The sequence below is a fragment of the Oncorhynchus mykiss genome, chromosome 2 (genome assembly GCF_057628025.1).
Source record: "Oncorhynchus mykiss isolate SJ-2025 chromosome 2, ASM5762802v1, whole genome shotgun sequence".
NCBI classification, from domain to species: Eukaryota; Metazoa; Chordata; class Actinopteri; order Salmoniformes; family Salmonidae; genus Oncorhynchus; species Oncorhynchus mykiss.
The window spans coordinates 20,712,164-20,784,252 of NC_143023.1; the positions used below are offsets into that span (position 1 = coordinate 20,712,164).

The 72,089-nt window shown below is 44.3% G+C and overlaps 3 protein-coding genes, 1 long non-coding RNA gene and 1 pseudogene across 4 annotated transcripts in view; 2 read left to right on the top strand and 3 right to left on the bottom strand.

Moving 5' to 3' along the window:
• The first annotated feature begins 22,402 nt into the window (after window positions 1–22,402).
• LOC149984898 (uncharacterized) lies at window positions 22,403–24,202 on the top strand. The gene is made up of 2 exons (XR_016485026.1): window positions 22,403–22,537; window positions 23,128–24,202. It is a non-coding gene; the product is annotated as an uncharacterized LOC149984898 (long non-coding RNA).
• A 2,965-nt stretch (window positions 24,203–27,167) lies between these two features.
• On the bottom strand, window positions 27,168–28,348 carry LOC110534450 (toll-like receptor 13). Its single transcript, XM_090214831.1, has one exon. It carries the CDS (start codon window positions 28,331–28,333, stop codon window positions 27,263–27,265), a length of 1,071 nt encoding a protein of 356 aa, XP_090070957.1. The 5' UTR covers window positions 28,334–28,348; the 3' UTR covers window positions 27,168–27,262.
• Window positions 28,349–28,416: 68 nt separating this feature from the next.
• LOC149984899 (uncharacterized) lies at window positions 28,417–29,482 on the bottom strand (annotated as a pseudogene).
• An 11,146-nt stretch (window positions 29,483–40,628) lies between these two features.
• cnfn (cornifelin) lies at window positions 40,629–42,977 on the bottom strand. The gene is made up of 4 exons (XM_021623793.3): window positions 42,668–42,977; window positions 42,410–42,541; window positions 42,068–42,204; window positions 40,629–41,306 (listed from the first exon to the last, which is right to left on the bottom strand). The coding sequence occupies exons 2-4, from the start codon at window positions 42,537–42,539 to the stop codon at window positions 41,217–41,219; spliced, it is 357 nt and encodes a 118-aa protein (XP_021479468.1). The 5' UTR covers window positions 42,540–42,541; window positions 42,668–42,977; the 3' UTR covers window positions 40,629–41,216.
• Window positions 42,978–72,010: 29,033 nt separating this feature from the next.
• Window positions 72,011–72,089, top strand: part of LOC110537622 (C-X-C chemokine receptor type 3-2) — a 9,388-nt gene continuing 9,309 nt past the window's right edge. The window contains exon 1 of the mRNA XM_021623806.3: window positions 72,011–72,089. This exon is cut by the window's right edge and continues 1,126 nt beyond it. The gene's annotated coding sequence lies outside the window, so the exon portion shown is untranslated.

Sequence of the window (72,089 nt, forward strand, 5' to 3'; positions counted from 1 at the left end):
GCTGTCCTACAAAACAGACTTTAACACAGCAATGTCAGATTTCTCACTAACAAATATCACTAGATTTTAACATTTTATTTTCAGACAATGTGTTGGGACACTCACGGAGGGAGTGCCCAGGGAGAAGGAGAGCAATTCTAGGTAGAATATGGGCACCATTGCCTAAAAGCACTACATTCACAATAATTCCTATTTCTCATATTAACTTTAAAACACCAAACCTCCCGTCCTCTCAGATCTCCTGATTGAAACAAACAGGAAGGCTTCTATTTCAAAAGGCCACTCAAATACACCTGGCACAGGTAGACCAACAAGGGTGTGTTCAACATAGGTTGACGGTTCTACACCATTAGAAACAACCTTTTATTTCTACACCAAGCAAAAATGTAAACGCAACATGTAAAGTGTTGGTCCCATGTTTCATGAGTTGAAATAAAAGATCCCAGAAATGTTCCATGTTGTAACGGTTTTCTTCGTGAGAAGGAGAGTCGGACCAAAATGCGGCGTGTCTATTGCAATCCATGTTTAATGAAATAACACACTAAACACAAACACTACCAAAACAATAAACTTAACAAAACCCGAAACAGCCTATACTTGTGTATCCTAACACAGAACAATGACATCAGGACACTAAGGACAGGAACAATCACCCACAAACACACAGTGAAACCCAGGCTACCTAAATATGGTTCCCAATCAGAGACAATGACGAACACCTGCCTCTGACTGAGAACCATATCAGGCTGAACATAGAAATAGACAAACAAGACATGAAACATAGAATACCCACTCAGATCACACCCTGACCAATCAAAACATAGAAAATACAAAGTAAACTATGGTCAGGGCGTGACAGTACCCCCCCCCCAAGGTGCGGACTCCGGCCGCAAAACCTGAACCTATAGGGGAGGGTCTGGGTGGGCATCTGTCCGCGGTGGCGGCTCTGGCGCTGGAAGTGGACCCCACTCAATGACAGTTTTAATCCCCCTCCTAAACGTCCCTAAATAGGTTACCCACCACAATGATAACATGGGACAGAGGGACAGCTCGGGCCAGAGGTAACTCGGGACAGATGGGTAGCTCAGCACTGAGAGGAAGCTCAGCACTGAGAAGAAGCTCAGCACTGAGAGGAAGCCCAGGCAGGTAGTAGAAACTACCAGAACCTGGCTGGCTGGCGGTTTCAGCAGATCCTGGTCGACTAGCAGATCTGGAAGAATCTGGTCGACTGGCGGATCTGGGAGAATCTGGTCGACTGGCGGATCTGGGAGAATCTGGTCGACTGGCGGATCTGGGAGAATCTGGTCGACTGGCGGATCTGGGAGAATCTGGTCGACTGGCGGATCTGGGAGAATCTGGTCGACTGGCGGATCTGTTAGAATCTGGTCGACTGGCGGATCTGGTAGAATCTGGTCGACTGGCGGATCTGGGAGAATCTGGTCGACTGGCGGATCTGGGAGAGTCTGGACGACTGGCAGATCTGAGAGAGTCTGGTCGACTGGCAGATCTGGAAGAGTCTGGTCGACTGGCAGATCTGGAAGAGTCTGGTCGACTGGCAGATCTGGAAAAGTCTGGTCGACTGGCAGATCTGAAAGAGTCTGGTCGACTGGCAGATCTGAAAGAGTCTGGTCGACTGGCAGATCTGGAAGAGTCTGGACGACTGGCAGATCTGGAAGAGTCTGGACGACTGGCAGATCTGGAAGAGTCTGGACGACTGGCAGATCTGGAAGAGTCTGGACGACTGGCAGATCTGGAAGAGTCTGGACGACTGGCAGATCTGGAAGAGTCTGGTCGACTGGCAGATCTGGAAGAGTCTGGTCGACTGGCAGATCTGGAAGAGTCTGGACGACTGGCAGATCTGGGAGAGTCTGGTCGACCGGCAGATCTGGCTGCTCCATGCTGACTGGCAGCTCCATGCCGACTGGCAGCTCTGACTGCTCCATGCTGACTGGCTGCTCCATGCTGACTGGCGGCTCTGGCTGCTCCATACTGACTGGCAGCTCCATGCCGACTGGCAGCTCCTTGCAGACTGGCAGCTCCTTGCAGGCTGGCAGCTCCTTGCAGGCTGGCAGCTTTAGCGGCATCCTGCAGACAGGCAGCTCCTTGCAGACTGGCAGCTCCTTGCAGACTGGCAGCTCTGGCTGCTTCATGCAGACTGACAGCTCAGGCTGCTCCATGCAGACTGACAGCTCCTTGCAGGCTGGCAGCTCCTTGCAGACTGGCCGCTCCTTGCAGACTGGCAGCTCCTTGCAGGCTGGCAGCTCCTTGCAGGCTGGCAGCTCCTTGCAGGCTGGCAGCTTTAGCGGCATCCTGCAGACAGGCAGCTCCTTGCAGACTGGCAGCTCCTTGCAGACTGGCAGCTCTGGCTGCTTCATGTAGACTGACAGTTCTGGCTGCTCCTTGCAAACTGACAGCTCAGGCTGCTCCATGCAGACGGACAGCTCAGGCTGCTCCATGCAGACTGACAGCTCCTTGCAGACTGGCAGCTCGGGCTGCTTCATGCAGACTGGCAGTTCTGGCTGCGCTGAACAGGCGGGAGACTCCGACAGCGCAGGAGAGGAGAGAGGCTCCGGCTGCGCTGAACAGGCGGGAGACTCCGGCAGCGCAGGAGAGTAGAAAGGCTCTGGCTGCGCTGAACAGTCGGGAGACTCCGATAGCGCAGTAGAGAAGAAAGGCTCTGGCTGCGCTGAACAGGCGGGAGACTCCGGCAGCGCAGGAGAGGAGAAAAGCTCTGGCTGCGCTGAACAGTCGGGAGACTCCGATAGCGCAGTAGAGAAGAGAGGCTCTGGCTGCGCTGAACAGGCGGGAGACTCCGGCAGCGCAGGAGAGGAGAAAAGCTCTGGCTGCGCTGAACAGGCAGAAGACTCCGATAGCGCATGAGATGAGAGAGGCTCTGGCTGCGCTGAACAGGCGAGGCGCACTGTAGGCCTGATGCATAGTGCTGGCACAGGACGTGCAAGGCTAGGGATGGGCACAGGAGGCCTGATGCGTGAGACTGGAACCAACTTCACCAGCCGACTAAAACGGACCTCAGGACGAGTATGGAGCGCTAACCCAGGTGCCATCAAATCCCTGACACGTTCCGTCAGGCGAATTCTATGCAAAATGCACCAACACAGCAACTCCCTCATTTCTCTCTCCTCCAATTTCCCCATTAACTCCTTCACAGTCTCTGTTTCACTCACCTCCAACACCGGCTCTGGTTCTGGTCTCCTCCTTGGCTCCTCACGATAAACAGGGAGAGTTGGCTCAGGTCTGGCTCCTGACTCTGCCACACTCTCCCTGAGCCCCCCCCCAAGAAATTTTTGGGGCTGACTATGGGGCCTCCGTCCGCGCCGCCTTGCTTGCTTCGCAAACTCCATTCTCCTATATCCTTCCGCGCACTGCTCCATCGAATCCCAGGCGGGCTCCGGCACTCTCCCTGGGTCGGCCGCCCACCTGTCGATCTCCTCCCAAGTCGTATACTCCATACTGCACTCCTCTTTGGGCTGCTCCTGTTGTTTCTTCTCCCGCTGCACCTTTGGGCGGCTACACTCCCCTGGTTTAGCCCAGGGTCCTCTCCCGTCAAGGATTTCCTCCCATGTCCAGAAATCCTTATTGCGCATCTCCTCGCGCTGCTCCTGCCTGTTGACACGCTGCTTGGTCCTTTTGTGGTGGGTGATTCTGTAACGGTTTTCTTCGTGAGAAGGAGAGTCGGACCAAAATGCGGCGTGTCTATTGCAATCCATGTTTAATGAAATAACACACTAAACACAAACACTACCAAAACAATAAACTTAACAAAACCCGAAACAGCCTATACTTGTGTATCCTAACACAGAACAATGACATCAGGACACTAAGGACAGGAACAATCACCCACAAACACACAGTGAAACCCAGGCTACCTAAATATGGTTCCCAATCAGAGACAATGACGAACACCTGCCTCTGACTGAGAACCATATCAGGCTGAACATAGAAATAGACAAACAAGACATGAAACATAGAATACCCACTCAGATCACACCCTGACCAATCAAAACATAGAAAATACAAAGTAAACTATGGTCAGGGCGTGACACATGTACACAAAAATCGTATTTCTCTCTAAATGTGTGCACACATCTGTTTACATCTCTGTTAGTGAGCATTTTAGTCTTCATCAAGATAATCCATTCACCTGACAGGTGTGGCATGTCAAGAAAATAATTAAACAGCATTATCATTGCAGAGGTGCACCTTGTGTTGGGGACAATTAAAGGCCACTCTAAAATGTGCAGTTTTGTAACACAACCCAATGCCACAGATGTCTCAAGTTTTGAGGGAGCGTGCATTTTTTCTTTATTCAAGTCATTTTAGAGAATTTGGCAGTACGTCCGACCGGCCTCATAACCACAGACCACGTGTAACCACACCTCCACATCTGGCTTCTTCACCTGCGGGATCGACTGAGGGGATGAGGGGCGGGATGTTGAGGAGTATTTATGTCTGTTAAGAAGCCCTTTTGTGGGAGAAAAACTCATTCTGATTGGCTGGGCCTGGCTCCCCATTGGGTGGGTCTCGCTCCCAAGTGGGTGGGCCTATGCCCTCCCAGGCCCACCCATGGCTGCGCCTCTACCCAGTCATGTGAGATCTATAGATTAGGGCTGTTGGGATCAGCTAAACTTTGAAGATTTAGATATTAAATTTATGGAAATCAAAGGAAATGAAAGAGACTGAGTTATGTTAGAAGTTAATGGTTCTCAGAAGAAAGACAGAAGGCTTTGGAATGTGTTTGTTGGAGGAGACGAGAGTGATGTGTTGATACAGGGGAGACAGATGGATATATATGTATTAGATGAAAGAGGGGTTGAGGTCAGGAGGTGAGGACAGATTATTTTAAGAGAGTAATACATGTTTGGAATCCTGTTACCCTCTTTATTAGCTTCCTGTAGAGCCATAAAATGTAAGGATTGGAGAGAAAGGGGAGTGTTTTAAGTAGGATGCATATAAACGGTGAAGTCTGAAATCTTTAGCTCTCTATTTTCAGCTGTACAGAAACTTTGGGAAATGATTAAACTTTGTTAAAGCTTCTCTAGTGTACGTGAGTTATTTACTCTGAAAATAAGAACCTAACAGGGCCTAATTAATTTATTTCCTTATATGAACTGTAATTCAGCTAAATCTGAGAAATTGTTGCATGTTGCATTTGTATTTCTGCTTGTCAAAAGAATCATGAATGCACTATGTACCCATAAGGAACATTTTGATTTATTCAACAACAACAACAAAAACAGCTTTTATATTGGCAATTAAGACCCGCAGGGCCTTCAGGATATTACTTGTCTAATCTAACAAATCTAATAGTGAGCTGAGCTGATGTCTCTGGACCACATAGACCCCTGAGTCGACCACTGTGATAGAGGTCAGAGACAGAGTCCCCGTGCTGATGTCCACCGAGGCACTGCCGTTGTGGCTCAGGAACACAGCCTGCTGGCCCCACTACCAGGCAAAGAACTGAACGCCCCCCACAGCCCAGCTGCCGCTCTGCAGCTGAGTGCACGGAGACAACGTCAAGGTCACTGTGTTGCCCCCACAGCTCGGGTTCTCAGAGGAAAGCACCTCCACAGTACTGGAGCTCAGCACACCTGGAGAAGAGTGGAAAGATGGGTCTTTAGCATCCAGTGGTCAACAATCCTGGTCCTGGAACCCACTTTTGTTCCTCTTCCAGCTAATCAGTTGCTGATTAAGACATATATTAGTTGAATTCACAGTTTTTAGTTATTTTGAAGTGATATTATCACAGTCAAATATGAACTTGAGGTCACTAGTCTTAAACATGCCATATTTTGCGGACATTTGGTCTACCTGGTAAGTACAACTTTGTAATTTCTTAGGTAATGATATAATACAAATACAATAAACAGGTACTCAATCAAAAAAAGTTTTCACAAACTATCTAGTCTAAAACTGTATCCACTTTAGTACAAGCTGTAATTAATAAATTCACATTTTACTGTAAACATCTCTATTTTACACTTTCATTTCTCCATCTTCTGGACTTGAAATTCACAGTAAATGAAACTGAAACTTACCTCCCTGAGTTACTTGTAATATTGAATAAGAAGACATGTTACCTTGTAAGCCAGTAGAAGAACATGTGGGACCCTTCCTCTGGTCTCCCCATTGTGTTTTGGTGGTCTATGTGTGCACCTACTCTTTTATATTGGTATTTTGGGGTCCAGCCCTCTACACAAACACCTCAGGAAACAAGCTAATATCATATCTTTATATGCCAGTGTCCATCATATAGTACTTGTTCTTGTCAAACTACAATTTTATCATATTTAGTCGGGGTTTCTTCTCCAGACATTTTCCTCTGGTTGACAAATGGTGACAGAGAATGTGTGTAACCTCTGAGTCGCCTATCCCCCTTCATCCCACCTGTCTGACTACTTCACACTTAGATAGAGTATGTAGCCTTAGTGTGGCAATGGTATTGTAGTAAAGAATCATTGCAAATATTTTCACCGATCAATTAGACATCAAAATATATGTAGAAATAGGATTCCTTCTATACTATTTAATTATGTGTAGTCGTAGACGTCTTTGTCTTTGTCTTGCCGTGTGCTCTTCATATATAATTATTTTTCCTTTGTATATATTTTGTATATATTTTTTAAATATTTTTAACCTCAGTTTCAACATACTCTCCTGCAACCCGCCTCACCCAATGTGGTATGGATCTGCTATTTTCTATACTTTAGAACCAGAACCCCCAAAAGAAGCTAGCCAGCTAACTAGCTACTAGCTAATAGTCAGTTAGCCACTGCTAGCGGTCATCAGCTAACCTTAGCCTGGTCAACTCCTGCCAGTCTGCATAGCGCGTTTTAAACCAGAGCATACCGGACTGCTCTTTCTCCTCATCTTCGGCTTCCTACCGCAAGCACTGAACCTTTTCACCTGGATCATCGCAGCTAGCTAGCTGCTATCTGAGTGGCTACCCCCTGGTTAACGTCTCTGTCCCGAAGCAAGCACTAATGAGCCTGGAATTAGCTTTGTGCTAGGCCCATCTCCTGGCTAGCTGAAGAGGTCCATCAGCCACTCCTTGGGCTACAATACATATTTTGCCAAATGGCTTGGACCCCTTTAACTGCCAACACGGAGCCCCGCCGATTCCACCACCACTGACCTACCGACGTAGTCCACCCGAGGGGTTTCAACAGGCTCCTCCGTTGCGACGTCTTCTGAAGGCCCATCCGCTAGCCTGCTAGCCGCGGACCGCTAGCTGTCTAGAGCATATCGGTCTGTTAGCTGAAGAGGACCGTCAGCCAATTTCTTGGGCTACAATACCTATTTTGCCAATTGGCCTGGAACCTTTTACTGCCTACACGGAACCCTACCAATCCAACACAACTGGTCTGCCGACGTAACTGTCCGAGGGGGCTACAACAGTTCCGTCACGACGTCCCCCCTAAAGCCCTTCTGCTAGCCTGCTAGCCCCGGCCCGCTAGCTCTGAATCACCGTGTCTCCAGCTCGCCTAGCCTCCCACTGGTCCCTATGATCACTCGGCTATGCATGCCTCTCCCTAATGTCAACATGTCTTGTCCATTGCTGTTTTGGTTAGTGATTATTGACTTATAGAGACTCCAGCCCTGCTCAATAAGCCTTAGCTAGCCCGTTCGTTACACCTTCAACACATGCGGTGACCTCACCTGGTCTAAATGATGTCTCTAGAGACAAAACCTCTCTCATCGTCACTCAATGACTAGGTTTACCTCCACTGTATTCACATCCTACCACACCTTTGTCTGTACATTATGCCTTGAATCTATTCTTCCACGCCCAGAAACCTGTTCCTTTAACTCTCTGTTCTGAACGCACTAGACACCCAGTTCTTATAGCCTTTAGCCATACCCTTGTCCTACTCCTCCTCTATTCCTCTGGTGATGTGAATGTCAATCCAGGCCCTGCAGCGCCTAGCTCCACTCCCATTCCCCAGGCGATCTCATTTGTTGACTTCTGTAACCGTAAAAGCCTTGGTTTCATGCATGTTAACATTAGAAGCTTCCTCCCTAAGTTTGTTTACACACTGCTTTAGCACACTCTGCTAACCCGGATGTCCTAGCCTTGTCTAAATCCTGGCTTAGGAAGGGCACAAAAAATCCTGAAATTTCCATCCCTAACTATAACATTTTCCGACAAGATAGAACTGCCAAAGGGGGCGGAGTTGCAATCTACTGCAGAGACAGCCTGTAGAGCTCTGTCATACTATCCAGGTCTGTTCCCAAACAATTTGAGCTTCTACTTCTAAAAATCCACCTTTCCAGAAACAAGTCTCTCCCCGTTGCCGCATGTTATAGACCACCTTCTGCCCCCAGCTGTGCCCTGGACACCATATGTGAATTGATTGCCCCCCATCTATCTTCAGAGCTCGTACTGTTAGGTAACCTAAACTGGGATATGCTTAACACCCCAGCCATCCTAAAATCTAAGCTAGATGCACTCAATCTCATACAAATTATCAATGAACCTACCAGGTACAACCCCAAATCTGTAAACACAGGCACCCTCTTAGATGTCATCCTGACCAACCTGCCCTCTAAATATACTGTTGTCTTCAACCAGGATCTCAGCGATCACTGCCTCATTGCCTGCGTCCGTAATGGGTCTGCAGTCAAACGACCACCCCTCATCACTGTAAAACGCTCTCTCTTCAACCGAGCAGGCCTTTCTAATCAACCTGGCCCTTGTATCCTGGAAGGATATTGACGTCATTCTGTCAGAAAAGGATGCCTGGTCATTCTTTAAAAGTGCTTTCCTCACCATCTTAAATAAGCATGCCCCATTCAAAAAATGTAGAACCAGGAAGAGATATAGCCCTTGGTTCACTCCAGACCTGACTGCCCTTGACCAGCACAAAGACATCCTGTGGCGTACTGCATTAGCATCAAATAGCCCCCACGATATGCAACTTTTCAGGGAAGTTAGGAACAAATATACACAGGCAGTTGGGAAAGCAAAGGCTAGCTTTTTCAAACAGAAATTTGCATCCTGTAGCAGAACTCCAAAAAGTTCTGGGACACTGTGAAGTCCATGGAGAATAAGAGCACCTCCTCCTAGCTGCCCACTGCACTGAGGCTAGGAAACACTGTCACCACCAATAAATCCACAATAATTGAGAATTTCAATAAGCATTTTTCTATGGCTGGCCGTGCTTTCCACCTGGCTACCCCTACCCCGGTCAACAGCCCTGCACCCCCCACAGCAACTTGCCCAAACCTCCCTCATTTCTCCTTCACCCAAATCCAGATAGCTGATGTTCTGAAATAGTTGCAAAATCTGGACCCTACAAATGAGCTGGACTACACAATCTGGACCCTCTCTTTCTAAAATTATCTGCCGCAATTGTTGCAACCCCTATTACTAGCATGTTCAACCTCTCTATTGTATTGTCTGAGATCCCCAAAGACTGGATAGCTGCCGCGGTCATCCCCCTCTTCAAAGGGGGACACACTCTAGACCCAAAATGTTGCAGACCTATATCTTTCCTACTCTGCATTTCTAATGTCTTCGAAAGCCAAGTTAACAAACAGATCACCGACCATTTTGAATCCCACCGTACCTTCTCAACTATGCAATCTGGTTTCCGAGCTGGTCATGGGTGCACCTCAGCCACGCTCAAGGTCCTAAACTATATCATAACCGCCATCGATAAAGACAATACTGTTTAGCAATATTCATCGACCTGGCCAAGGCTTTCGACTCTGTCAATCACCACATTCTTATCGGCAGACTCAACAGCCTTGGTTTCTCAAATGACTGCCTCGCCTGGTTCATCAACTACTTCTCAGACAGAGTTCAGTGTGTCAAATCGGAGGGCCTATTGTCCGGACCTCTGGCAGACTCTATGGGGGTTCCACAGGGTTCAATTCTCGGGCCGACTATTTTCTCTGTATACATCAATGATTTTGCTCTTGCTGCTGGTGATTCTCTCATCCACCTCTACGCAGACAACACCATTCTGTGTACTTCTGGCCCTTCTTTGGACACTGTGTTAACTAACCTACAGACAAGCTTCAATGCCATACAACTCTCCTTCCATGGCCTCCAACTGCTCTTAAATGCAAGTAAAACTAAATATATGCTCTTCGACCGATCGCTGCCCGCACCTGCCCGCCCATCCAGCATCACTACTCTGGACGGTTCTGACTTAGAATATGTGGACAATTACAAATACCTAGGTGTCTGGTTAGACTGTAAACTCTCCTTCCAGACCCACATTAAGCATCTACAATCCAAAATTAAATCTAGAATTGGCTTCCTATTTGGCAAAAAAGCATTCTTCAATCATGCTGCCAAACATACACTCGTAAAACTGATTATCCTATTCGGCGATGTCATTTATAAAATAGCCTCCAATACTCTACTCAGCAAAATGGATGCAGTCTATCACAGTCACCAAAGCCCCATATACTACCCCCCACTGCGACCTATATACTCTCGTTGGCTGGCCCTCGCTTGATATTCGTTCCCAGACCCACTGGCTCCAGGTCATCTACAAGTCTTTGCTAGGTAAAGCCCCGCCTTATCTCAGCTCCCTGGTCACCATAGCGGCACCCACTCGTAGCATGCGCTCCAGCAGATGTATTTCACTGGTCACCCTGAAAGCCTATTCCTCCTTTGGCCACCTTTCCTTCCAGTTCTCTGCTGCCAAAGACTGGAACGAATTGCCAACATCGGTGAAGCTGGAGACTCAAATCTCCCTCACTACCTTTAAACATCAGCTGTGAGAGCAGCTCACAGATCACTGCACCTGTACATAGCCTATCTGTAAATAGCCCATCCAACTACCTCAGCCCCATATTGTTATTTATTTGATTGTTTTACTCCTTTGCACCCCAGTATCTCTACTTGCACATTCATTTTCTGCACATCTATCACTCGTGTTTAATTGCTAAATTGTAATTACTTCGCCACCACGGCCTATTTATTGCCTTGCCTCCCTAATCTTACCTCATTTGCACACACTGTATTTACATTTTTTTATATTGTATTATTGACTGAACATTTGTTTATTCCATGTGTAACTCTGTGTTGTTGTTTGTTTCGCATTGCTTTGCTTTATCTTGACCAGGTCGCAGTTGTAAATGAGAACTTGTTCTCAACTGGCCTACCTGGTTAAATAAAGGTGATTTCTTTTTTGTTTTTCATATATATATCTTCTGATGACAGCTTTACTAGATTGGAAAAGGGCTAGTCTCTTACAAAAACACCTTGACAACAAAATGTGTTAAATATTTATTATGTAGTCAACAATTACAGAATAGAATAGTACACAATGTAAATCAAGTATCATATATCGTGTCTGTGATATTGTAACATAATACTTTAACATACAGTACCTATATCATTGACACTCCCATTTCACAATTTTCCCAAATATTGAGAAATCTCCCTCTGTTATTCCTGGCAGTGTTTGTGCAACAAGGAAAACACATGCCTTTCACATCTCCCAGGTCAACACCTGTAGAATTGTCCAATATGTGGGGACAGGTCCCTATCAGGGAACACCTGACTACACCTATGTGTGTCTAAGCCAGATCAGGTTTGATTGATGAACAGTGGAGGAAATGGTATGCTGCCTGTCATTATCTCACGATCCAACCAAGGAGCATGAATAGAGAAGCGAACTGATCATGTGAAAGACACTCAGCTATTCTATGAAACCAACATAAGTACCCACATGCTGTATTACAAAGCTCTCAGGTTGAGGGTAAGAGGTCATATTAACCAACATAAAGCCCTGAGAGAGAGAACAGGCACCCAATGATAACATCAAAGCATGAGAGCTGAGTTGAACAATGGGATATTGTACTAATCTCTATTCAGAGCCTGAATGTTCTGCCTGCTCATGTAACAAGTGTTGTATTTCATGTCATTTAATTACACAAAATCTGAACAGTTCCCATGCCTGATATTAGTGTACATTCCTTTTGGTGGTGTAAGTGCCTTTTTTAATGTCACACACTTCCTTCTCCTTCTGTGTTCCCCCTCATAAACATCCCCTGCCCCCTTACTGTCACGCCCTGACCTTAGAGATCCTGTTTTTCTCTATGTTTGGTTAGGTCAGGGTGTGACTCGGGTGGGAAAGTCTATGTTTTCAATTTACTTGTGTTTGGCCGTGTGTGGTTCCCAATCAGAGGCAGCTGTCTATCGTTGTCTCTGATTGGGGATCACATATACGTTGTCATTTTCCTTTTCTGTTTTGTGGGATCTTGTTTTTAATTTAGTGTCTGTACCTGATAGAATGGTGCACTTTCGTTTTCATGTTTGTTATTTTGTTTGAATGTTTTTTGAAAATAAAGATCATGAACACCTTCTACACTGCGCTTTGGTCCACTCCTTTCGACGAGAGCTTTGACACTTACCTGTTCCCTGTCTACTCTACACTGTTGTGGGAGAGGAAGGTTACAGTGAAATTGTCCCATGGAAATCATAATCAATCCTTCTTAATATTGAGTTAAACCCCCTCGACCTCTGAATGCTCAGCTATGAAAAGCCAACTGACATTTACTCCTGAGGTACTGACCTGTTGCACCTTTACAACCACTGTGATTATTATTTTAATTTGTTCGTCATTTTTATGAACGTTTGAACATCTTGAAGAACAATCTGGCCTTAATGGCAATGTACTCCTATAATAACCACCCGGCAACCAGAAGAGGACGGCCACCCTTCAAAGCCTGGTTCCTCTGTCGTTTTCTACCTAGGTTCCTGCCTTTCTAGGGAGTTTTTCCTAGCCAATGTTCTTCTACATCTGCATTGCTTGCTGTTTTTGATTTTAGGCTGGGTTTCTGTATAAGCACTTTGTGACATCTGCTGATGTAAAAAGGGCTTCATAAATATGTTTGGTTTGATTCTGCTTTCAGAACTAGGTCATCTCAACAACAACAATGTACAGAAATATGAATAATAATAATACAGTACGTACAGTGCCTTGCTGGCACGATCGTTTGTAGAATTAACGGACCAAGGCGTAGTGTGCATAGAGTTCCACATGTTTCACTTTTTATGGCTGCAGGGGCAGTATTGAGTGGCTTGGATGAAAAGGTGCCCATATCAAACGGCCTGCTCCTCAGTCATAGTTGCTAATATTAGCATATTAGTAGTAGTATTGGATAGAACACACTCTGAAGTTTCTAAAACTGTTTGGATGATGTCTGTGAGTATAACAGAACTCATATTGGCAGGCAAAATCCTGAGTTGAAATCTAAACAGAAAGTCAGAAATCTGAGCTTGTATGTATTCACCAGAGTCCCCAATGAAATCCCCTTGAGATATGAATGATGTTGCACTGCCTAGGGGTTCCACTAGATGTCAGCCATCAATAGAAATTATAATGAGGCGTCTATGTTGTTGTGGGAGTGAATGAGAGCAGAATATATCAGCTGTCCATCAAGCAGCCATTTTGTGATCCCACTTTTTCCTCATGGTAGTCACTTGCGTTCCATTGCTCACGAAGACAAGAAAGAATAATCCGGTTGGAACTTTATTGAAGCTATATGTTAAAAACATCCTAATGATTGATTCTGTACTTAGTTTGAAATGTTTCTTCGACCGGTAATATCACTTTTTGAAGTTTTTGTCTGATATAACGCTGACCAGAATTAGCGTTTGGATATGTATAGCAAACGCTCTAACAAAAGAAGGTATTTGGACATAAATAACATACATTTATTGTGGACCTGGGATTCCTGGAGGGCTTTCTGATGTAGATCATCAAAGATAAGGGAATATTTATCATGTCATTTCTTGTTTATGTTGACGCTATCTTTGCGGCTGTGGTGTTTTTAAATTGAGCGCTGTCTCCGATTATTGCATGCATTTCTTTTTCCGTAAAGTTAAAAAAAAATCTGAAACAGGGGTTGCATTAAGGAGAGGTATATCTATAATACCATGTGTATTATCATCTACATATCATCTACATTTATGATGAGTATTTCTGTGGAATGATGTGGCTATGCAAAATCACTTGATGTTTTTGGAACTACTGAATCTAACGCGCCAATGTAAACTCAGATTTTTTTTATATAAATATGAACTTTATCAAACAAAACATGCATGTATTGTGTAACATGAAGTCCTATGAGTGTCATCTGATGAAGATAATTCAAGTTTAGTGATTAATTTTCTTTATTTCTGGTTTTAGACAGCTGCCTCTGATTGGGAACCATACCAAGCCAACCTAGAAATAAAGAAACTAGAATGCCCACCCTAGTCACACCCCGACCTAACCAAAATAGAGAATAAAGGATCTCTAAGGTCAGGGCGTGACACTTGCAAAGGTATTCATCCCCCTTGGTGTTTTTCCTATATTGTTGCATTACAACCTGTAATTTAAATAGATTTTTATTTGGATTTCATGCAATGGACATACACAAAATAGTCCAAATTGGTGAAGTGAAATAAGAAAACTAGCTTGATTAAAACTACATTTTAACTGAAAAGTGGTGCGTGCATATATATTCACCCCCTTTGCTATGAAGCCCCTAAATCAGATCTGGTGAAACCAATTAGCTTCAGAAGTCATAATTACAGAAATAAAGTCCCCCTGTGTGTCACATAATCTGTCACATGATCTCAGTATAGATTCTATATAGTACTTCCGGCGCTGACAGAGATGGCCGCCTCGCTTTGCGTTCCTAGGAAACTATGCAGTATTTACATTTTTTATGTGTTATTTCTTACATTGTTACCCCAGGAAATCTTAGGTTTTATTACATAGTCGGGAGGAACTATTGGAAGTAAGAGCAACGTCAACTCACCAACATTACGACCAGGAATACGACTTACCCGAAGCGGATCCTCTGTTTGGTCCACCACCCAGGACAATAGATAGGATCCCAGCAGGCGACGCAAAACAACGGCGCCGCAGAAGGGGCAGACGGATGCGGTCTTCTGGTCAGGCTCCGTAGACGGGCACATCGCGCACCGCTCCCTAGCATACTACTCGCCAATGTCCAGTCTCTTGACAACAAGGTAGACGAAATCCGAGCAAGTGTTGCCTTCCAGAGAGACATCAGAGATTTTAATGTTCTTTGTTTCACGGAAACATGGCTCACTCGGCATACGTCATCAGTAGGTACAGCCACCTGGTTTCATCATGCATCGCACTGACAGAAACAATCATCTCTCTGGTAAGAAGAGGGGCAGGGGTGTATGCCTTATGACTAACGAGATGTGGTGTGATCATAACAACATACAGGAACTCAAGTCCTTTTGTTCACCTGACCTAGATTTCCTTACAATCAAATGCCGACCGCATTCGCTACCAAGAGAAATCATCTTCGATCATAATCACAGTCGTGTATATTCCCCCCAAGCAGACACATCGATGGCCCTGAACGAACTTCATTTGACTCTATGTAAACTGGAAACCACATATCCTGAGGCTACATTTATTGTAGCTGTGGATTTTAACTGGGCTAGTCTGAAAACAAGGCTCCATAAATTTTATCAGCATATCGAATGCGAGACCCGGGCTGGCAAAACCCTGGATCATTGTTATTCTAACTTCCGCGATGCAAATAAAGCCTTGCCCCGCCCTCCTTTCGGAAAATCTGACCACGACTCCATTTTGTTGCTCCCAGCCTATAGACAGAAACTAAAACAGGAAGTGCCCGTGCTCAGGTCTGTTCAACGCTGGTCCGACCAATCGGATTCCACGCTTCAAGATTGCTTCGATCACGTGGACTGGGATATGTTCCGCATAGCAGCGGACAATAACATTGATGAATACGCTGATTCGGTGAGCAAGTTTATTAGCAAGTGCATCTGTGATGTTGTAACTATTAAAACATTCCACAACCAGAAACCGTGGATTGATGGCAGCATTCGTGCAAAACTGAAAGCGCGAACCACTGCTTTTAAGCAGGGCAAGGTGACAGGTGCCGAATACAAACAGTGTTGCTATTCCCTCCACAAGGCAATCAAACAAGCTAAGTGTCAGTATAGAGACTAGTAGAGTCGCAATTCAACGGCTCAGACACGAGAGGTATGTGGCAGGGTCTACAGTCAATCACAGACTACAAAAGGAAAACCAGCCCCATCGTGGTCCACGATGTCTTGCTCGACAGACAGACTAAACAACTTCTTTCCTCGTTTTGAGGACAATACAGTTCCACTGACACAGCCCGCTACCAAAACCTGCGTGCTCTCCTTCACTGCAGCCAACGGGAGTAAAACATTTAAACGTGTTAGGGCTTTGAGACCAGATCACCTCCACCCAACCTGACACACTAGACCCACTATAATTTGCTTACCTCCCCAATAGATCCACAGACGTCACAATCTCAATCACACTGCACACTGCCCTAACCCATCTAGACAAGAGGAATACCTATGTGAGAATGCTGTTCATCGACTCCAGCTCAGCATTTAACACCATAGTACCCTCCAAACTCGTCATCAAGCTCGAGACCCTGGGCCTCGACCCCGCTCTGTGCAACAGGGTCCTGGACTTCCTGACGGGCCGCCCCCAGGTGGTGAGGGTAGGTAACAACATCTCTACCCTGCTGATCCTCAACTGGGCCCCCACAAGGGTGCGTTCTCAGCCTGTACTACCTCTTCACCCATGACTGAATGGCCATGCACGCCTCCAACTCATTCATCAAGTTTGCAGACGACACTACAGCGGTAGGCTTGATTACCAACAACGATGAGACGGCCTACAGTGAGGGCCCTCAGAGTGTGGGCTCACTCACACTCAATGTCAACAAAACAAAGGAGATGATTGTGGACTTCAGGAAACAGCAGAGGGAGCATCCACATCGACAGGACAGTAGTGGAGAAGGTGGAAAGTTTTAAGTTCCTCGGCGTACACATCACGGACAAACTGAAATGGTCCACCCAAACAGACAGCATGGTGAAGAAGGCGCAACAGCGTTTCTTCAACCTGAGGAGGCTGCAAAAACTTTTACAGATGCACAATCGAGAGCACCGTGTCGGGCTGTATCACCGCCTGGTACGGCAACTGCTCCGCCCACAACCGTAAGGCTCTCCAGAGGGTAGTGTGGTCTGCACAACGCATCACCGGGAGCAAACTACCTGCCCTTCAGGACACCTACACCACCCAATGTCACAGGAAAGCCAAAAAGATCATCAAGGACAACAACCACCCGAGCCACTGCCTGTTCACCCCGCTATCATCCAGAAGGCGAGGTCAGTACAGGTGCATCAAAGCGGGGACCGAGAGACTGAAAAACAGCTTCTATCTCAAGGCCATCAGACATGCCATCACTGACATTGAGTGGCTACTGCCAACATACTGACTCATCTCTAGCCACTTTAATAATGAAAACATTTATTACATAAATGTATCACTAGCCACTTTAAACAATGTCACTTTATTTAATGTTTACATAACCTACATTACTCATCTCATATGTACAGTGGGGCAAAAAAGTATTTGTAATTTTCATCATAGGTACACTTCAACTATGACAGACAAAATGAGAAAAAAAATCCAGAAAATCACATTGTAGGATTTTTAATTAATTTATTTGCAAATTATGGTGGAAAGTGTACCTCTCTCATCTTAAGTGGGAGAACTTGCACAGTTGGTGACTGACTAAATAATGTTTTGCCCCACTGTATATACTGTACTCTATACCATCTACTGCATCTTGGCTATGCCATTCGGCCATCGCTCATCCATATATTTTTATGCACATATTCTTATTCATTCCTTTACACTTGTGTGTTTAAGGTAGTTGTTGTGTAACTGTTAGGTTAGATTACTTGTTAGATATTACTGCATGGTCGGAACTAGAAGCACAAGCATTTCGCTACCCTCGCATTATCATCTGCTAACCATGTGTATATGACAAATAACATTTGATTTGATTCACCTGTTCTGAAATGCCTGAGAGTCTGCAACATCACTAAACAAGGGGTACCACAAAGCAAGCTGCACCATGAAGACCAATGAGATCTCCAAACAGGTCAGGGACAAAGTTAGGGAGAAGTACAGATCAGGGTTGGGTTATAAAAAAAAAATATCCCAAACTTTGAACATCCCATGGAGAAACATTAAATCTATTCTTTAAAAATTGAAAGAAAATGGCACCACAACAAACCTGCCAATAGAGTGCTGCCCACCAAAACTCACAGACCAGGCAAGGAGGGCATTAATCAGAAGCCACAAAGAGACCAAAGATAACCTTGAAGGAGCTGCAAAGATCCACAGCGGAGATTGGAGTATCTGTCCATAGGACCACTTTAAGCCGTACACTCCGCAGAGCTGGGCTTTACAGAAGTGGCCAGAAAAAAGCCATTGATTAAAGAAAAAAAATAAGGAAACACGTTTGGTGTTTGCCTAAGGGCATGTGGGAGACTCTCCAAACCATATGGAAAAACGTACTCTGGTCAGATGAGACTAAAATGTAGCTTTTTGGGCATCAAGGAAAATGCTATGTCTAACACCTCTCATCACCCCGAAATCACTTTCCCCACAGTGAAGCATGGTGGTGGCAGCATCATGCTGTGAGGATGTTTTTCATCGGCAGGGACTGGGAAACTGGTCAGAATTGAAGGAATGATGGATGGGCGCTAAATACAAGGAGATTCTTGAGGGAAACCTGGTTCAGTCTTCCAGAGATTTGAGACAGGGACAGCGGTTCATCTTCCAGCAGGACAATGACCCTAAGCATACTGCTAAAGCAACGCTCGAGTGGTATAAGCGGAAACATTTAAATGTCTTGGAATGGCCTAGTCAAAGCCCAGACCTAATCCAATTGAGCATCTGTGGTATGACTTAAAGACTGCTGTACACGAGCGGAACCCATCCAACTTGAATAGCTGGAGCAGTTTTGCCTTGACGAATGGGCAAAAATCCCAGAGCCTAGATGTGCCAAGCTTATAAAGACATACCTCAAGAGACTTGCAGCTGTATTAGCTGCAAAAGTAGGTTCTACAAAGTATTCACTTTTGGGGGGGGGGGGGGGGGGGGGGGTGAATAGTTATGCACGCTCAAGTTTTCTGTTTTTATGTCTTATTTCTTATTTGTTTCACAATAAAACATTTTCTTAATCTTCAAAGTGGTAGGCATGTTGTGTAACTCAAATGATACAAACCCCCCAAAAATCCATTTTAATTCCAGGTTGTAAGTCAACAAAATAGGTCAAATGCCAAGGGGGGTGAATACTTTCACAAGCCACTTTATTGAAAACCAGAAAATATTACATAGAAAGTATGAATATGTTGGTTTGTTATTTATCCCATCATTATCCACTGCATGTGAATGATAAACATAATTCACTGGAAACTTCCAATTACTCAACTATCCTTATGCCATACCAGAGGAAACTTTATTATGGAAATGAGCAATGAGCATTCTTTTTGGACAGGACTAAATTTCTAAATGTTAGTTCCTGTTTTATTGTTCATTCTGAATGTGAACCTGGCCTCATTCAACGTTCTCCTAAATCCTGCAAATCTGCTGTTGTCCAATAGCGCCCCCTCTAGGGATCCAGGAGTAACAGCAGTCCCATACAGATGACCAGCAGAAGAAACAACAGGTCTCATATAAAGTGCGCCCCTTCAACAACCAGGTGTAGTGCATCCTAGGATGCGGTTGGAGGTGCAGGTGAAGGTTGTCTTGAATTCAGCTCTCACCCGACCCACATAGGACAGGCCTGTTAAATCAGGTCAACTTTCCAGGGAGATTGATTTACTATACACTTCATTGTTACAGCATAATAACCACTGTTGCAATGTCATAACAAAATAGCAAACATATAACACACTGCCAAATACTATGTTACTAAACATATAGTAAAATGTGGCTCTCTATAATTGGGAGTTAACATAATTGTTTTGGTAGTAATGGTAAGAGATTAGAGGTAGTGTTTAATGGTTTTAAGTAGTTGGATACTGACTTGGATAAGGAGATTGTAACGTCCGGGGTGTAGTGGGTGAGAAGTCAGGAGCAGGAAGCAGAGAGTTCAGGGTAGTGCTAATACCTTTTAATGCACAAAAACGGTGAACATACGCCAACCCCACGAAACACGGGGCGCACACCAAAACAAATGCCCCAAACACGGGGGACTTAAACAGTCCAGCAAAACCCAAGAACATGGGCAAACCGAGACACACAGACGTGTACACACGCACACCAAACAATCCCGCACAACCAGCAGGCCCATAAATAAAGCCCAACCAATCAGCCTAAAACAAACACAGGTGAAACGAATAAACAGAAAAGGGGAAAAGGGATCAGTGGCAGCTAGTAGGCCAGTGACGACAACCGCCGAGTGCCACCCGAACAGGAAGGGGAACTACCTTCGGTAGAAGTTGTGACAGAGATGCTGTTGAGACACTGGTAGGATCAAGGCCCCCCAGAGAGAGAGCGAGTGAGAGAGATCAATCGAGAGCCAGAGAGAGAGAAAAAGCATATATATATATATATATATATATATACATACATACATACATACATACATACATACATACATACATACATACATACATACATACAGTGGGGCAAAAAAGTATTTAGTCAGCCACCAATTGTGCAAGTTCTCCCACCTAAAAAGATGAGAGGCCTGTAATTTTCATCATAGGTACACTTCAACTAAGACAGACAAAATGAGGGAAGAAAATCCAGAAAATCACATTGTAGGATTTTTAATGAATTTATTTGCAAATTATGGTGGAAAATAAGTAATGATGCCATGCAAAACCATCCATTAGATGTCACCAGTGCTCTTTTGTAACGGTGGCTTATACAGTGCTCTGCATGCTAACTTTACCTTGTCACCAATACCCAGAGTGTCTTTTCTATTCTTCAATTTATCTTTAATCAAAACATTGACACACCGCCTATATAAGTCTTTCCTATTCACCTCATCCAAACCCACCTCTTCCAACCCTCTCAAATTCAGTAATGTGTCACACCCTGACCATAGAGATCTTTTTATTCTCTATGTTTGGTTGGTCAGGGTGTGACTCAGGTGGGAAACTCTATGTTCTATGTTTTGGCCGGGTATGGTTCTCAATCGACGATGACGATCGTGACATATCAAATCAAATCAAATTTTATTTGTCACATACACATGGTTAGCAGATGTTAATGCGAGTGTAGCGAAATGCTTGTGCTTCTAGTTCCGACAATGCAGTAATAACCAACAAGTAATCTAGCTAACAATTCCAAAACTACTACCTTATAGACACAAGTGTAAGGGGATAAAGAATATGTACATAAAGATATATGAATGAGTGATGGTACAGAGCAGCATAGGCAAGATACATTAGATTGTATTGAGTGCAGTGGCAAAGTGGCATAGTTAAAGTGGCTAGTGATACATGTATTACATAAAGATGCAGTAGATGATATAGAGTACAGTATATACATATACATATGAGATTAATCATGTAGGGTATGTAACATTATATTAGGTAGCATTGTTTAAAGTGGCTAGTGATATATTTTACATAATTTCCCATCAATTCCCATTATTAAAGTGGCTGGAGTTGAGTCAGTGTGTTGGCAGCAGCCACTCAATGTTAGTGGTGGCTGTTTAACAGTCTGATGGCATTTCTTTCTGACTCTGGGATATTGGGTGTAATCCCCAGTCTTGGAAATTGTACTTTTCATCTTGTACCTTCTTCTTGTGATTATTAAGCATAAGCCACTCTTCTACTGACAGAGCCTTCCTGCAGCTTCCCGACAATTCTTTCCGACCTGACCCCCAAATGTTTAGCCACCCGTCCTCCATCCATTAAACAGATTCCTTTTTACCCCCTTAATAATTCATGCAGTGGGCTAAATCAGGTGTTTCTTGGTGGTCTTAAACAAATCTACTGTGAAACAAAAGCGCACAATTTACACAAATGCTTATTGACTTAAAAATAGACACCAGTAACATGTCAGATATAGTTTAAATATATTCATTTTTGAGTTTGCAACCAAACATGCCACTTTAAATACATCACAGAAGACTAAAATGTTACAAAATGCCAATTGAACTGTACACTGAGATGCTCAGTTGGTCAATATTCCACCTCGAGTGATTCCCCAACATCTTGTCAACATGTCCCCCAAAAATGGAACAGATATCTCATACCAATCCATCTTTATAGACATTTGTCTTTAACAAGGTCTAGGAGTCCCCTATAGTGTCCAATAATCTCTCCAGAATGTCAAATATTTTAAGCATCTTTATTTTCATGCTCATAACTTGTCAACAATTATTTTTATGACCAAATTCACATTCTTTAGTGTAGATTAAAAAAAAATATGATTTCATGACTGTTTGGTATTAGATCCCTGAATGGTCAAAAATCTCTTCAAATAGAAGCATGTTTGTAGCACAAAATATCTTACAGGTAGGCCCTCTTTCACTTTCTCATCGTGTCACAAGCTGACAGGCTCCCAGAGGCAGGGCCATAAAATGCCCCAGCACACTCAACTGCCCCTCCCCTCTACAACAGCCAACAGCCCAGAACAGCATGAAGACAGAACATCTAAAAGATCATCTGTGAATCCTTCCTTCCTCATGGAGATTTTTGAAGGTGAGTTGAATATTTAATGTGATGTTTGTATATAGATATATATTATTTAAGAATGATATGTCTTAAATTGTTTTCATTGACATGTATGTTTTTTTTAAATGAAGGCTATTTATCCATTGAACCATTGTTTTTATTTATTTGTTTGTAAACAATAGCTTCGGCCCTCTTAGGGTCTATTTGACCCTCTTATTATATCATACCTCTCAGACTAGAAAGTATGATTAGAAAGTATGATTAGAAACCATGGCAAACTGTGTTCAAACTGTGATTGGAAACGATAATTAGAAACTTTGACAAACTATGATAAACTATGAACAACTATGAAGACATGTCTGTGTGTGTGAGTGATGATCTATTATTTAATTGTATAATATTACTCTCTCTCTCTCTCAATGTATACCAATTCACTCAATCATTTTTAAGGTGTATGTATTTTTATGTGCATTTGCAATTACTCAACTTTGTTCAGTGTGGTCATAGAATGAGTAAACATGTTGACGGCAACAATAGTGACCATCCAGGTGTACACATACTGATACACATACATAGTTCTTGTTCTACCTGACGTTCTACTCTGTTCTTTCTTTTAGTTTCACTTTGAGTCAAGTTCTGGATATGTTGGATCTAGGTGACTGCCCAGACAAGGCATGCAACATTGCAGTTATCCCTCAAAATGAGAAAAATGCTGTCCCCGGTGATTGTGATAGCGATGGGTCAGATATGGACTATGAGGGGGAGACAGGCCATTTGCCTGCCAGGATTTTGAATGCATATGCTGAACCTATGCAAACAGATCATGACAGGAACAACGTTATCAGTGATGATGACCCACCCATCACCACCACCACCTCCCCCATCCACCACCCTCCCTCCCCCACCACCTCCACTGTTGATAATGAAGCGCCAACCGCCACTACCCGCCAGAGGGTCCAGTCAGAAGAGCCAAGGGCAAAGCTGCATGTGGTCAAAAATAAAGATTGAGTGTTCAAATGATCGAAGAGGCCTGCCACCGCTGTGATTCCAAAACACATAGTATACAGCCCAAATGCTGCAGAATGTGCAAAACAAAGCTGCTCTAAACCCAATGGATGTTTTCCTACTAATGTATCAATCCACTCTAACTTTGCAACTCTAAAACTACTTCCAGCCTGGACAATAAAAACACAATAATGCTGTGGAAAAGTAACAGCAGCAGATTGTATTTTGTATTGCATGAATACTTCTAATTGAAACATGCGCATGCAAAAACATACAGGAGCACTATAAGAGAAAATGCATTGCAGAACGTATGCATTTACAGACAGCTACAGTGGACAAGTCAACTTTGGCAGCACATGTGAATGTGTCCCTCGTTATTTTTGTGGCCAGTGGGCCTACTCAAAGTATACTTTATTATTTTTGACAAGCAGGATGCTTTAGCTCAGATTATAAAAGACATGAATCAGCATTAATGCATTATGCAGAGGATTGTCTGCTGTCTATGGTTAGATCCCATCCCAAGTGCATATTCCTAGCATATTCCTTCTCAAAACCCATCAGATGAGAAAGCCAGATGTCCCTCCCCTCTGACCTTTTTCTCCAATTGGTTTTGAGAAGGAGCGAGAACACGAGTATACAATTCTCTCCCGGTAAAATGGACTGAATAAAATGAACCTGTGAATAAAATACTGTACATAGTCACTTATATTAAAATCTAATAATAGATTATTTATTTACTTGTTTTAGTTTGTGTACTACTGATTGAGACAGTGATATTGTCCAACAAGAAGTATACTTATAGAATATTTGAATTCACTTTGCAACATGATTTGTCAAGGTACACCTGATCATCTTATTTTTAATTTCCAGTTTGCATCTTTTAAATGTACATACAGTATTACAATATTGTTAAGTACTGATCACAACGGGATTAAGTACATTTTTTCCATGACAGCAAATTACAAATGCAAATGACGGCTTTAGCTTGTTATAGCAGTCAATCAAAACATCAACAACGCTGGATTTCAAGCAAGTAGAACATCAAATAAAATCAAATGTTATTTGTCACATGCGCCAAATACATCAAGTGTAGACCTTACAGTGAAATACTTACTTACAAGCCTTTAACCAATAATGCAGTTTTTTTTAAATAAAAGTAACAAATAATTAAAGAGCAGCAGTAAAATAGCAAGGCTATATACAGGGGGTACCGGTACAGAGTCATGGCACAGAGGGCACATTTACAAGATTTTCAGTTCCTCTCTCTGTTTCTATACAGTGCCTTGCGAAAGTATTCGGCCCCCTTGAACTTTGCGACCTTTTGCCACATTTCAGGCTTCAAACATAAAGATATAAAACTGTATTTTTTTATGAAGAATCAACAACAAGTGGGACACAATCATGAAGTGGAACGACATTTATTGGATATTTCAAACTTTTTTTAACAAATCAAAAACTGAAAAATTGGGCGTGCAAAATTATTCAGCGCCCTTAAGTTAATACTTTGTAGCGCCACCTTTTGCTGCGATTACAGCTGTAAGTCGCTTGGGGTATGTCTCTATCAGTTTAGCACATCGAGAGACTGACATTTTTTCCCATTCCTCCTTGCAAAACAGCTCGAGCTCAGTGAGGTTGGATGGAGAGCATTTGTGAACAGCAGTTTTCAGTTCTTTCCACAGATTCTCGATTGGATTCAGGTCTGGACTTTGACTTGGCCATTCTAACACCTGGATATGTTTATTTTTGAACCATTCCATTGTAGATTTTGCTTTATGTTTTGGATCATTGTCTTGTTGGAAGACAAATCTCCGTCCCAGTCTCAGGTCTTTTGCAGACTCCATCAGGTTTTCTTCCAGAATGGTCATGTGTTTGGCTCCATCCATCTTCCCATCAATTTTAACCATCTTAACTGTCCCTGCTGAAGAAAAGCAGGCCCAAACCATGATGCTGCCACCACCATGTTTGACAGTGGGGATGGTGTGTTCAACTGTGTTTATTTTACGCCAAACATAACGTTTTGCATTGTTGCCAAAAACTTCAATTTTTGGTTTCATCTGACCAGAGCACCTTCTTCAACATGTTGTGTCTCCCAGGTGGCTTGTGGCAAACTTTAAACAACACTTTTTATGGATATCTTTAAGAAATGGCTTTCTTCTTGCCACTCTTCCATAAAGGCCAGATTTGTGCAATATACGACTGATTGTTGTCCTATGGACAGAGTCTCCCACCTCAGCTGTAGATCTCTGCAGTTCATCCAGAGTGATCATGGGCCTCTTGGCTGCATCTCTGATCAGTCTTCTCCTTGTATGAGCTGAAAGTTTAGAGGGACGGCCAGGTCTTGGTAGATTTGCAGTGGTCTGATACTCCTTCCATTTCAATATTATCGCTTGCACAGTGCTCCTTGGGATGTTTAAAGCTTGGGAAATCTTTTTGTATCCAAATCCGGCTTTAAACTTCTTCACAACAGTATCTCGGACCTGCCTGGTGTGTTCCTTGTTCTTCATGATGCTCTCTGTGTTACGGTGCGTGAATGAGGACCCAAAAGCGAATTAACTTAAACAGAGCTTCTTTAATTACCAAACATAGGTAGGCTCAGACGGACCGGCAGATTCCGACAGGACAAGACAAGGTTACAGCAAACATGACGACAGTCTGGTTCAGGCATGAAACACAACAAACAAGAATCCGACAAGGACAGGAACAAAAACAGAGAGAGATATAGGGACCTAATCAGAGGGAAAAAGGGAACAGGTGGGAAACGGGGTGAATGGGTAGTTAGGAGGAGACAAGGAACAGCTGGGGGAAAGCGGGGGAGAAAAGGTAACCTAAGACGACCAGCAGAGGGAGACAGGGTGAAAGGAAAGGACAGAGACAAGACACAACATGACAGTACATGACACTCTGTGCTTTTAACGGACCTCAGAGACTATCACAGTGCAGGTGCATTTATACGGAGACTTGATTACACACAGGTGGATTGTATTTATCATCATTAGTCATTTTAGGTCAACATTGGATCATTCAGAGATCCTCACTGAACTTCTGGAGAGAGTTTGCTGCACTGAAAGTAAAGGGGCTGAATAATTTTGCACGCCCAATTTTTCAGTTTTTGATTTGTTAAAAAAGTTTGACATATCCAATAAATGTCGTTCCACTTCATGATTGTGTCCCACTTGTTGTTGATTCTTCACAAAAAAATACAGTTTAAATCTTTATGTTTGAAGCCTGAAATGTGGCAAAAGGTCGCAAAGTTCAAGGGGGCCGAATACTTTCGCAAGGCACTGTATGTGTGGGTATGCATGATGTCAGTACTTTCATTACATTGAACTTTGTTTAATGTCCTGGAAACAGGCTGCTGCCAGGGCAAAGTGTGTCCTCTAACCCTTTCCTTAAGTGATTAAGTAATAGGTCTAACATGTCGGTGTATTGCTGATTTGAGACAGTGATATTTACCAACAAGAAGTATACTTAAAGAATACTTTAACTTTGCAACATGATTTATCAGCGTATGTCTGATCATCTTATTTCCATTTTCCTCTGCATCTTTTAAATATACATACAGTAATACAATATTATTTAGTACATAATAGGATTAAATTCGTTTTTTTCCATGAGCAAATTACAAAAGCCCACCAAAAATGAATTAAGCTTATCATAGCAATCAATCAAAGCATAGACAATGCTAGATGCAAGCAAGTAGAAAATCATGGCTGCTGCTAGGGCAAAGTGTGTCCTATAACCCTTTCCTTAAGGCATTAAGTAATAGTTATCATCATCTGTCAGTGGCTGATTGAAGTATTCCTCCCTCCCCTCATCCTCCTCTTCAAACCTGCTGCTCCCGCTCCTCAGTGCCCTCCTTAGATGGTTCCAAAACAGTTCCTGGGCCTTGACCGGGTCAGTGCAGTCTGACCCCGGCCACTGCAGGTAGGTCTTCTTCAACATGACCTTTCTCATACGGTGGTAAGCCGACAGCTGTCTTTCAGGGATGGGCTCCAGGAAGATGAGCAGGAGCACGTCCCGGAGCTCGTGGAAGAGCCTGTAGCTGGCCAGCTGGATCTCCAGGGAGCACCACTCGCTGCACAGGAAATGCCTACTAACCACGCAGATGGTCTTGCGGCTGCTGTACACGGTGGAGACGATGTTGTCCACGATGTTGCGGCCCAGCTCAAAGTCATGGTGGCGCAGGCACAGCCAGAAAGAGGCTCCGTTGCCCTCCAGGTTTGGAAGTAGCTGGTCAAGTACCCAGGGCTCGTCCACTGAGTTATAGGAGATGAAAGCATCGTATTTGCAGTGCTCCTCTTTCTCCCTCAGCCTGCGCCAGTGTTGGCCGAACCAGGAGCGGAACACATAATAGCTATACTTCAGTTTCCAATACAGCTTGGTGTAGAGAAGTGGAATTATAGTCAGCAGTAAAATCACAGTGGTTGTAGTAGCAAAAAGGTACTCTCCCAGGTCCAGGTAGCAAACATTGGTGTCAAAGTTGTAAAAGCTTTTTTGGAGTTTTTTTTTATCTTGGCACTGTAGACTGTATTGTAAGACTAACTGGACTCTCTGGTTAGTCAAAGTCCAGTTCTGCAGGTCACTATTGAGGCAGGTGCAACTAAGAGGAATGTTGCGCAGGTCCAGGTAGCGCAGTTTAGGGAGAGCCTCCAGCACATTCACATCTAAGGATTGCATTACGTTTTGGTTGAGAAGCAAGATCTGCAGCTCTGTCAGATTCCCAAAAACCTCCTTTGAGAAGGACTGGATGCCCATGTTCCTTGCACTGAGCTTGCTCAATTTCCGCAGATTTTTGAAGATGCCCGACTGCAGCTGCATCACCCCGGCACAGGAGTTGTCCAAGGAGAGGAAAGTCAACTTGGTCAGATTGTCAAAAGTGTCCGCTGCGAGTTGTAGGGTCTTCACATTTGGTGTGTGGTGGAAAGCAAAAGAGTGCAATTGTAATGGTAGCTCAGATCTGTCAGATTTGCGACCGAGAGGTTCTGTCTGTTGCAGGACATTATGGAGGTGAGGTGCTTTTTTTCTTTGGTGAACTTCTTGATTTGATCCTGTTCTTTGAGAAAGTGGAGGCATCTTACCTTCCTCAACTGGTTGAAGAAAAGAGCCAATAAACCTCTGATTGTTGGACAGTTGGAAAGTGTGTTCTTCCGCAATGACGGTATCCCATTGGTACCCAGACACAGCGCTTTAAAAATGTAACCTTTGTACTCAAAAGGCTGCATAACTCCATGAGCAGATTGTCAGTCTTCAACCCCATACCAGAGAAGTCTATGTTCCCAGCTCTAACATTGCTGATGTTCAAAAGCTCTGGCACTGTGACATTGGTTGAATGCAAACGCATGTAGTTTAGCTTCCGCAAGTCCACACCTTGGAAAGCCCTTGAAGGGAAGCTGGTCATTGTAGGAGAGATCCAGTAGTAGTATATGGCTATGGAAGCCCCACTCACATGCTAACGTGGCCAGTTACAGAGATAGAGGGTGGTGAGGGACTCTGGTAGGTCTGTATGGTTATAATGCTGGATGGACGTTAGATTGTTATTGCACATATCTAGTTTTGTCAGCTTCAGTAAGTGAGTCACAGATTCTGCCACCGCAGAGAAGTTGTTCAGGTATTTCTGCTGTAATATGATTGTAGAGTGAGGAGAAAATAAGTGGAGGGAGCATAATCAGTGAGTTATTATTTAGTGACAGGTTGACAAGTTTCTTGAGGTCCTGAAATACAGAGGAGCTGAGATTTGATATTTTTTTTCAAGGACATGTTTAGGCTCTTCAGTTGGATCAGATTTTGGGAGGTCTGGTTGTCTATGGTCTCCAGATGGTTATTGTCAATCTGAAGCGTCCTAAGGTTTGGAAGATGGTCGAAGGTATTTACATTACATCTTTTAGCCCGGCCATGTTTGACTTGTGCAGCAGGAAAGGGAAAAGGTGAGTAATGTTCTACATCTAGTCTGACTCTTATATTCTCCATAGGTATGCATGCCAATAAGCCAGCTCAATTGGGAAGGGAAAAACACATTTGAGTGACTTTACAATACATTTCTCAGTGACTTCATTGGAAAATAAAAAAAATAACTGTGCCATTGTTAATTGTTAGTTCTCTTACGGCTTTATGTTCCTCTTTTTCATTAGGTATTTTCCTTCACCGTATCATGATACACCTCAACCTTATGGTGGCATTTTTCTGCTTTACCAAATGAGGAGAGTTACAAACTACACACCAGTCAGAGTTACACTTAAACTGCATCTTTTTATTAAGAGCTTTGCAATAGCCCTTTTTGCCTTTCAATGACATGCTATCTCTAATGAACCATTGAAAAGTGAATACAGAAAAGTACAAAGATCTTTTATAGCCAAGACACACCCCTCTCAACTTACATGATGAACCACAGATCTTAGGAACAATTCACAAAGGTTAGAATTTGTGTGAAAGATATCTATAATACATAGACAGTTACTGCTGTGTCAACAGTTCTCATTGTAAAGACCAGTGTCTGGCCATCTCCTACACCAAACTGGTTTCTGTACAGCACTTTGAGATATCAGCTGATGTACGAAGGGCTATATAAATACATTTGATTTGATTTGAAATAATTGTTTTTTTTGTTATTGTTTTATGGACAGTGATAGTCGAAGATATAGAGGGGAAGCAGATACAGAGGGAGACAGAGAGGACGGGTTGAGAGGGAATTGTTTCCACATCACCAGGTGTATACAGTGAGAGACAGAATAACAACAAAGAAATCCAGAAAAACGTATGTCAAAAATGTTATACATTGATTTGCATTTTAATGAGGAAAATAAGTATTTGATCCCCTCTCAATCAGAAAGATTTCTGGCTTCAATGTGTCTTTTATACAGGTAACAAACTGAGATTAAGAGCACACTCTTAAAGAGAGTGCTCCTAATCTCAGTTTGTTACCTGTGTAAAAGACACCTGTCCACAGAAGTAATCAATCAATCAGATTCTCCAAACTCTCCACCACGGCCAAGACCAACGAGCTCTCCAAGGATGTCAGTGACAAGATTGTAGACCTACACAAGGCTGGAATGGGCTACAAGACCATCGCAGCTTGGTGAGAAGGTGACAACAGTTGGTGCGATTATTCGCAAATGGAAGAAACACAAAATAACTTTCAATCTCCCTCAGCCTGGGGCTCCATGCAAGATCTCACCTCATGGAGTTGCAATGATCATGAGAATGGTGAGGAATCAGCCCAGAACTACACGGGAGGATCTTGTCAATGATCTCAAGGCAGCTGGGACCATAGTCACCAAGAAAACAATTGGTACCACACTACGCCGTGAAGGACTGAAATCCTGCAGCGCCCGCAAGGTCCCCCTGCTCAAGAAAGCACATATACATGCCCGTCTGAAGTTTGCCAATGAACATCTGAGTGATTCAGAGGACAACTGGGTGAAAGTGTTGTGGTCAGATGAGACCAAAATGGAGCTATTTGGCATCAACTCAACTTGCCGTGGTTGGAGGAGGAGGAATGCTGCCTATGACCCCAAGAACACCATCCCCACCGTCATACATGGAGGTGGAAACATTATACTTTGGGTGTGTTTTTCTGCTAAGGGGACAGGACAACTTCACCGCATCAAAGGGACGATAGACGGAGCCATGTATCTTCAAATCTTGGGTGAGAACCTCCTTCCCTCAGCCAGGGCATTGAAAATGGGTCGTGAATGGGTATTCCAGCATGACAATGACCCAAAACACACGGCCAAGGCAACAAAGGGAGTGGCTCAAGACGAAGCACATTAAGGTCCTGGAGTGGCCTAGCCAGTCTCCAGACCTTAATCCCATAGAAAATCTGTGGAGGGAGCTTGTAGGTTCGAGTTGCCAAACGTCAGCCTCGAAACCTTAATTACTCGGAGAAGATCTGCAAAGAGGAGTGGGACAAAATCCTTCCTGAGATGTGTGCAAACCTGGTGGCCAACTACAAGAAACGTCTGACCTCTGTGATTGCCAACAAGGGTTTTGCCACCAAGTACTAAGTCATGTTTTGCAGAGGGGTCAAATACTTATTTCCCTCATTAAAATGCAAATCAATTTATAAAAATTTTGACATGCGTTTTTCTGGAATTTTTTGTTGTTATTCTGTCTCTCACTGTTCAAATAAACCTACCAATAAAATTACAGCCTGATAATTTCTTTGTCATTGGGCAAGCGTACAAAATCAGCAGGGGATCAAATAGTTATTTTTCCCTCACTGTATGTGGTCCAGTGTCTTGGGGGCTAACCATTACACCAGACTGCCACAGTTTTGTGACATGTAATTTTAGTGTGTACCGTATATTGTAATTATAGTTTTTTTTACTTAAAAAAAAAGAATATTTCACCTTTATTTAACCAGGTAAGCTAGTTGAGAACAAGTTCTCATTTGCAACTGCGACCTGTCCAAGATAAAACATAGCAGTTCGACACATACAACAACACAGAGTTACACATGGAATGAATAAAACATACAGTCAATAATACAGTAGAAAAATAAGAAAACAAAGTATCTGCACAGTGAGTGCAAATAAGAACAAATAAGGGAGTTAAGGCAATAAATAGGCCATGGTGGCGAAGTAATTACAATATGGCAATTAAACACTGGAATGGTAGATGTGCAAAAGATGGATGTGCAAGTAGAGATACTGTGGTGCAAAAGCAGCAAAATAAATAAATACAGTATGGGAATGAGGTAGATAGATGGGCTGTATACAGATGGGCTATGAACAGGTGCAGTGATCTATGAGCTGCTCTGACAGCTGGTTCTTAAAGCTAGTGAGGGAGATGGGAATCTCCAGCTTCAGTGATTTTTGCAGTTTGTTCCAGTCAGTGGCAGCAGAGAACTGGAAGTAAAGGCGACCAAAGAAGGAATTGGCTTTGGGGGAGACCATTGAGATATACCTGCTGGAGCGTGTGCTACAAGTGGGTGCTGCTATGGTGACCAGCGAGCTGAGATAGGGCGGGGCTTTACCTAGCAGAGACTTGTAGATAACCTGTAGCCAGTGGGTTTGGCGACGAGTATGAAGCGAGGGCCAGCCAAGGAGAGCGTACAGGTTGCAGTGGTGGGTAGTATATGGGGCTTTGGTGACAAAACAGATGGCACTGTGATAGACTACATCCGTTTTGCTGAGTAGAGTGTTGGAGGCTATTTTATAGATGACATCGCCGAAGTCAAGTATCGGTAGGATGGTCCGTTTTACAAGGGTATGTTTGGCAGCATGAGTGAAAGAAGCTTTGTTGCGAAATAGGAAGCCAATTCTAAATTTAATTTTTGATTGGAGATGCTTAATGTGAGTCTGGAAGGAGAGTTTACAGTCTAGCCAGACACTTGTAGTTATCCACGTATTCTAAGTCAGAGCCGTCCAGAGTAGTGATGCTGGATGGGCGGGCAGGTGCGGGCAATGATCGGTTGAATAGCATGCATTTAGTTTTATTTGCATTCAAGAGCAGTTAGAGGCAACAGAAGGAGAGTTGTATGGCATTGAAGCTCATCTGGAGGTTAGGACCAGAAGTATACAGAATGGTGTCGTCTGTGTAGAGGTGGATTAGAGAATCACCAGCAGCAAGAGCAACATCATTGATGTATACAGAGAAGATAGTCGGCCCGAGAATTGAACCCTGTGGCACCCCCATAGAGACTGCCAGAGGTCCAGACAACAGGCCCTCCGATTTGACATACTGAGCTCTATCAGATAAGTAGTTGGTGAACCAGGCGAGGCAATCATTTGAGAAACAAAGGCTGTTGAGTCTGCCAATAAGAATGTGGTGATTGACAGAGTCGAAAGCCTTGGCCAGGTCAATGAATACAGCTGCACAGTAATGTCTCTTATCGATGGCGGTTATGATATCGTTAAGGACTTGAGCATGGCTGAGGTGCACCCATGACCAGCTCAGAAACCAGATTGCATAGCGGAGAAGGTACGATGTGATTCAAAATGGTCAGTAATCTGTTTGTTAACTTGGCTTTCAAAGACCTTAGAGATGCAGGGTAGGATAGAAATAGGTCTGTAGCAATTTGGGTCTAGAGTGTCTCCCCCTTTGAAGAGGGGGATGACTGCGGCAGCTTTCCAATCTTTGGGAATCTCAGATGATACAAAAGAGAGGTTGAACAGGCTAGTAATAGGGGTTGCAACAATTTTGGCAGATAATTTAAGAAAGAGAGGGTCCAGATTGTCTAGCCCGGCTGATTTGTCAGGCTCCAGATTTTGTAGCTCTTTCAGAACATCAGCTATCTGGATATGGGTGAAGGAGAAATGGTGGGGGCTTGGGCGGGTTGCTGTGGAGGGTGCCAGGCAGTTGACCGGGGTAGGAGAAGCCAGGTGGAAGGCATGGCCAGCCGTAGAGAAATGCTTATTGAAATTCTCAATTATAGTGGATTTGTCAGTTGTAACAGTGTTTCCTAATCTCAGAGCAGTGGGTAGCTGGGATGAGGTGCTCTTATTCTCCATGGACTTTACAGTGTCCCAGAACCTTTACGAGTTTGTACTGCAGGATGCAAATTTCTGTTTAAAAAAGCTAGCCTTAGCTTTCCTAACTGTCTGTGTATATTGGTTCCTAACTTCCCTGAAAAGTTGCATATCACAGGGGCTATGTGATGCTAATGCAGAACGCCACAGGATGTTTTTGTGCTGGTCAAGGGCAGACAGGTCTGGAGTGAACCAAGGGCTATATCTATTCCTGGTTCTACATTTTTTGAATGGGGCATGCCTATTTAACATGGCGAGGAAGGCACTTTTAAAGAATAACCAGGTATCCTCTACTGACGGGATGAGGTCAATGTTGTTCCAGGATACCCCGGCCAGGTCGATTAGAAAGGCCTGCTCGCAGAAGTGTTTTAGGGAGCGTTTGACAGTGACCCCTCTGCAGACCCATTACGGATGCAGACAATGAGGCAGTGATCGTTGAAAACAGCAGAGGTGTATTTGGAGGGTGAGTTAGTTAGGAGGATATCTATGAGGGTGCCCGTGTTTACGGATTTGGGGTTATATCTGGTAGGTTCATTGATAAATTGTGTGAGATTGAGGGAATCAAGCTTAGATTGAAGGATGGCCGGGGTGTTAAGCATGTCCCAGTTTAGGTCACCTAGCAGCACGAGCTCAGAAGATAGATGGGGGGCAATCAAATCACATATGGTGTCGAGGGCACAGCTGGGGGCAGAGGGTGGTCTATAGCAAGCGGCAACGGTGAGAGACTTGTTTCTGGAAAGGTTCATTTAGAAGTAGAAGCTCAAATTGTTTGGGTACAGACCTGGATAGTAAGGTTATCTTTGCAGTAAATTGCAACACCGCCCCCTTTGGCAGTTCTATCTTGTCGGAAAATGTTATAGTTAGCCAGGATTCAGACACGGCTAGGACATCCGAATTGGTGGAGTGTGCTAGGGCAGTGAATAAAACAAACTTAGGGAGGAGGCTTCTAATATTAACATGCATGAAACCAAGGCTTTTACGGTTGCAGAAGTCAACAAATGAGAGAGCCTGGGGGATGGGAGTGGAGGTAGACACTGCAGGGCCTGGATTAACCTCTACATCACTGGAGGAACAGAGGAGGAGTAGGATAAGGGTACGGCTAAAGGCTAACAGAACTGGATGCCTAGTACTTTCATAACAGAGAAAAAAAGGAACAGATGTCTGGGCAAGGTAGAATATATTCAAGGCATAATGTACAGACAAAGGTATAGTAGGATGTGAATACAGTGGGGGTAAACCTGTGCATATAGTGATAATGAAAGAGATATTGTCTCTAGAAATAGCATTTAAACCAGGTGATGTCACTGCGTGTGTGGGGGGTGGAACTAAATTGTTGGCCGAGGAGTGTTGAGCAGTGCAAGAGGCTCTACAGTAAAATAAAACAATAGTTACAAACCAGAACAGCAATCGACACAGCATGGTGACGTTAGGGAAAGGCATGCGTAGCCAGGTGATCATACAAGTCCAGTGCGTGGCTTCAAGCAGCTAGCGGCATGGGGCTAGCAGGCTAACAGAAAGGTCTTAGAGGGATGACGCAACGGAGGGAAGTCTGTTGTGCCCCCCTCGTGCAGTTACATCAGCGGACGGATCAGCAGAGCTCTGCGTGGTAAACCAGGCCAATTGGCAAAATATGTATAGTGGCCGAAGAAAATATGTCCGAAGGGCCTCTTAAATCAGCAGTCCAATGTGCTTAAGATAGCTAGCAGGCCACAGATTAGCGGCTGTGCGTTCAGGGGTCGTTAGCTGCTATAATTCCAGGTGGAAAAAATACATTTATAATATGTTTATAAAAAAAGAATAGGTTCAGAGCTTGCGGTAGGAATCCGGAGATATCGAGAAGAATAAGTCCGGCTAGCTCTGGTTTGAGTCACGCTGTACAGACTGGCGAGAGTTGTCCAGGATAAAGGTAGCTGATGACCGCTAGCAAAGGATAGCTGACTGCTAGCTAGTGGCTTCAGAACGTATTCAATGGGCCTCGTAAGCCAACAGTCCGTTGTGCTCTAGACAGCTAGCATTCAGGGGACGTTAGCTGCGAAGGTGAGAAAGTTCAGAGCTTGCGATAGGAATCCGGGGATATGGAGAGAAAAAAATAGGTCCGGTATGCTCTGGTTGAATCGCGTTGTACAAACTGGCGAGAGCTTTCCGAGCTAAGGTTAGCTGATGACCGTTAGCTGGCTAGTTAGCTGGCTAGTTTATGTTGGAGAGATTCCAGTAAGAGGCAAAGAAAAATAAGTTAGAGAAAAAGCAGGTCCACACCACATTGGGTGAGGTGGGTTGCAGGAGAGTATTTTGAAGTAAGGGTTTAGAAAAATATAAAAAGATATGCAAAAAAAAAAAAAAAAAAATTCACGACAAGAGGAAGGACAAACACGTCTGACTGCTACGCCATCTTGGATATATATGATATATATTATGATACATATTATATATGATACATATTTATGTAATTATAGTGTACAGTATATAGTGTTTAAAAATATTACACTTTAGTCAATTCATGAAGTAACATTTCAATAACATAATTTAAAAGTGATAATTTAACTAAAAATCATCCCATCCTTCAAATGATATGAATGGTACATTTACATTACACATTTCCGTTGCCAGTTTCGTTTACATACTCCTTAGCCAAATACATTTAAACTCAGTTTTTCACAATTCCTGACATGTAATCCTACTAAATATTCCCCGTCATAGGTCAATTAGGATCACCACTTTATTTTAAGAACGTGAAATGTCAGAATAATAGTAGAGAGAATGATTTATGTCAGCTTTTGTTTTTTTCATCACAGTCCCAGTGGGTTAGAAGTTTACATACACTCAATTAGTATTTGGGTAGCATTGCCTTAAAATTGTTTAACTTGGGTCAAACGTTTCGGGTAGCCTTCCGCAAGATTCCCACAATAAGTTGGGTGAATTTTGGCCCATTCCTCCTGACAGAGCTGGTGTAACGGAGTCAGGATTGTAGGCCTCCTTGCTCACACATGCTTTTTCAGTTCTGCCCACAAATGTTCTATAGGATTTAGGTCAGGGCTTTGTGATGGCCCTCCAATACCTTGACTTTGTTGTCCACAACTTTGAAGTGTGCTTGGGGTCATTGTCCATTTGGAAGACCCAGCAGTTGCTTCTTCCTTGCTGAGCGGCCTTTCAGGTTATGTCGATTTAGGACTTGTTTTACTGTGGATATAGATACTTTTATACCTGTTTCCTCCAGCATCTTCACAAGGTCCTTTGCGGTTTTCACACTAAAGTAGGTTCATCTTTTGGAGACAGAATGCGTCTCCTTCCTGAGTGGTAGGATGACTGCGTGGTCCCATGGTGTTTATACTTTACTTTTACTATTGTTTGAATAGATGAACGTGGTACCTTCAGGCATTTGGAAATTGCTCCCAAGTATGAACCAGACTTGTGGGGGTCTACATTTTTTTCTGGAGGAGGTCTTGGCTGATTTCTTTTGATTTTCCCATGATAACAAGCAAAGAGGCACTGAGTTTGAAGGTAGGCTTGAAATACATCCACAGGTACACCTCCAATTAACTCAAATTATGTCAATTAGCCAATCAGAAGCTTCTAAAGCATTGACATCATTTTCTGGAATTTTCCAAGCTGTTTAAAGGCACAGTCAACGTAGTGGATATAAACTTCTGACCCACTGGAATTGTGATACAGTGAATTATAAGTGAAATAATCTGTCTGTAAAACATTGTTGGAAAAATTACTTGTGTCATGCATAAAGTAGATGTCCTAACCGACTTGCCAAAACTATAGTTTGTTAACAAGAATTGTGTGCAGTGGTTGAAAAATTTGTTTTAATGACTCCAACCTAAGTGTATTTAAACTTCCAACTTCAACTGTACATGTAGAGTTATTAAAGTGACAATGGTTTAAAGAGGGGAGGGGAGGGGGCAATGCAAATAGCCTGGGTGGCTATTTGACTAGATGTCCAGGAGTCTTATGGCTTGGGGGAAGAAGCTGTTTAGAAGCCTCTTGGACCTAGACTTGGCTGTGCGGTAGCAGAGAGTATAGTCTATGACTAGGGTGGCTGGAGTCTTTGACCATTTTTTGGGCCTTCTCTGACCCAGCCTGGTGTAGAGGTCCTGGATGGCAGGACGCTTGGCCCCAGTGAAGTACTGGGCAGTTAGTACTACCCTCTGCATTGCCTTGCTGTCGGAGGCCATGCTCTATCCTCTTTTTCCTGTAGTCCACAATCATCTCCTTTGTCTTGATCACGTTGAGGGAGAGGTTGTTGTCCTGGCACCACATGGCCAGTTCTCTGATCTCCTCCCTATACGCTGTCTCGTCGTTGCCTGTGATCAGGCCTACCACTCTTGTGTCTTCGGGAAATGTAATAATGGTGTTGGAGTCGTGCCTGGTTGCACAGTCATGAGTGAACAGGGAGTACAGGAGGGGACTGAGCACGCGCCCCTTCACATGAATTATTAGAATATCACTTACTATTCTGTATTTATATCAGTTTTGTAGTGGTAAAAAAAATGAAAGGTGATGGGTAACCTATAATATCCGGTGGGCGATGGAGATAAGACAAACAAACATTGATATAAACAAAAACGTTTTACATTGTTAGAACTGTATTGTTAGGATGTTGATTGCATTTTAAATAGGCCTAGGGAAGATAGGCCATGTGGATATGTTCATATTTAAATATATCTCCTTTTTTAAAGTTCTTAACTTGTTCGATAAGATAAGTACATATTTTCTCAGGAGACCCCACATGGGGCCACAAGTTTGGGAACTACTGTACTAACCTCTCTCTCTCTGTCTCTTCTGCTTCCTTCTGCATGCATTGCAGCCTGCCTCAGCCTCACCACTGACGCTTCTATCACACCAACAGCGTCATTGCATTTTGGACCAGAATTACACCAGAATAACATTCATTTCCAATGAAATGCTGCGTTTGCCTTGCAGCATTGTGCGTTCGTTCGGTGTGGTGCTATTGAATGTATGCTCAAACTGTATGTGTAGACGGTTTGACAGAAATTGGGTGAATGTTGAACTTTTGTTGCATACATATCCAGATGATGCTGCATACTATGGTGTGTTCGAAGCGTGAGCGCTACATCACAGGTCTGTCTCAGTAGCCTACTCTCTGTAAAGAAAAGTTATTGTGAGAATTTAGTAGTCTATTTGTTGCTCAGTTTAGGCACTGTTTGAATCTGCAATATGTAACTTTTTGGGCCACCTGATCAAATTCACGTAGAAATGTGATTTGTTGTTTTCTACACCAGCTTAAAACAGCTGAAAATACAATATTTTTGGTTATGGAAAATATTTTTCTCAGTGGTTTACAATTATTCTCTATCCTATACTTGCTTGTTTTGTCACATAAACTGAGATTAAGCTAACTATTAGAACTTTAGCAACCAGGAGATGGAGGAGCAATACATTTCTGCATATTTCACTTTAACGTTAGCTTCTTACTTCCTCTTAGCTGGCTAAGGAATACTATCCAGAGCCCATCAATGTTACTGCAATATAAGTCTGCAGCCAGCTGACTGATCTATCAACAACTATTGATAGATCAGAATTCCCCCCCCCCCCCCCCCCTTCGTGTGAACGCGCACACGCCCAATTCTTAATTTGCTTGCTAGTTGAGATTTCTGCTCTTCACTCCGTTGTATCTTGAGAATTTTGGCAGGATTTTGCCAGTGGGTGATTATATTAAACAGAGGAGGGAGTGAAATGTAGGCAAGCAATAAACATTTCAGAACAACTACTAGTCGAATAAGACATGGGAGTGATGACGAATTTTGGCAAAGAGATTTATTTATAGACTAATACACTTGAAACAAATAGCCAAACCGAAAACTGCAGACGTTAGTGCCTCCCCCGCGATCAAACCGCCATAAAAAAATAAAATGAAACGCAACCTAATGTGATCATTGACAGCTGCCTTGAAGGACACGAATAAAAAATGCTTTCTGGTACTAACATCAGTGAAATGTAGGCTAAACTGACAAGAGTTTAGAGCCGAAATCTCCACTAGCAAGCAAGTTGCAGCAATGAAAAATTGTGTGTGTGCGCGCTCACGCGAAGGGGGGGGGGGGGGGGGGGGGATTCTGGCAGGGGGAGATTTTGGGCACAACACCTGCTCTGAGTCCGTTTCATGTCTAAGGCCCTCGGCCTGTGCTGCGTGAGGGCGGAGTTGGCCGTTTGAGGGAGTGGTCAATGTGCTGCTAAAAAGGAAAAATCCGAGGGACACAAGCAAACATAACGAACAAACCACTGTTAATGATTCCACTTGTTCAGAGGCAGGCGTGATTAGAACTCTGTCAGATCAAGAAGATAAATGAGCCTTCTGAGCTTTGATCGACGCTGGAAGCAATATTTCATTAACCTATCATAATCCATCATAACATAATTTGATTATGAATTATCAAATACTTTTGTTATTTTTAGGTTAAGAGAGTCTATATATAACATTAAAATAAAGCAAAATCATATCTTCAGTCCCATATAATCTTACTGAAAAGCCTCCAGTCCCGCTTTACCTGTGCTCTGAGGGCTGTGTCATGTTGGTCCTTTCTGCTACGTTATGAAAATGTGTCTCTTAATACTTGATTAATGACTGACACGATTTTCACTTTGGTTGTACAGAAAGAGGAAGAAAATGGACAACTGACCCGAAGTCATGGGACACATTCAATTGAAAGTTGCTCTCCATTTATTGTTCTTTATTTACATCGAGAGGGAGAAGAAAACCCCTAGGGACTCCAGTCAAGAATGTGCCAAAAAAAGCTTTGGTAGAAAAGCACATTCTTGACTTTTCTACCCCTGGATGTTCCTCTCCATCTCTATGGAAATGAAAAAAAGTGAAGAACAACTTTCTTTTGAATGTGAAAATAGTGCTTTATTGAAATCTGAAACATCTCAATCAGGTCATTTTTCGACAAGCAAATACACACCATTGGATAATGATAAAAAAAAAACACCACTATATAAAGTACCTCATAGTAGTAAACTATAATGTATAGTTTAAGGTACGGTTCTTTAGTAGTATAATGATATTATAAAAGTATTGCACAGCCCATAATAAATATATGATGGACTGGCCACAGTCAAGGCAATACTTCAACAAAGTTGTGTTCAAAGCATAGGATATTCCAACCAGGCTGTGACATCGTACCTGTGACGTCAGAAGGCACACTGTGTTTTTTTTCCCATGACTGGATGCATGATTGCCATTAAGCCTGTACCTATTCCCCTCATTTAACCGATCAGCCTCTCATCTTCTGCTCCCTGGCCATCTGACAGAGTCCGCAGAAAGGCAGGCAGGTCATAACTACCCAGTCATCACACACGGAACCCTGAGTAAAAACATAAAAGATTAACATGTCAAGCATAACATAAACACCATGACAACACTTATAGGTAGGGCCTTGACGTTTGCTTGACCACATGACCTGAAAAGTAAAATCTTAGTCAGGTCGCAGTTATGCTATAAATAGGGTCAGAGTTTTTCTTGTTCGGGTCATGTTGTCAGAAAAAACTCCTGACCCTATTACAGGGGAGTTCTATAAAGGAGGGTGGAGAGAGAACAGGGGGGGGACCCATAAGGTTGACTTGTCTAAACTCTCATCTCTTCGCATTATTTTTTTCACCATCTTTTTTTTTGCATTCTATGGTCTGCAGTAGAAAAACAGAATGAAAACACCCAGTTGTGGCTAACTGTAAACTTGCACATCCTTGACTGCATTGTTGTTTAATAGGAATAGCCAACTGTTGACTCCAGTCTTCACTACTAGACTAAGGCCAGTATTCAATTAAATCGGAGGTTATAGGCATTGCAGCTCAGGCAATGTTCCTGTGTTCACAGAGATCTCACTCACAGTAAATGCTACATATATTGTCTCAATTGGATTGCCTTTAAAAAACGCAATGCCTATCAACCCGAGATCGGATTGATTCCCAGCCTTACACTATATACTATACTCGCTAACATTCAGTTAGAGTGATAAAGGAAATATTAAAATTATAACTCTTTGAGGAGGCTTAGAATTGTATTTTTCCCATTATATTTAGGTCCTGGACATAGGTTTTGTATTGTGGATGTAGTAGGGTCACTCACAGAGATGCTGTATTTGCTCCGGATGCTTGTCCTCAGGGCAATCAAGGCTCCAGGGAGGAAAGGCACACAGCAACTGTCCCCATTGTCCTGTGCAACTTTACAACCCAGGATACAGGGCACGAAGATCGCACACAGACCTGGAAGAAAAAACATTTAAAGTCACACACTGTCTCCACCATTAATTGTTGGTGTGGCCGTTTGAGAGGCCATCACGGTTACATTAGTTGTGCAGAACTCCTGATACCGAATAACCTCACCCAGTCTATGGATTTTTAAACAGTGTACTCAACACAATGCAAACATTGTGCTTGCATAACTTTACACACACAGAGGGGGACTCACAGATGCCGCAGTCATCGCAGCAGTCACAAACGTTGGAGCTCCAATCTGAGGACCCAGAGGAGGTCACGGTGTAGTTGTTGATGGTGACCTGAGGCTGGGAGCTGATCACCATCTCACTCTGATAAGCCATTACTATCAGGGAGAAGAAGAAGACATTTGGACAAAGTTCTACATCCGTTTACACCTCCACACACTGATACCATTCAATATTCATATTCAAGCCGACTAGAGTCCCAATGGTTATCTTCTGCCACTTACCTGCTGGTGCTCAATTCCTGTCAGTCTCCACTGGGGCCTTAGATATCCTGGGTGAGCTTTGGGAAAAGCTGTGAATGGGAGTGCCACGGGGCCCTTTGCTCTTATACCCATGGTGACATCATCATATGGTGACAATGCCATTTCCATGAAATATGGCGAGACTAAGAGTACCTGCGTTCTGCCCACCCATTTGGAACTGTCGGAACACCTCATAGAGAGAAATGTCAAATGTTTGGTTTCTGGGCGTAGAAGTTTCAGTCCTTTCAAAAGTCAACCTCTTTATTTGGTTGTTGTTATCAGTATGGTAAATGGGACAAAGCAGGAACATAGTGCGTCACCTTGTACTTCAGCCACTCAGGTGTGTGCATGTGCGTGTTTGTGTGTTTAATGATGAATGTACAAGCCTAGGTTCGTGTTGTTTACACTCTCTTAAAAAATACTGGGTGAGGATAATCAAGACCAGCAATTCTGTACATCTAATGCAAGAGCGATGGCCATTAACAGACCCAACGGCCCCATCCAATATCAGATATTGAACAAATTATCAGGGCAACAACACTACTGACAGGGCATTTTGGGGGACCCTAAGGGAGATTTGGTTGGGGGGCCACCCACATCGCGGCAAAACATTTTAGTGGCTCCCCTCTTGATGGAGGAGAGACAAATTTAACTTTATTTATTGCAATTCCACACATTTTGCCATGGGGGGAAGATAATTGTTTTGCAATTTTGTAACAAAATTCATGCAATTGTCTCATGGGGCAGAGGTTTTACAGGTCATTTCATGCAATTCTACTCATTTTGGCATGGGGTGGAGAGCTTTTTTTACAGTTTTAAAGAGAATTTCTTGCAATTCTTCACATTTTGCCATACTTATGCCAAATTACAGTGCCTTGCGAAAGTATTCGGCCCCCTTGAACTTTGCGACCTTTTGCCACATTTCAGGCTTCAAACATAAAGATATAAAACTGTATTTTTTTGTGAAGAATCAACAACAAGTGGGACACAATCATGAAGTGGAACGACATTTATTGGATATTTCAAACTTTTTTAACAAATCAAAAACTGGAAAATTGGGCGTGCAAAATTATTCAGCCCCTTTACTTTCAGTGCAGCAAACTCTCTCCAGAAGTTCAGTGAGGATCTCTGAATGATCCAATGTTGACCTAAATGACTAATGATGATAAATACAATCCACCTGTGTGTAATCAAGTCTCCGTATAAATGCACCTGCACTGTGATAGTCTCAGAGGTCCGTTAAAAGCGCAGAGAGCATCATGAAGAACAAGGAACACACCAGGCAGGTCCGAGATACTGTTGTGAAGAAGTTTAAAGCCGGATTTGGATACAAAAAGATTTCCCAAGCTTTAAACATCCCAAGGAGCACTGTGCAAGCGATAACATTGAAATGGACGGAGTATCAGACCACTGCAAATCTACCAAGACCTGGCCGTCCCTCTAAACTTTCAGCTCATACAAGGAGAAGACTGATCAGAGATGCAGCCAAGAGGCCCATTCATCCATCACTCTGGATGAACTGCAGAGATCTACAGCTGAGGTGGGAGACTCTGTCCATAGGACAGCAATCAGTCGTATATTGCACAAATCTGGCCTTTATGGAAGAGTGGCAAGAAGAAAGCCATTTCTTAAAGATATCCATAAAAAGTGTTGTTTAAAGTTTGCCACAAGCCACCTGGGAGACACACCAAACATGTGGAAGAAGGTGCTCTGGTCAGATGAAACCAAATTGAACTTTTTGGCAACAATGCAAAACGTTATGTTTGGCGTAAAAGCAACACAGCTGAACACACCATCCCCACTGTCAAACATGGTGGTGGCAGCATCATGGTTTGGGCCTGCTTTCTTCAGCAGGGACACGGAAGACGTGAAAATTGATGGGAAGATGGATGGAGCCAAATACAGGACCATTCTGGAAGAAAACCTGATGGAGTCTGCAAAAGACCTGAGACTGGGACGGAGATTTGTCTTCCAACAAGATAATGAAAATCTACAATGGAATGGTTCACAAATAAACATATCCAGGTGTTAGAATGGCCAAGTCAAAGTCCAGACCTGAATCCAATCGAGAATCTGTGGAAAGAACTGAAAACTGCTGTTCACAAATGCTCTCCATCCAACCTCACTGAGCTTGAGCTGTTTTACAAGGAGGAATGGGAAAACATTTCAGTCTCTCGATGTGCAAAACTGATAGAGACATACTCCAAGCGACTTACAGCTGTAATCGCAGCAAAAGGTGGCGCTACAAAGTATTAACTTAAGGGGGCTGAATAATTTTGCACGCCCAATTTTTCAGTTTTTGATTTGTTAAAAAAGTTTGAAATATCCAATAAATGTCGTTCCACTTCATGATTGTGTCCCACTTGTTGTTGATTCTTCACAAAAAAATACAGTTTTATATCTTTATGTTTGAAGCCTGAAATGTGGCAAAAGGTCGCAAAGTTCAAGGGGGCCGAATACTTTCCCAAGGCACTGTAATATGATATCTGAGTGAGATTGATAGAACATATATGGGGTCTCCCTGGCTATTGACATTTGTGTGGTAGCTGTCAAGAAAACAATCATCTTCACAATTAAATCTCATACTAAAACAAAATATTAATGACTTTGTCAATCAATTTATCAATCGATTAGGCCTACTTCTAGGATGCCTTTTAAATTCAGAAAGGATGTTAATAAGCTCTTACAGCAGCTGCCTAGTGCGAACCCCAGTCTTTGGAAAACAAGTTTGAGGGAGTTCTTGGTATTGTGCTCCATACTGTCAAAAATGACTTTAATTTAAGAAGACCACGAGTGGGGCTTTAATTGCTTAATCTACAGTAATTTGTGCTGATTAAAAAAAAAACATGTCATAGGCCTACACTGTAAAAACAGAAAGACAGAAAACACCATGATTGTGTAGTGAAAGTAGTTTACCCAGGCCCTGCAGCGCCACTCCCATTCCCCAGGAGCTCTTGTGTTGACTTCTGTAACCGTAAAAGCCTTGGTTTCATGCATGTTAACATTAGAAGCCTCCTCCCTAAGTTTATTTTATTCACTGCCTTAGCACACTCTGCCAACCCGGATGTCCTAGCCGTGTCTGTATCCTGGCTTAGGAAGGCCCCCAAAAATCGCGTAATTTCCATCTCTAACTGTAAGATTTTCCGACAAGATAGAACTGCCAAAGGGGGCGGAGTTGCAATTTACTGCAGAGAAAGCCTGCAGAGTTCGGTCATACTATCCAGGTCTGTGCCCAAACAATTCAAGCTTCTACTTCTAAAAATCCACCTTTCCAGAAACAAGTCTCTCACCGTTGCCGCTTGTTATAGACCACCTTCTGCCCCCAGCTGTGCCCTGGACACCATATGTGAATTGATTGCCCCCCCCATCAATCTTCAGAGCTCGTACTGTTAGGTGACCTAATCTGGGACATGCTTCACACCCCGGCCGTCCTACAATATAAGATAGATGCCCTCAATCTCACACAAATTATCAATGAACCTACCAGGTACAACCCCAAATCCGTAAACACGGGCACCCTCATAGATATCATCCTGACCAACCTGCCCTCTAAATACACCTCTGCTGTCTTCAACCAGGATCATAGCGATCACTGCCTCATTGTCTGTGTCTGTAATGGGTCTGTGGTCAAACGACCACCCCTCATCACTGTCAAACACTCCCTAAAACACTTCAGCGAGCAGGCCTTTCTAATCGCATGGCCCGGGTATCCTGGAAGGATATTGACCTCATTCCGTCAGAAGAGGATGCCTGGTTATTCTTCAAAAGTGCTTTCCTCACCATCTTAAATAAGCATGAGCCATTTAAAAAAAATAGAAACAGGAACCGATATAGCCCTTGGTTCACTCCAGCACAAAAACATCCTGTGCGTACTGAGCGATATGCAACTTTTCAGGGAAGTTAGGAACCAATATACACAGGCAGTTAGGAAAGCAAAGGCTAGCTTTTTCAAACAGAAATTTGCATCCTGTAGCACAAACTCCAAAAAGTTCTGGGACACTGTAAAGTCCATGGAGAATAAGAGCACCTCCTCCCAGCTGCCCACTGCACTGAGGCTAGGAAACACTGTCACCACCGATAAATCCACGATAACTGAGAAATTCAATAACCATTTTTCTATGGCTGGCCGTGCTTTCCACCTGGCTACCCCTACCCCAGTCAACAGCCCTGCACCCCCCACAGCAACTTGTCCAAACCTTGCCCATTTCTCTTTCACCCAAATCCAGATAGCTGATGTTCTGAAAGAGTTGCAAAATCTGGACCCCGACAAATCAGCTGGGCTAGACAATCTGGACCCTCTCTTTCTAAAATGATAAGCTGTAATTGTTGCAACCCTTATTACTAGCCTGTTCAACCTCTCTTTCGTATTGTCTGAGATCCCCAAAGATTGGAAAGCTGCCGCGGTCATCCCCCTCTTCAAAGGGGGAGACACTCTAGACCCAAACCGTTACAGACCTATATCTATCCTACCCTGCCTTTCTAAGGTCTTTGAAAGATAAGATAACAAACAGATCACCGACCATTTCGAAACCCACCGTAACTTCTCCGCTATGCAATCTGGTTTCCAAGCTGGTCATGGGTGCACCTCAGCCACGCTCAAGGTCCTAAACGATATCATAACCGCCATCGATAAAGACAATACTGTGTAGCTGTATTCATCAACCTAGCCAAGGCTTTAGACTCTGTCAATCACCACATTCTTACTCAACAGCCTTGGTTTCTCAAAAGACTGCCTTGCCTGGTTCACCAACTACTTCTCAGACAGAGTTCAGTGTGTCAAATCAGAGGGTCTGTTGTACAGACCTCTGGCAGTCTCTATGGGGGTGCCACAGGGTTCAATTCTCGGGCTGACTCTTTTCTCTGTATACATCAATGATGTCGCTCTTGCTGATGGTGATTCTCTGATCCAGTTCTACGCAGACGACACCATTCTGTATACTTCTGGCCCTTCTTTGGACACTGTGCTAACTAACCTCCAGACGAGCTTCAATGGCATACAACTCTCCTTCTGTGGCCTCCAACTATTCTTAAATGCAAGTCAAATTAAATGCATGCTCTTCAACCGATCACTACCCCACCTGCCCGCCCATCCAGCATCACTACTCTGGACGGTCTGACTTAAAAAATGTGGACAACTACACATACCTAAGTGTCTGGTGAGACTGTAAACTCTCCTTCCAGACTCACATTAAGCATCTCCAATCCAAAATTAAATCTATAATCAGCTTTCTATTTCACAACAAAGCAACCTTCACTCATGCTGCCAAACATACCCTTGTAAAACTGACTATCCTACCTTTCCTCGACTTCGGCGATGTCATATACAAAATAGCCCCCAACATTCTACTCAGCAAATTGGATGTTGTCTATCACAGTACAATCCGTTTTGTCACCAAAGCCCCATATACTACCCACCACTGTGACCTGTATGCTCTCGTTGGCTGGCCCTCGCTAATATTCGTCGCCAAACCCACTGGCTCCAGGTCATCTATAAGTCTTTGCTAGGTAAAGCCCCAGATCACTGGTCCCCATTGCAGCACCCACCCAGCAGGTAGCACCCAGCACCCACCCATAGCATGCACTCCAGCAGGTATATTTCACTGGTCACCCCCAAAGTCAATTCCTACTTTGGCCGCCTTTCCTTCCAGTTCTCTGCTGCCAATGACTGGAACAAATTGCAAAAGTCACTGAAGCTGGAGACTCATATCTCCATCACTAACTTTAAGCATCAGCTGTCAGAGCAGCTCACAGTTCATTGCACCTGAACATAGCCCATCGGTAAATAGCCAATCCAACTACTTCATCCCCATATTGTTATTTATTTTTTTGCTCCTTTGCACCCCAGTATCTCTACTTGCACATTCATCTTCTGCACAGCTCACTCCAGTGTTTAAATGCTAACTTGTAATTACTTCGCCACTACGGCCTATTTATTGCCTTACCTCCCTTATCTTACCTAATTTGCACACAATGTATATAGATTTTTAACTATTTTGTTATTGACTGTACGTTTGTTTATTCCATGTGTAACTCTGCGTTGTTGTTTGTGTCGCACTGCTTTGCATTATCTTGGCCAGGTCGCATTGGAAATGAGAACTTGTTCTCAACTGGCCTACCTGGTTAAACCAAGGTAAAATAAATAAAAACTTTGTAGACCTCATTGCTCGCACCCCCACAACATGATGCTGCCATTCCTGTGCTTCACGGTTGGGAAGGTGTTCTTCGACTTACAAGTCCCCCCTTTTCCTCCAAACATAACGATGGTCATTATGGCCAAACAGTTATATTTTTGTTTCATCAGACCAGAGGACATTTCTCCAAAAAGTACGTTCTTTGTCCTCATGTGCAGTTGAAAACCGTAGTCTGGCTTTTTTAAGGAGTAGTGGAGTAGTGGCTTCTTCCTTGCTGAGCGGCCTTTCAGGTTATGTCGATATAGGACTGACACTCCAACCCGTGTGAACTTGGAGCCACCGCCATGCCAGGTCCCATCTGATGCAGTGTCACTAATGAAAGAAGAAATGAGGAAGATAGAGGCAAGAGGGATTTGAACAAGCTAACAAGTATTCTTGAGGAAACATTCACACAAAGGAGATTACTTAAGTTACTTAACACGTGAAAATAAAGATGAAATAATGGAGGAAACCCCTTTTAATTAAAGACTTGGAGCTACTCACTAACTCAACATTTGAGCTCAGATACTTTCACAGACATGCTGGCACTCTGGCGGTGAAGTTATTGGATATGGGTGGAGCCAAATTAGAAAGAATGGAGTGCAACCCACAGCAAAGGATCAATTCAAAGCGAGCAGTTCTCAAAGACATTGTGGAGAGAATGAACAATGCCTTGGATGAAGACATAACGACACAAGACCCAAGTTGGACGGTAACACACCACCATTCAGTAGCTGGCCTCCCGATGCTTCCCCATCTCCTTGGGGAAGACAGTACACTTTTTCTAAAGGAGTTTTCATTAAGTTACTATTTATGGTTTTTAATGTATTGGCGTATGCTACATTCTTTTTCATTACATTTTATAATATATTGTATTTTATTCATTTAAGGAGACTTCCACACCATCTGATGTCACCACAGGACCTCAATCTCCCTATGTTGCGATTATTGGCTCAGTCCATTTTTCAACACGCTTCTAATTAGTGGTGGAAAACAAAGCAGTACTTGTTCTGTGTGATTTTGTAGATGCCATTGCTGCATTATAATTTTCATTTGACATATTTTGGATGGTGTATCCAAATAAGTGTGACTGAACTTTCAAATGTATACAGGTGCAGATACTGAAAAGGCCAACTTCAAAAACATGTCTGGATAAACACTTTTTTAATTTGCTATTTTTTTTATATACATAATTTTGAGTATTAAAGTTAGGCAGGCTGGAGGCAGTTAATTTATGTTTAGAAATATTGTGAATAGAGTTTAATGATACTTTTTGTCATTCCAGATTAAATGTTGTATACCATGTCTCTTTCATCATGTTGAGGTTAGTACTGTACTTCTTGTTTGTTTATGCAAACGTGTGTATAGATGATGTAATGTACCAATAATGTTTATATTATATAATGTATTATAGATGATGCCAAAGGAAATACTGTACCATGTTTGACTATGATGGTTTTTAGTGTCTCACAACTCTTTGAGCAGTCTGCAATGTGTGTGTTTTTTTTTTTCGTTCTGTATTTTGTATAGTCAATTGATGTACCATTGTGGAGTAACACTTTAACTCTGATAGTGTTCAGGGGTTTTGAAGAGGAAACATCACCAAAATAAAGGGTTCCTATTCTGCAGTAAACAGAACTCGTAACACCAAAATAGTGCTCATGAGCTTTAGAGAGCGGAAACAACACCAAAAAAGGTTTCAATTCCTCACTAAGGGAGCAAAAATAGTTGGGGGTCATGCTTTTTAAATTTCAGCCAGGGTGAGGGTTTAGTATTTGTTTTATTTAGTCCAGGGGAGGGTCATGTAATTTGTCATTTAAATGTCATTTTGCTCAGGGTTTGAGAATGAGTTGCTTATTATAGTATATTGATGTGTGTCCGATGATTCCCCCATCCCTGATTCTCTGCTGGGCAAGCAATATCAAGTGTGCCTAGTCTGGTTTCAATAAAATGATCCATAGCCTATTCTGTAGACTTTAGGCCTAGACTATACGAAGAGGATGCTCAGAGAAGCACTGGGAAAAGTTGTATTTATAAGAAAATGTACTTCCTTCCCGAGTGTATGCGCTACTGGGATAGTGTATATAAAACTAGGCTACACTGCATTCATTACACATTGCAATGGATAGGCGTTCCCAATCATGAGCCCCGGCCAGCCCTGGTCTTGCTGATGTAAACCCTTGTGTGCTGCCTAACCATGACTGTGCTGTGTACGGTGGCACTTCAGGAGGCGAGTCAAAGGCTTCTTCTGAAAATAATTTTGTATTTGTCCAAAACATTCTGTATCTGTGTGTGGATTAGGCCTACTGAGAGAGAGAGTGTGAAGATGAGAAGGACCAGCGGTAAGCTTGCTACTGCTATAATATATTTGAATAAAAACATTGCCCATAAAAAATATTTTTATCCGAGATATACAGATATTGACCTCAAAATAAGCCATATTTGAGTAATTTACATAACTTACATTACTATGAATTGGCAGCTGCAGATATGGACAGAGCATGGGTGCTGAAAGTAGGCTTATTCGAGAAAGCCAAATTAATTGGAACATTCTTCATTTTAATTTGACTTTAGCTACTAACAACAAGAGGCCTTTGTGTTGGAGCCTATTTATTCCTATTCAAGAAATAAGAGGTATTAGCTACCTGTTAGACAGATGAAATTATAGTCTACTTTTCATTTTGTCAGCAAATTCCTTCAATCAACATGCACTCTTTAAATATCTAGTTTCTAGTGAAGAGTTGGTGTGTTAAATTAAAAACCAGGGCTGTAATTGGGGGGTATGTGAGGGTATTGTAGCTTTTGTTAAAGAAAATGGCTAAAAGCATAGGCCTTGTTAGCATAAGCTTTGAATTAAATTAAACGGACCTGATTATATAAAACAATCTACAATGACGCTTTAGTCTGCAATGCTTTATGCTAGAAACAAGCTGTAAAATGCAAGGGAAAGACGTGACTCCAATGCATATAGGATATATTTGGTTTGTCTCTATGACGTTCAGAGGCTGCGCTACAACCAAGGAGAGAATACATGTACTTTGCTTGGGAAGTAGTGTGTGATTCTGTCACTTTCAATTGACATTCAATATTTCAACAGAATATTAAACAACATACTAACTCTAAATTAGTCAGGAGCAAGCCAGGTAGTCTAAGAAGGAACAAAAATGAATTAATTTGGCAATATTATTATTATTTCATTTGTGACACGCTACAAGCTCGCAGGAGCGCTCAGCATTTCAACAACACATCAACAACAGCACGTCAACAACATGCATATAACTGTTGCATTTAGGCTCTATAAATAACATAAGTAAAAAATAAAAAAAATACTTAGAATTAAATAATAATGAAACGAAAAAAGCCTTATTAGGATATACTGTACAGTCAGTGCCTTTGAATGAACTTTTAGAAACACGAGTTTGGCCAGTCTTTGGTTTGAGGGTCTGTGGTGAGCTATACATGCCTAGTTTGTTAATTTAGCCCAGCAGGTGCTCTTATATTCCCATGCACTAATCACAGTCAAAATAAGTATATTATGTAACAACAATATCATGGAATAAACTTTTATACAGTAGAAAATGAGAGTTTCCTAAATGAAAGAAGTTACAAGTGCATATAGACCTAGCTGATGATATGTGGCTGCTGTGTTAAACAATGAATGACTTTTTCTTTAATTCATTGATGATCAGATACTTCAGTCGTAACTGGATCTGTTGCACTACATTTTTATAGTGGATATAAAACTTTAGCACTTTTCCAAACTTAGACTATCCTCTTTTTTAACATTAGTCTGTATAGAAATCAAAACACATCCGATGCTGCGCATGCACTCATTCGTTGGCATGTTCTGTTGTGGTATTAAAAGAGATTCTGCTTGTCTCCAGTCATGTAAAATGACGTAGAATTGCATGAAATGCGTATATAAAAGGCATTTTTTTCTCTGAACGCAAATAAGATGATAGATTCATGCAGTGCTTTTATTATAATGGATATCTTTTCACCCTTAACCTTGTCCACAGTGGTCTGTGAATCCACAACCTTCTGGCTACTTTGCCATGTATTGCTTACAAAATGAAGAACAGTTTCTAAAACTGCATATCTAAGTCTATGGTCTGTCCTAAAGGACACATGTCAAACTCACGCACTGCAAATTATCAAGATAAAGTGTCACCAACAAAATCGTAAACAGTAGGCCTATAGCAAATGCAGCATAAGGCATTAAGTATTCACATGCAAATAGTACTTTTTTGTAGTGCTCAAAGCATGCAATTCTATGAGAGCAGCATTTCTCGAAGCAATTTAAACTCAACTAATCCTCCACGACAACAACATCATAAACAACAGAGTAGGGCTGGCTAATAAGTCCATAATTATGGGGTTATGCTCCCCCGGCCGGTCCTGGCAATAGGACCGCAGAAACCTACCACCATCCTGGTTGACTCTTTCCACCTGCCCGTTACTCTCGGGGTGAAAACCTGAGGTAAGGCTGACCGAGACCCCCAGACGTTCCATAAACGCCCTCCATGACTTTCAACCTTCGTCTCTCCCGAGCCCGTACGGGAGTTGTAGCGATGAGACAAGATAGTAGCTACTAAAACAACTGGATACCACGAAATTGGGGAGAAAACGGGGTAAAAATAAAACATATTTTAAAAATATTTTAAAAAGATCCACAACGACCAGGATCGTGGTGTTACCCCGCGACGGGGGAAGATCCATCACGAAATCCACCGATAGGTGTGACCACGGTCGTTGTGGAATGGGAAGGGGTTGTAATTTCCCTCTGGGCAGGTGTCTAGGTGCCTTGCACTGTGCGCATAACGAACAGGAGGAAACATAAACCCTCACGTCCTTAGCTAAAGTGGGCCACCAGTACTTCCCAGCAAGGCAGTGCACCGTTCGACCGATGCCAGGATGACCAGAGGAGGGTGACGTGGGAGCCCAACAGATCAAACGATCGCGGACATCAAACGGAATGTATAGACGCCCAGCTGGACACTCAGGGGGAGTGGGCTCTGCACGTGACGCCCGCTCGATGTCCGCGTCCACCTCCCATACCACCGGTGCCACCAGGCGAGACGCTGGAATTATGGGAGTGGGATCCGTGGACCGCTGCTCTGTATTATACAGCCGGGACAGTGCGTCTGCCTTAACTCTGTCACGCCCTGGTCTTAGTATTTTGTGTTTTCTTTATTATTTTGGTCAGGCCAGGGTGTGACATGGGTTAATTATGTGGTGTGTTTTGTCTTGGGGTTTTGTAGGTATTGGGATTGTGGTATAGTGGGGTTGTCTAAAAAAGTCTATGGTTGCCTGAAGTGGTTCTCAATCAGAGGCAGGTGTTTATCGTTGTCTCTGATTGGGAACCATATTTAGGCAGCCATATTCTTTGAGTGTTTGGTGGGTGATTGTTCCTGTCTTTGTGTTTGTTGCACCAGATAGGCTCAGTCACTTTGGTTTTTTCTTTTCACTTGTTTTGAAAGAGAAGAGAACGAGCGCCATTCTCCTTGCGGAGATGGTGCTAAATACATCAACACGGTCGGTCCCTGGGATTGGGCTGGCTAACACGATTAGGTTTGCTTGGAAGGAAAAGGAGATGGAGCCTTTAGGACGGGAATCTTTTGGAAGGATAATATTGATGGGGATTCTAAAGCTGACGGTGAAGGACGTGTTTTGTTTCCAAGGCAACTCGTTGGAGGGAGCATACGACGTGGCACTATATACAGAGGCAAAACACGATGATATCCTGAGAAGGGCAAGAGCAGTGGGAGGTGAGAGGCCGATGTGCCACTACGAAATAACAAGCCTGGCGAAGAATAATTTTAGGGTTGTAACTGTCAACATTTACAACCCTTACGTTAAGGACGAAGAGGTGAGGGCTTTTCTGGGGAGATATATGGATAACGTCTCCTCAGCAAGGCACCTCAAAGACTCCCTTGGGTTTTGGAATGGGAGGAGAGGTTTCCAGGCCCTCCTCAGAGAGGACCCAAAGGGACATGGTGGCTACCTCCATCCTCCTGCTATGTTCTCCCTAGGGGCTGACAGGGGGACGTTGTTTTATGCACGTCAGCCCCCATTTTGCAGACGCTGTATGGCCTACGGTCACATATTTGCCTCATGCAGTACAAGAAAATGCAGATTTTGTGCATCTGAGGATCATGAGGCGAGGGATTGTGACAAGCCTAAGACGTGCCATGGGTGTGGCTCGTCAGCACACCTGTGGCGGGGGTGCCCGGCCCGTCAGCGGTCATATGCGTCTGCGGCTGGGGGGGGAGCAGGGGCGGGGGATGGGGGAAGAAGAGGAGGGGAAGGAAGCACGCCTCATGATCAGAGTACTGGTCCAGAGGGGAAGGCCACAAGGAAGGAGGAGGAGCAAGAAGCGGCGGAAGGAAGAGAGAAGGAAACGGAAGGCACGGGAGTAGGAGAACCAGGAAAAGCGGCGGAAGACGGCAACCGAGTGGAGGAGCATGAGAGAGAAGAAAGCGATGGAGGAGTGGTGGAGAAGGAGACGGTGGAAGAGCAAGTGGACTGGGGGGAATGTGCCCTGGTGGAAGAGATGAGGGGTATGGTGGAGGAGCTGGCGGGGGGGGGGGGTGGTATCTCTCCACTGCCGTCATCACCAAAGAAGAGAATGAAGAGGCGGGAGCGATTGGCCGACAGTGAGAGGGAGGGGATGGCCAAGAGAGTGATGGGGGTGGGAGAAACCTCTGGGTTGCTGCTGGTTTCCACAGGCTCTCAATATCTGTTGGGTGGGGACACACCTAACAGGACTCAGGACTGGGTACAGGAGGAGGTGGGGAGTTTTTTGTTTGGGGACTCAGCCTCCCCAATTTTTTTCCAATCCAGCTGCAGCACTGGGGAGGGGGAGGATTGTGGGGGTAGACCCAGGGTGCAGGGCACCCCGGAGCCAAACACTATTCCTGCATCCTGGGTTGGTGAGATGGAGGAAGAGGGGGGGAGTTTGGGAGTACAGATGTTGTCATCACCGGTAGATATGGAGCAGGGGAGCATCGGGTGAGTCTCCTGTTTTTGTTTTTTTCTGTCTGGGTTTAGAATTTGAGTGTATTACATGTTTTTATTTTATTCTTTCATGGGGTCTGATTTTACTTTTGTTAGTTTAAATGTAAGGGGTTTAAGGGATTGTGTTAAGAGGAGGGCGGTTTTTAGTTATTTGGAGGGTGTGGGTTTTGATTTTTGTTTTTTACAGGAGGTTCACCTGAGGGATGGAGGGGATGTTAATAGGTTTAAGAGGGAGTGGGACAAGGGGGAGTCGGTTTGGGGTGTTGGGGGGGTGCACTCATCGGGGGTAGGGATTTTGTGTGGGCACAGGGAGGTTAAAGTGGAGGATTCTTTTGTGGTAATGCAGGGGAGGGTTATAGGGGTGGATGTCACGATAAGGGATTGTAATTTTAGATTAGTGGTGGTGTATGGACCACAGGTGGTGGCAGACAGGAGGGAGATGGTGGACTGTCTGACGCCCCTGTGTGTCACAAATAGGAAATTAGTGATAGGGGGGGATTTTAATACAGATTTAGGAAGAGGGGGGGATAGCAGTGCAGGCGCCATTGCCAGGCTAATGGCTTGCCATGGTCTGGTAGATGGTGGTCTGCACACTACTCCGAAAATGGACGGTCCTACATGGCGCAACTCCAGGGGGGTTGAGCGGAGGCTCGACTATATTTTTGTACCCAGGTCTTTGGGTAAGTTGTCTGGGCGGCTGTTGCCTGTTTTCTTTTCGGATCACGACGGGGTGCTCCTGCAGGTGGGGTCGCCAGTCTGCCTCTTTGGTAGGGGGTACTGGAAGCTAGATCGGGATGTGCTGGAGGAGCAGGCTTTTGTTGACGGGTTTTATGGTTTCTTTTGGAGGCTTGAGGGTCTCCGGTCCATGTGCGAGGGGGTGTTAGAGTGGTGGGATTTAGTTAAGGTGAGGATTAGGGCTTTTATAATAGGGTATTGCAAGAGGAAAAAAAGGGAGGAGAGGAGGGAGGTGGATCGTATCCAAAGGTTAATTGAACTCGAGTACGAGGCAGGCAACCTCGGCGGGTCGTTTGACTGGGAGAGATCCGCAACCCTAAAGGCGCAGCTCAGGGAGTTGCAGGAGCGGAAGGCTCGAGCTTTCCTGGAGCGTGCGCATAGTGGCTTTCTAGAACATAATGAGACTTGTTCTGCTATGTTCTTTAAGTCGGTTAGGGCCAGACAGAGTAGGAAGGTAATGCATGGCGTTAGGGAAGAAAATGGTAGTATAGTTAGAGAACCAGAGGATATGGTCAGGGTGACAACTGATCATTTCCAAGGTTTATTTAAGGAAAGGGAAATAGATGTAGAGCAGGGAAATGTGTTTTTAGAACACTTGTCCAGGCGGTTGCCGGAGGACATTAGAGAAGTGATGGAGGCCCAGATCTCACTAGAAGAGGTTGAGAGCGCTCTTAGGAGGATGGGAAAAGGGAAGGTGCCTGGGATAGATGGGCTGCCGGCTGAGTTTTATCTCAAGTTTTGGGGTATACTTGGACCAGTGGTCCTCGAAGTCTTGAAGGCCATCCTTGAGACGGGGGTCCCGGGGGGATCAATGGCTGTTGGTGTGCTGTCACTTTTATATAAGAAGGGGGAAGTAACAGACCTTGGCAACTGGCGGCCGTTGACCATGCTGTGTGTAGATTACAAGCTACTTGCAAAGGTTTTAGCAGACCGGTTGCGCACAGCCCTTCCCTACGTCGTCCATGAGGATCAGACGTGCGGGGTAGAGGGCCGCTCTATTAGATGGAACCTACAGTTAATCAGGGACTCCATCGCTTGGGTTGAAGATAGAGGACTGCCTTTAATGGTAGCAGCGCTAGATCAGGCGAAAGCCTTTGATCGCGTGAATAGATCATTTTTATTCAGAGTGTTAGGTCGATTAGGATTTGGGGAGAAGTTCATAGGATGGATTCGTACATTATATGTCGGAGCGGGGTGCCGAGTTAGTGTAAATAGTCACTTGGGTGACGTTTTTGACCTCTCGTCTGGGGTCAGGCAGGGGTGCCCACTCTCGGCTCTCCTCTTCGTTCTGTACATGGAGCCTCTGGGGGCTGCCATTAGGGCAGACACAGGGGTGGAAGGCTTGTTGATCCCTGGAAGTGGTGGGCTGCGTGTTAAGATGACGCAGTACGCCGACGACACTTCCTTGCTGCTGTGCAAGGACTCGTGCCTGACAAGGTCCCTTGCCATCTTTGGGGATTTCACCCGAGCGTCGGGAGCAGTTCTGAACCATGCAAAGTCTTCCGTCAAGTTTTTCGGAAGATGGCGCGGTAGAACGGATGTGCCCGGGGGGTTATCTCTCTCTGTGAGGGGGCCCTGAGGATTCTCGGGGTCCATTTTGAGACCTCCGGCTCAGCGACGCTAAACTGGAACATGCGTATCGCAGGGGTACAGAGGAAGCTAGCAATGTGGAAGGCTAGGTATTTGTCTTTTATGGGCAAAGTCCTGGTTCTAAAGGTGGATGTGTTGCCGTCTCTTTTGTATTTGGCGTACATCTACCCATTGCCGACTAGTCTGAGGAGGCCTCTAGTGAGGCTTGTGTTTCAGTTCATGTGGAGTGGCAGGTGCGAGTGGGTCGCCAGGGCACGCATGCTTTGTCCCATCGGGGAGGGAGGTAGGGGGGTACCACATTTCCCCCTCAAGCTGGACGCAATTTTTGTTTCTTTCTTGTTAACGGAGCTTGCTCATCCAGTGATACACCCGTCCGGTTACCTCCTGCGGGTGTTCTTCTCGTATCAGGCGAGAAGCGTAATGGTGTGGTCTAACACGGGTCCTCGGGCGGAACAGCTGCCGTGGCACTTTGGTCATGCGGCCAAGTGGCTGCGTGAGCACCCTGAGGTTGAAGTTGCCCGAGTAGGTTTAGATCACAGGCACCTGTACGAGGAGGTCAGAAAGGCAGGGAGTCCGGCGCCTGTAGTGGGCATCTCGGAAGTGGTCTGGGAGGGAGTGCAGGCGCGGGGTCTGGACAACAGGCTCAAGGACCTGAATTGGTTGAGCCTCCATAAGTGCTTGCCGGTACGTTCCATCATGTACCGGTATAGTTTGGTGCAATCCCCCACCTGTCCAAGATCTTCTTGTGGCAGGGAGGAGACTGTACGCCATGTCTTTTGGGACTGTGCCTTTGCCGGAGTAGTATGGGCTAGGGCACGGGTGTTGTTAGGTTTGGTAAGGGGGGATTTTGTATTGACGTGGGCCAGGTTAGAGAGAGGTGTAGGGAGAGCGAGAGGGACGGATAGGGACAGGTTTCTGCTCTGGCTTCTCATGAGTCTCTTTAAACGGGGGCTGTGGGAAGCCAGGCAGAACATGGTGAAGACAGGGAGAGATTGGGGGGTGGAAGGGATAGTGAGGAGGGTGGAAGGAGATTTGAGGGGGAGGATGAAGAGGGAGGAGAGGAAGTGGGGGCAGCATGCTACCCGGGAGAGGTGGAAGGGGGGTTTAGGGCTGGGTGTCATTTAGATTTGTAAGGGGATAGATTAGGGACGGGGAGATAGGGAAAGGTAGTTTGTAGGATGACGGGGAGGGAAGATGCTCCCCTGAGGTTTTGTTTGGGGTTTTTGTTTTGTTTAAATTAAAATACCACTATTTGAGTTTGTATGGAAATGATGAGTTGTAAAGAATGAATGGTATTGATGATAATAAATTATTTTTATAAAAAAAATAAAAAAAATAAGGCTGTTTAGGTTTTCACTTTAGGTTTCTTGTTTTGTATTGTTCGTGTTTATCTTTTATTAAAGATGAATCAAAATAACCACGCTGCATTTTGGTCGTCCTCTCCTTCGACACAAGAAAGCCGTAACATAAGCACTGAACAAGGTAGTCTAGACTCTAACTAAAATATCAACACAAGCCACTAGCCAACCAGCCATATACAGTGGCTTGCAAAAGTATTTACCCCCCTTGCCATTTGACATATTTTGTTGCCTTACAACCTGGAATTAAAATGTATTTGGGGGGGTTTGTATCATTTGATTTACACAACATGCCTACCGCTTTGAAGATGCAAAATATATTTTATTGTGAAACAAACAAAACATAAGCCAAAAAACTAAACTTGAGCGTGCATGTAAGGGAATTCTTTGTCCTCCTCTGACGAGGAGTGTGAAATGTCGGACCAATGCGCAGCGTGGTATGTGTTCATGATGATTTATTTTACTGAACACTGAAAGTACAAAATAACAACGTGAAAATAAACGAAAACCGAAACAATGCGTAAAACACTAAACACTAAAACAGAAAATAATCACCCACAAAACACAGGTGGGAAAAGGCTACCTAAGTATGATTCTCAATCAGAGACAACGAACGACGAACGACAACGAACGACACCTGCCTCTGATTGAGAACCATACCAAGCCAAACACATAAATACACATAACACATAAACACATAAATACAACATAGAAAAAAGAACCGACTACCCACCCCAACTCACGCCCTGACCATACTAAAACAAAGACATTAAGGTCAGAACGTGACAGTGCATAACAATTCACCCCCAAAGTCATTACTTTGTAGTATCAAATCTCTGAAAGACTGAAACAGGTTTCCTTCAATAATTTCCCTGTATTTAGCGCCATCCATCATTCCTTTAATTCTGACCAGTTTCCCAGTCCCTGCCTATGAAAAACATCTCCACAGCATGATGTTGCCACCACCATGCTTCACTGTGGGATGGTATTCTCGGGGTGATGAGAGGTGTTGGATTTGCGCCAGATATAGCATTTTCCTTGATGGCCAAAAAGCTGAATATTAGTCTCATCTGACCAGAGTACCTTCTTCCATATGTCAGTGGAGTCTCCCACATGCCTTTTGGCGAACACCAAACAGTTTGCTTATTTTTTTCTTTAAGCAATGGCTTTTTTTCTGGCCTCTTCCGTAAAGCCCAGCTCTGCGGAGGGTACAGCTTAAAGTGGTCCTATGGACAGATACTCCAATCTCTGCTGTGGAGCTTTGCAGCTCCTTTAGGATTGTCGTTTGTCTCTTTGTTGCCTCTCTGATTAATGCCCTCCTTGCCTGGTCCGTGAGTTTTGGTGGGCAGCCCTCTCTTGGCAGGTTTGTTGTGGTGCCATACTCTTTCAATTATTTATAATGGATTTAATGGTGCTCCGTGGGTAGTTCAAAGTTTTAGATATGTTTTTATAACCCAACCCTGATCTGTACTTCTCCACAACTTTGTCCCTGACCTGTTTGGAGAGCTTCTTAGTCTTCATGGTGCCGCTTGCTTGGTGGTGCCCCTTGCTTAGTGGTGTTGCAGACTCTGGGGCCTTTCAGAACAGGTGTATATATACAGAGATCATGTGACACTTAGATTGCACACAAGTGGACTTTATTTAACTAATTATATGATTTCTGAAGGTAAGTGGTTGCACCAGATCTTATTTAGGGGCTTCATAGTAAAAGGGGTGAATACATATGCACGCACCACGTTTGTTATTTAAATGTGTTTTTTTAAACAAGTAATTTTTTTTCATTTCATTTCACCAATTTGGACTATTTTGTGAATGTCCATTACATGAAATCCAAATAAAAATCCATTTAAATGACATGTTGTAATGCAACAAAATAGGAAAAACTCCAAGGGGGATGAATACTTTTGCAAGGCACTGTACCATGAGTTAGAAGATTATGAATGTTAGACGTTAGTGAGCATTGAAGATAAATCACAATCAATAAAACAAAATATTTAGCTAGCTAACTACCAGATTCACATCAATCATTAACATCAATGACCAGCTTATAGCCTACCCTCTTTTCCCCATGTCAATCATCTCTTTAGGGGGCACTGTAACCATAGCAGGGGGAAGTAGAGGTGTTGAGGATGCTACAGCACCCCCTGAATAAGAATACCATATTTTTTAAATAAAATGTCAATAACAAAACAATCGCACCAAATTAGTATGCTGGGCCTTTATTACTCCTGTATGAGCAGACAAAAATATTTGTCAGCATCGTGGGGAGAAATAATTCTACCAGCACCCCGTTTTCCTCAGCACCCCCACCCCGAAATATCTTCCCTCTGCCATGATTGTAACTAGCTTGCTTACAATTTGTGATTGTAAGTGAGGGTGTTGTTGCAGAAATAATCAGTTCTATGCTTACAGTGCCTTGCGAAAGTATTCGGCCCCCTTTAACTTTGCGACCTTTTGCCACATTTCAGGCTTCAAACATAAAGATATAAAACTGTATTTTTTTGTGAAGAATCAACAACAAGTGGGACACAATCATGAAGTGGAACGACATTTATTGGATATTTCAAACTTTTTTAACAAATCAAAAACTGAAAAATTGGGCGTGCAAAATTATTCAGCCCCTTTACTTTCAGTGCAGCAAACTCTCTCCAGAAGTTCAGTGAGGATCTCTGAATGATCCAATGTTGACCTAAATGACTAATGATGATAAATACAATCCACCTGTGTGTAATCAAGTCTCCGTATAAATGCACCTGCACTGTGATAGTCTCAGAGGTCCGTTAAAAGCGCAGAGAGCATCATGAAGAACAAGGAACACACCAGGCAGGTCCGAGATACTGTTGTGAGAAGTTTAAAGCCGGATTTGGATACAAAAAGATTTCCCAAGCTTTAAACATCCCAAGGAGCACTGTGCAAGCGATAATATTGAAATGGAAGGAGTATCAGACCACTGCAAATCTACCAAGACCTGGCCGTCCCTCTAAACTTTCAGCTCATACAAGGAGAAGACTGATCAGAGATGCAGCCAAGAGGCCCATGATCACTCTGGATGAACTGCAGAGATCTACAGCTGAGGTGGGAGACTCTGTCCATAGGACAACAATCAGTCGTATATTGCACAAATCTGGCCTTTATGGAAGAGTGGCAAGAAGAAGCCATTTCTTAAAGATATCCATAAAAAGTGTTGTTTAAAGTTTGCCACAAGCCACCTGGGAGACACACCAAACATGTGGAAGAAGGTGCTCTGGTCAGATGAAACCAAAATTGAACTTTTTGGCAACAATGCAAAATGTTATCTTGGCGTAAAAGCAACACAGCTGAACACACCATCCCCACTGTCAAACATGGTGGTGGCAGCATCATGATTTGGGCCTGCTTTTCTTCAGCAGGGACAGGGAAGATGGTTAAAATTGATGGGAAGATGGATGGAGCCAAATACAGGACCATTCTGGAAGAAAACCTGATGGAGTCTGCAAAAGACCTGAGACTGGGACAGAGATTTGTCTTCCAACAAGACAATGATCCAAAATCTACAATGGAATGGTTCAAAAATAAACATATCCAGAATGGCCAAGTCAAAGTCCAGACCTGAATCCAATCGAGAATCTGTGGAAAGAACTGAAAACTGCTGTTCACAAATGCTCTCCATCCAACCTCACTGAGCTCGAGCTGTTTTGCAAGGAGGAATGTGAAAAAATTTCAGTCTCTCCATGTGCAAAACTGATAGAGACATACCCCAAACGACTTACAGCTGTAATCGCAGCAAAAGGTGGCGCTACAAAGTATTAACTTAAGGGGGCTGAATAATTTTGCACGGCCAATTTTTCAGTCTTTGATTTGTTAAAAAAGTTTGAAATATCCAATAAATGTCGTTCCACTTCATGATTGTGTCCCACTTGTTGTTGATTCTTCACAAAAAAAATAACGTTTTATATCTTTATGTTTGAAGCCTGAAATGTGGTAAAAGGTCGTAAAGTTCAAGGGGGCCGAATACTTTCGCAAGGCACTGTAAATACAAATTAAAGTAGATTTTTCTTTTAAATAAGGGGGGAGTGCCCTTTTTTCATTTTGAGCACTTGCTCAAAATGAAAGGTCTGTGCATGGCCCTGTGCACTGCTCATAGTACTAATGCAAACATTTGAATAGGATGATAAATGAGAACTCAGCTGTGCAACTTCTGTGAGGGCTTTTCTGCAGTGAGTTTTTGTCACGTGCCACTGAAAACACATCGAGCAAGAGCATGTGGTGGCCTCTTTCATTCTCCCTCTGACTCATTCTAAATATATTTTCGCTAAAAGGCTCTCTGTGTGGCCTTATCTGTCCGAATATTGTTTGTGGAGATATGCTCTGATGAAGGTCGACTGACCGAAAGCTCAGCTATAATTAAAATACATTTGCATTAGATTGGAAGTGTGCAGTGACTTTTTCGTCTTTCTCCGTAAAATTAAGGATGTGAAATCTTACACTATTGTGTGTGCAATGTAGTTGCTTTCCGGTTGGTTTCCTTAAACACATAGTAGTCTATGTTGATACACCATTAGATCAAGCAAAAAGCTTTCTCTCAATTGGATAGAAAAGAAACACTCAGCCTGAGAGTTTTAAAGATTTTCAACCAACGTTTACACACCAACTAATTACCCATTAATATAATAAGAAAGTTATTTACCCACATACCTTGAATAGTTTACCAAAACATACTTTGTACATTATCTTACTCTCAGTGCCCAACAATCTGTTGCCTTTTTCCATTGACTAACATCTCACCTCTCTGAGTCACAGAGTGTAGAGGAAGGAAACAGCAGCTATGAAGTTGCAGTTGTATAAGCCACCACTCCAAACAGTAACAACCTCAACATGCTATAATGTCCCTCTCAAATTCAGCCTTGTCTCTGCAGTGCTTTGAAAATAAGAAGGTCTAATTTTTTGTATGTTATGTAATGAGTTTCTACTAAGATTAAGAGCAAAGGTGTTGCAGGTATTATCAGATTATTGCTTCTTCCATTTGTGCTCCTGTTTAGTGCCTCTACATACCCCACCCCCTGTGTAGTATTGACCTTACAACCAAGAGTAAAAACGTTGTTTTTATTCTTTACCCAAGTGAATAAAGAAAACCTGACAGCTCCACCACCTAACGTCATTTATCTGAACACCTAGGACATCCATCCACATCTGAATAAACTGAATTGCACAAAACGTATTTATGTGGATTGAGAACGTTACCCTCAGTTAGAGGTTGTTCTTACACATGGTGACATGCTGCTTTGATACCCCAGCGGTGGTAAAATATATAAATAAATAAGGTGTGACATTTTCTTCACACTGATGCTCACTACATGGTGTGGTTGTGGACAGAAAAAAGGAACATTTCCTTGCCGCTGGATAGCTGCTTCCTGTGCTTGGCCCTCCTATGTTGAACATAATAAACGGCTCTCTATCCACCGGATGTGTACCAAACTCACTAAAAGTGGCAGTAATAAAGCCTCTCTTGAAAAAGCCAAACCTTGACCAAGAAAATATAAAAAACTATCGGCCTATATCGAATCTTCCATTCCTCTCAAAAATTTTAGAAAGGGCTGTTGCGCAACAACTCACTGCCTTCCTGAAGACAAACAATGTATACGAAATGCTTCAGTATGGTTTAAGACCCCATCATAGCACTGAGACGGCACTTGTGAAGGTGGTAAATTACATTTTAATGGCATCGGACCGAGGCTCTGCATCTGTCCTCGTGTGTCATGTATTGTCATGTTGTGTGTTTCTGTCCTTTCACTTCACCCTGTCTCCCTCTGCTGGTCGTTATTAGGTTACCTTTTCTCCCCCGCTTTCCCCCAGCTGTTCCTTGTCTCCTCCTAACTACCTCGTCACCCCTCTTCCCACCTGTTCCCTTTTTCCCTCTGATTAGACCTCTATATCTCTCTCTGTTTTTGTTCCTGTCCTTGTCGGATTCTTGTTTGTTGTGTTTCATGCCTGAGCCAGACTATCGTCATGTTTGCTGTAACCTTGTCCTGTCCTGTCGGAATCTGCCGGTCTATCTGAGCCTACCACAGTTTGGTTATTAAAGAAGCTCTGTTTAAGTTAGTTCGCTTTTGGGTCCTCATTCACTCACCGTAACAGAAGAATCCGACCAAGAATGGACCCAGCGACTTCGGATCCTCTCCACTCAGCCGTCGAGATCCAGGGAGCGATGCTAGGCAGACACGAGCAGGAATTGTCTGCTGCTCGACATGCCGTTGAGACCCTGGCCACCCAAGTCTCCAACCTCACAGAACAGGTTCACCATCTCCGCCTCGATCCACCGGCCACTTCCAGGGCTTTCGAATCTCCGGAGCCCAGAATCAATAACCCGCCGTGTTACTCTGGGGAGCCCACTGAATGCCGCTCGTTCCTCACCCAGTGTGATATTGTGTTTTCTCTCCAGCCCAACACTTACTCCAGGAGCACTGCTCGTGTCGCCTACGTCATATCTCTCCTTATTGGACGGGCTCGTGAGTGGGGCACGGCAATCTGGGAGGCAAGGGCTGAGTGTACTAACCAGTATCAGGACTTTAAGGAGGAGATGATACGGGTTTTTGATCGATCTGTTTTTGGGGAGGAGGCTTCCAGGGCCCTGTCTTCCCTATGTCAAGGTAATCGATCCATAACAGACTACTCTATTGAGTTTCGCACCCTTGCTGCCTCCAGTGGCTGGAACGAGCCGGCTTTGCTCGCTCGTTTTCTGGAGGGTCTCCGCGCAGAGGTAAAGGATGAGATTCTCTCCCGGGAGGTTCCTTCCAGCGTGGATTCCCTGATTGAACTCGCTATTCGCATTGAGCGACGGGTTGATCTTCGTCACCGAGCTCGTGGAAAGGAGCTCGCGTTCTCCGTTGCCCCCCTCTCCGCATCACTACCATCTTCCTCTGCCGGCTCGGGAGCTGAGCCTATGCAGCTGGGAGGTATCCGCATCTCGACTAAGGAGAGGGAACGGAGAATCACCAACCGCCTCTGTCTCTATTGCGGTTCTGCTGGTCATTTTGTCACTTCATGTCCAGTAAAAGCCAGAGCTCATCAGTAAGCGGAGGGCTACTGGTGAGCGCTACTACTCCTGTCTCTCCTTCAAGATCCTGCACTACCTTGTCGGTCCATCTACGCTGGACCGGTTCGTCAGCTTCCTGCAGTGCCTTAATAGACTCTGGGGCGGAGGGCTGTTTTATGGACGAGACCTGGGCTCGGGAACATGACATTCCTCTCAGACAGAGAGGAAGGATTCAGCGTGAGACGCTACCTTTAACCCTCACTGTTTCTGGTAATCATAGCGAAACCATTTCTTTTTTGATTTTTCGTTCACCTTTTACACCTGTTGTTTTGGGCCATCCCTGGCTAGTTTGTCATAATCCTTCCATTAATTGGTCTAGTAATTCTATCCTCTCCTGGAACGTCTCTTGTCATGTGAAATGTTTAATGTCTGCTATCCCTCCTGTTTCCTCTGTCTCTTCTTCACAGGAGGAGCCTGGTGATTTGACAGGGGTGCCGGAGGAATATCACGATCTGCGCACGGTGTTCAGTCGGTCCAGGGCCACCTCTCTTCCTCCACACCGGTCGTATGATTGTAGTATTGATCTCCTTCCGGGAACCACTCCCCCCCGGGGTAGACTATACTCTCTGTCGGCTCCCGAACGTAAGGCTCTCGAGGATTATTTGTCTGTAGCTCTTGACGCCGGTACCATAGTCCCCTCCTCCTCTCCCGCCGGAGCGGGGGTTTTTTTTGTCAAGAAGAAGGACGGGTCTCTGCGCCCCTGCATAGATTATCGAGGGTTGAATGACATAACAGTTAAGAATCGTTATCCGCTTCCTCTTATGTCTTCAGCCTTCGAGATCCTGCAGGGAGCCAGGTTTTTCACTAAGTTGGACCTTCGTAACGCTTACCATCTCGTGCGCATCAGGGAGGGGGACGAGTGGAAGACGGCGTTTAACACTCCGTTAGGGCACTTTGAATACCGGGTTCTTCCTTTCGGCCTCGCTAACGCTCCAGCTGTCTTTCAGGCATTAGTCAATGATGTCCTGAGAGACATGCTGAACATCTTTGTTTTCGTTTACCTTGACGATATCCTGATTTTTTCACCGTCACTCCAGATTCATCTTCAGCACGTTCGACGTGTCCTCCAGCGCCTTTTAGAGAATTGTCTTTTTGTGAAGGCTGAGAAGTGCACTTTTCATGCCTCCTCCGTCACATTTCTCGGTTCTGTTATTTCCGCTGAAGGCATTAAGATGGATCCCGCTAAGGTCCAAGCTGTCATTGATTGGCCCGCCCCTAAGTCACGCGTCGAGCTGCAGCGCTTTCTCGGCTTCGCGAACTTCTATCGTCGTTTCATCCGTAATTTCGGTCAGGTGGCAGCTCCTCTCACAGCCCTTACTTCTGTCAAGACGTGCTTTAAGTGGTCCGTTTCCGCCCAGGGAGCTTTTGATCTCCTCAAGAATCGTTTTACATCCGCTCCTATCCTTGTTACACCTGACGTCTCTAGACAGTTCGTTGTCGAGGTTGACGCGTCAGAGGTGGGCGTGGGAGCCATTCTTTCTCAGCGCTCCCTCTCTGACGACAAGGTCCACCCATGCGCGTATTTTTCTCATCGCCTGTCGCCGTCGGAACGTAACTATGATGTGGGAAACCGCGAACTGCTCGCCATCCGGTTAGCCCTAGGCGAATGGCGACAGTGGTTGGAGGGGGCGACCGTTCCTTTTGTCGTTTGGACTGACCATAGGAACCTTGAGTACATCCGTTCTGCCAAACGACTTAATGCGCGTCAGGCGCGTTGGGCGCTGTTTTTCGCTGGTTTCGAGTTCGTGATTTCTTATCATCCGGGCTCTAAGAACACCAAGCCTGATGCTTTATCTCGTCTCTTCAGTTCTTCAGTAGCCTCCACTGACCCCGAGGGGATTCTCCCTGAGGGGCGTGTTGTCGGGTTGACTGTCTGGGGAATTGAGAGGCAGGTAAAGCAAGCGCTCACTCACACTCCGTCGCCGCGCGCTTGTCCTAGGAACCTTCTTTTCGTTCCCGTTCCTACTCGTCTGGCCGTTCTTCAGTGGGCTCACTCTGCCAAGTTAGCCGGCCACCCTGGCGTTCGGGGTACGCTTGCTTCCATTCGCCAGCGTTTTTGGTGGCCCACCCGGGAGCATGACACGCGTCGTTTCGTGGCTGCTTGTTCGGTCTGCGCGCAGACTAAGTCCGGTAACTCCCCTCCTGCCGGCCGTCTCAGGCCGCTTCCCATTCCCTCTCGACCGTGGTCTCACATCGCCTTAGATTTTGTCACCGGACTGCCTTCGTCAGCGGGGAAGACTGTTATTCTTACGGTTGTCGATAGGTTCTCTAAGGCGGCTCATTTCATTCCCCTTGCTAAGCTTCCTTCTGCTAAAGAGACGGCACAAATCATCATCGAGAATGTTTTCAGAATTCATGGCCTTCCGTCAGACGTCGTTTCGGACAGAGGTCCGCAATTCACGTCTCAATTTTGGAGGGAGTTTTGCCGTTTGATTGGGGCTTCCGTCAGTCTCTCTTCCGGCTTTCACCCCCAGTCTAACGGTCAAGCAGAACGGGCCAATCAGACTATTGGTCGCATCTTACGCAGTCTTTCTTTTCGCAACCCTGCGTCTTGGTCAGAACAGCTCCCCTGGGCAGAATACGCCCACAACTCGCTTCCTTCGTCTGCGACCGGGCTATCTCCTTTTCAGAGTAGCCTCGGGTACCAGCCTCCGCTGTTCTCATCTCAGTTCGCCGAGTCCAGCGTCCCCTCCGCTCAGGCTTTTGTCCAACGTTGCGAGCGCACCTGGAAGAGGGTCAGGTCTGCACTTTGCCGTTATAGGACGCAGACTGTGAGGGCTGCTAATAAGCGTAGAACTAAGAGTCCTAGATATTGTCGCGGTCAGAGAGTTTGGCTCTCCACTCAGAACCTTCCCCTTAAGACGGCTTCTCGCAAGTTGACCCCGCGGTTCATTGGTCCGTTCCGTATTTCTCGGGTCATTAATCCTGTCGCAGTTCGACTTCTTCTTCCGCGATACCTTCGTCGCGTCCACCCGGTCTTCCATGTCTCCTGTATTAAGCCCGTTCTTCGCGCCCCCGCTCGTCTTCCCCCCCCCCCCCCCATCCTTGTCGAGGGCGCACCCATCTACAGGGTCCGCAGGATTTTGGACATGCGTCCTCGGGGCCGTGGTCACCAGTACCTCGTTGATTGGGAGGGGTACGGTCCTGAGGAGAGGAGTTGGGTTCCCTCTCGGGACGTGCTGGACCGTGCGCTGATCGAGGATTTCCTCCGTTGCCGCCAGGTTTCCTCCTCGAGTGCGCCAGGAGGCGCTCGGTGAGTGGGGGGGTACTGTCATGTATTGTCATGTTGTGTGTTTCTGTCCTTTCCCTTCACCCTGTCTCCCTCTGCTGGTCGTTATTAGGTTACCTTTTCTCCCCCGCTTTCCCCCAGCTGTTCCTTGTCTCCTCCTAACTACCTCGTCACCCCTCTTCCCACCTGTTCCCTTTTTCCCTCTGATTAGACCTCTATATCTCTCTCTGTTTTTGTTCCTGTCCTTGTCGGATTCTTGTTTGTTGTGTTTCATGCCTGAGCCAGACTATCGTCATGTTTGCTGTAACCTTGTCCTGTCCTGTCGGAATCTGCCGGTCTATCTGAGCCTACCACAGTTTGGTTATTAAAGAAGCTCTGTTTAAGTTAGTTCGCTTTTGGGTCCTCATTCACTCACCGTAACATCGTGCTCCTAGACCTTAGTGCTGCTTTTGATACCATCGATCACCACATTCTTTTGGAGAGATTGGAAACCCAAATTGGTCTACACGGACAAGTTCTGGCCTGGTTTAGATCTTATCTGTCGGAAAGATATCAGTTTGTCTCTGTGAATGGTTTGTCCTCTGACAAATCAACTGTAAATTTCGGTGTTCCTCAAGGTTCCGTTTTAGGACCACTATTGTTTTCACTATATATTTTACCTCTTGGGGATGTTATTCGAAAACATAATGTTAACTTTCACTGCTATGCGGATGACACACAGCTGTACATTTCAATGAAACATGGTGAAGCCCCAAAATTGCCCTTGCTAGAAGAATGTGTTTCAGACATAAGGAAGTGGATGGCTGCAAACTTTCTACTTTTAAACTCGGACAAAACAGAGATGCTTGTTCTAGGTCCCAAGAAACAAAGAGATCTTCTGTTGAATCTGACAATTAATCTTAATGGTTGTACAGTCGTCTCAAATAAAACTGTGAAGGACCTCGGCGTTACTCTGGACCTTGATCTCTCTTTTGAAGAACATATCAAGACCATTTCAAGGACAGCTTTTTTCCATCTACGTAACATTGCAAAAATCAGAAACTTTCTGTCCAAAAATGATGCAGAAAAATTAATCCATGCTTTTGTCACTTCTAGGTTAGACTACTGCAATGCTCTACTTTCCGGCTACCCGGATAAAGCACTAAATAAACTTCAGTTAGTGCTAAATACGGCTGCTAGAATCCTGACTAGAACCAAAACATTTTATCATATTACTCCAGTGCTAGCCTCTCTACACTGGCTTCCTGTCAAAGCAAGGGCTGATTTCAAGGTTTTACTGCTAACCTACAAAGCATTACATGGGCTTGCTCCTACCTATCTCTCTGATTTGGTCATGCCGTACATACCTACACGTACACTACGGTCACAAGACGCAGGCCTCCTAATTGTCCCTAGAATTTCTAAGCAAACAGCTGGAGGCAGGGCTTTCTCCTATAGAGCTCCATTTTTATGGAACGGTCTGCCTACCCATGTCAGAGACGCAAACTCGGTCTCAACCTTTAAGTCTCTACTGAAGACTCATCTCTTCAGTGGGTCATATGATTGAGTGTAGTCTGGCCCAGGAGTGGGAGGGTGAACGGAAAGGCTCTGGAGCAACGAACCGCCCTTGCTGTCTCTGCCTGGCCGGTTCCCCTCTTTCCACTGGGATTCTCTGCCTCTAACCCTATTACAGGGGCTGAGTCACTGGCTTACTGGGGCTCTCTCATGCCGTCCCTGGAGGGGGTGCGTCACCTGAGTGGGTTGATTCACTGATGTGGTCATCCTGTCTGGGTTGGCGTCTCCCCCCCCCCTCCCCCCCCTTGGGTTGTGCCATGGCGGAGGTCTTTGTGGGCTATACTCAGCCTTGTCTCAGGATGGTAAGTTGGTGGTTGAAGATATCCCTCTAGTGGTGTGGGGGCTGTGCTTTGGCAAAGTGGGTGGGGTTATATCCTTCCTGTTTGGCCCTGTCCGGGGGTGTCCTCGGATGGGGCCACAGTGTCTCCTGACCCCTCCTGTCTCAGCCTCCAGTATTTATGCTGCAGTAGTTTATGTGTCGGGGGGCTAGGGTCAGTTTGTTATATCTGGAGTACTTCTCCTGTCCTATTCGGTGTCCTGTGTGAATCTAAGTGTGCGTTCTCTAATTCTCTCCTTCTCTCTTTCTTTCTCTCTCTCGGAGGACCTGAGCCCTAGGACCATGCCCCAGGACTACCTGACATCATGACTCCTTGCTGTCCCCAGTCCACCTGGCCGTGCT

Excerpts from the sequence above, each read along its gene's own strand:
- cnfn (XM_021623793.3), bottom strand. The coding sequence starts at position 42,539 with ATGGCTTATCAGAGTGAGATGGTGATCAGCTCCCAGCCTCAGGTCACC. Across the intron at positions 42,205-42,409 it reads CTGCGATGACTGCGGCATCT|GTCTGTGTGCGATCTTCGTG; the intron begins GTGAGTCCCCCT and ends TTTTTCTTCCAG. Across the intron at positions 41,307-42,067 it reads GGAGCAAATACAGCATCTCT|GGTTCCGTGTGTGATGACTG; the intron begins GTGAGTGACCCT and ends GTTTTTACTCAG.
- LOC110534450 (XM_090214831.1), bottom strand. The coding sequence starts at position 28,333 with ATGCAGCTGCAGTCGGGCATCTTCAAAAATCTGCGGAAATTGAGCAAG.